Here is a 72,089-nt window from a genome sequence, read left to right as displayed (position 1 = left end):
CTTGCTCGATGCTCCCACAACGCAACCCTAAAGGGTGAGGTAATCCTTTAAGTAATGATCCCAGCTTTAGATAAAGAGAGCCCACACAGCCTTGAATTTTGTCACAGATTAAAGTCTCAGATAGTTTAGTAAGAGAGTTTTCCTTCGCTTGAGCAGGCAGACATGGACTTCTTATCGAGGCAGTCCACTCCTTTTTTTTCCTCTTAAGTGATGGCGCGAGTAGATCAGTTGTGTGCTCAGGATCACTAATATTTAGGGGTAAGGCTTCCTCACAAAGCAGTAAATCCGGCAGGTGTACCAACACCTGGGTTTGAACTATGCTGGTGGTACCATCCATCAGAGGGAGAGTGGTAGCGGTACTTGTGTTACATAAACACACAATATCTGTAGGTGCACCAGCTATTAAGGGGAGAACACTATCCCCCCTCACCTGCTGGACCAGTTCTTCCTCAACTCATGTGATTTCTTCATTCGAAACCCCCAATGCAGAAGACAAGAAAGACAAAAAGCTGGTTTTACCCTGGTGGGGTTTAGAACTAACCATGTCCTTCTGTGGGGCATGATCCCTGCAGATCTTGTATTTCCCCAACCCGCAGCACCAGACACAATGGGCACTGCTGGAAGACAACAGTGCTAAAAAGTGCACAAAAGGGTCCTCACACACACACAAATCACAAATGTTGACACCTCCTAGCACAAGTATTCCTGGGGTTAAGATTCTCCTTGATCAATTCTGCAATTCTGCCAGTCCTCAGTCCCCACCATAAAATATAGCACCCCAGTCAATAAACCAAACACTTCTTGGGTGGTTCCAAGAGGCTGAACTCAAGCACACTTCACGCTAATAGGCAATTGACAAGGTTGATGGCCTAACCGGTAAGCAGGGTGTTGAAGCCATTCAAAGATGCATAGCCAAAAGGGGGTGGCCTACTCTGTCTCCCCCTGGCGCTGATGGGCACAGGATGGACCCGCCCTTGTCCAAGGTAGTGCTAGGCAGACTGGCTACCAACAAGCTTCTGCAGCAGTAAGGTCATATTCCTGCTGCTGGCGCTGTTGTGGGGATGGAGATGAGTCCCGCCTGACTGCCGACGCTCCCGGTCCAACCCCTATTGCCCGAGGTCAGGCACTGCAGGGCCGATCCTTGCCTCAGGACCTTTCTGCTGCGGAGAGTCTGTCAGCACAGTTCACCCGCAGTCGCTGGCTCGTCGGATCCCGCCTGCCTGATGACTGAGTTGGAGTTTCCCATGGCCAGTGCTGTGCGGGCTCCATCTGCCGCTGGCTGTCTGTGACCCTGAGGCACTGCCTGGAGGCCGGCACTCGGCAGCTCCTTTCCTTCCGCCCTGAGGCCAGGCTACCCACCTATTGATCGAGCGGAGTGGCGCCGCGGTAATGGGTCCACCGTCATCCGCTTTTAGGTCTCAACTGAGTTTGCACTGCTGTGCCGGCCGTTGGAGCTCCGAAGCCATTTTAAAATCGTTCCTGCTAATAACGCCTGGCTCTGCCCGCGGTCGGACAGCTGAAACTTTTCCTGCCTGGTGACTGCCTGAGTGCCCTGAGGCATTACCTAGCCTAGTGCCTTAACTGGACCTGCAAATGGCTCCCTGCTGTGGGCCCTACCGACCTGATGCCTAACGACCGGCTCCCTTTGAATCGAGGCTCCCGGTCTCAGCTGAGGTACGATTGTCCCACCACACACTGCCTCGCCTCAGTGCTGGACCCACTGATCTACCCTCAGGGAATTCATGGAACCTGTTTTGTAGGGGTCATTGCCCTACCTGAAGTGCAGCAGCTGACGTGAAACCACCTTCCCTACACCTGGTGAGTCTTGTTCCCACCCCGCACTATGACCGACCACCCCTGAGTCAGCTGGGCAGGTGGCCTTCGGATGGGCTCCATGGTTAAATCTACGGCGTGCTCTGAAATGGGCCAAATTCTACTGGTTCCCCTGTGCCTCAGCTGAAACCCCCAAGCTCTTCCTTGTCTCCCTCCATCTTAAGTCTCTGATGATATCGCTAGACCTTATGGCGTCCCCTACTTCTTCTGCAGTTGAATCATGAGTTTTACCCGTTGCTGCTCCACTTTGTTGATTGAGGAGAGCACAAAAAGCCTGTTTCTGCTAATCTTTAAAATTAGTTGTTATCACTCGGTTCCATAGAGACACCTTTACTGCTCTTATGACCAAAACTTTGGCGTGTGCCCTAGAGACTGCTCTTCCTGTGGATGGATGAGTGGCACATAAACCCTGTTTACTGCTCTTATGACTAGCACTAGGCTCATAGGAGACTCCTCACTGCCCTGTAGCTGAATCGTCGATGCGCGCCCGAGTTGCCGCACTATCTGGTTAATTGAAGAGCTGCACTTAGGAGTGTTCCCTCTGGGGCATTTGCTGCTCTGCTCCTTGAACGTGATCCCTGCCCCCTCATGGTGTCCGGTGAGCTCCGACAGCCACTGGGTCCCTCTCTGCCTTATCACCCAGATCTAGTGGCGTGGTGGATGGCCCGGCTTCCTAGTCTTCCTAGTCTTCCTAGTCTCTGCGGCAGTCCATCCCCGTACACGCCCACGTCTGACCATCGCCAGTACGCTTGAGCCCCTGCCCTAATGCTCTGACAATCCTGCTCCCTCAAGAAATCTCACCATTGGATACACCTGGATCAACTCCTGCTTCTCCACATCGCTTCTGGGAACTAGTAGTGCCCCACCCTAGCCAGCATGGCAGGCCCTGGCCTAACCTTTACTGGGGAAAACTCGTATACTCTGGTTTACCCCCTGACCTCTCTAAATCCGCTGCAAAATCCTACAAGCACCCTGAGTCATTGATATCTGACCTGCGATACAGTACGGACAATGGCACAATCATTAATGACCTCCACTTCTATTCCAGAAGAACCTCCTCTTGGCGCAAAACCCTTGCACACCTCCTTTATGTACGTGCAACCAGGAACAATCCATATGGCACTAAGCTCACTTTAGCGCCCTCCACAATCCTGCAAGCTGACCTCACCGTCACCCTCTATGAAAACGGCATTGTCCTGATCCAAGCTACAACTAAAAACCTTAACAAATTTGCGGACCTCTTTACCCTCCTCAGAAACCAAGTGCATACTATGGTATCCAACACCTGCCCTGTCGACCCTCAAACCAGCAAATCTAATGTGCCCAGCCACCCTCAAACCACCCCCCCAAGGTTTTCCAACACAGATCATCCTAACCCCCCTAGGACGCCTCCTGGGCTTGCCAGTCGTATCGCCGCTAGCACTCCGGTCTCCTCCCCGCTAGTTCCCCATTCTGTCCTTGAGACTGATACTCCTCCAATGACCTATGACACAGATAGAGCTAGACCATCTACCCTTTTTCTGACCAATGCCGATAGAACTGCCCCTGAACCACTGTCCCCCTGCCCTCATGCACTTCCCTCCTATTTGGATATCGAAACGCTGCACTCCAGAACAACCAAATGAACGCAGAGCATCTCTAACTCAATCCTTGACCTAAAGAACCTCCTTCACCTTGCTGAACTCTCCTTCGCTAAGCTCAAGCCTTCGCAGGACTACTCCCCACCTATACCACCAAGCACCCTCAACTGCTATCCCTGAGACACCTTCGCCCCCGCAAGCAACAATGTCCCCTCTCGGAGGAGGAAATCCTAGCTCTTGTCCTCTCCTACAACACTACTACCCTGGCCACCCCATGCCCACCAGACCTCACTGAAGAAGAAAGTCTAGCCATCCCCCTTGATTACAACCCTGCCCTATTTTCCCCCTGTCCACCGGACGTGAAGGCCGACCTTGCCATCTGTACGGTCACTATCAACCCCAACAGATCAGCTACCCTCTGTAACAGAAGCGTGGTCAATAGCAATCTAGCGCCCGTACCCCTGTCCGCCCCGACTCCCATCTCTCCCTCCGACCCCCCTCTGTCTCGTCTTTTAATCAACTGCTGTTTGGCTGTCAGGCATGCTGCTCATATCGCTGATCTCATCCTAAACAAAAACCTTGACTTAGCGATCCTGACCGAATTGTGGCTCAACGAATCCTCATCTCAATGCCTGGACCTCCTAGTCCCTCCCAACTACAACATTGCTAGGCTGGATAGGCAATCCAGCAAAAAAGGAGGAGGCATCGCATGCATCTACTGCTCTACCCTCATTATCACGGAACTTCTAGCGGACACCTTAGACTCCTGCGAATACCTCGCCCTTTCCATTTGCAGCAACGCCACCCAACTGTGTAATCTGCACGTCTTTTACCACCCCCCAGGCACCAACGACACCTTCATTGACCACTTCATGGAAATCATCACAGCCAAGGTTTCCTCCAAAGCTAATGACATTTTCCTTGGGGATTTCAACCTGCACTGGAACGATCCTAAGGATCCTCATACCAATGCCATCAAAGACCTCCTGGCCAATCAAGCCCTGACCCAAGCCTGCACACTCCCTACACACTCGAAAGGGGCCACCCTTGACTGGATCATCTCCAAGGAATCAACAGTTAAACTTATCTCTATAGACCCATGCGACTGGTCGGACCACCATACCATCTCCTTCCAATTACCTGGCACTCACAAAACAAGGGCACTGCAACTGGTGATTCCAAAACGCTGGGTCAGAGACACCAAAAACCTGGACCTCAGGGAACTGAAAGCTCACTGCAATTCTGACCTCCCCCCTCGCATATCACAACAGCCAGTGACCTTAATGACCACTACTCTGCAACCATAACTAACATTCTAGATGACCTCACCCCGCTAAAACTAAAAAGAACCCAAATCAAAGACAGGAATCCCTGGTTCTCTGGCTCCCTCAGTAATGAGAGGAGATCTCTCCGACAATCCGAAAGAACATGAAGACAGCACCCCTCAGCAGCACATTTAAAACTTCTCTGCCAGGTCAGAAATGCCTACAACAGGCACATTCTCAATGCAAAAAAAATAATTCTTTAGATCGGAGCTGGAGAATGCCAAGAACAGACCATGCAAGCTCTTCGAACCGGTCAAACACCAATCTAATAAACTGGCCAAAACATCGAAAGAGACCCCTAAGTCGCTAATATCATCTGAGGATTTCTCCTCCTTTTTCTCCGACAAAATCACAGCCTTAGGAAATGAACTCAGCGCCGCCACAAACTCTCAACCCTTTCCAGGTCTGCCCCCTCCTTCCGCGGTGCCCCCACAGGCTTCACCCAAAAACCAAGCACGCTGGTCTAACTTCAAGCTCTATGATGAAGATTCTGTCTCAAAAATCCTATCTACCTTAAACCCGAACAACCACTTTAATTACCCACTCCCCTCCAACTGCCTAGCTGCTGCCGCCCAATCCATCATTCCTAGCTGGACTGCAATAATCAACGCCTCTCTCAGGCAGGGATCGATACCTGACTCTCTGAAAGCCGGCCAAGTTCTTCCCATCTTGAAAAAGCCATCTCTGGATCCGGCTTCCCCCGACAACTTCAAACCTATCTACAATATCCCTCTCTTAGCCAAAGTGTTGGAGAAGTGTGTGCAACAGCAGCTAAGCCATCACATCAACAACTTTCATCTACTTGACGACTTCCAATTCGGATTCAGACCCGGGCACAGTGCTGAAGCTACCATGCTCCACATCGTAGACGATGCCCTCCAAGCCCTCGACCAAGGCAAAACTTGTCTCCTAATCCTTCTGGATCTATTCTTGGCCTTTGACACAGTCAACCATGGAAAATTACTCGAGCACCTCAAATTTAGGATGGGATTGGATGGTTCTGTTCTAGACTGGTTTAGGTCCTTCCTCCAAAATCGATCACAAAGATTCCTAATTAACAGTAACCTGTCTGCCCAGTTGGAGTCCCTCAGGGTTCAACCCTGTCCCCCACCCTCTTCAACCTTTACCTGGAACCGCTTGCCGAAGTACTATGCTCCGTGAACATCTCTTACCACATTTATGCTGACGACACCCAGATCTACATCAAAACCTCATCCCTCGAGGAGATTATATCCCTGAATGAGGCCTTGAAAATTACTGTCCAATGGCTCGCCTCCAATCAACTCAAACTCAACGCAAAGAAAACAGAATTTCTCCTAATTTCCCCACCAAAAACTAACCCTGAGATTCAGACATGGATTAAGGCTATCACAGCCCTAAACTGCCCACAGACCATTGTTGACTCGGCCAAATCTTTGGGCATAACTCTTGACTGCAACTTGAACATGCAAGACCACATCAACTCTATGGCTAAAGCAGCCAGATTCCACATGAGCTACCTCTGGAAACTGAAACACTTCCTTGATTCTCCCGACCTAAAAATGACAGTCCAGGCATTAGTCATCTCTAGATTGGAATATGGCTGTTCTACCCTCTCAGGGCTACCCAAGATCTCCCTGACACCTTTAAAAACCTGCCTCAACGCAGCTGCCAGACTTCTTACTGGCACAAGGAAATTCGATCACATTTCACCTCATCTGAATGCTGTGAATTGGCTTCCTCTCGAGGCCAAAATTCAACTAAAACTGGCATGCATCACGCACAAGGCACTATACTCAAACACCCCTGCATATCTTGCACAGAAACTCGTGTTATCTGGAGGAACCAGAAACTCCAGGTCTGCCAAAGACCTCTTGCTCCAACCTGCGATCCTGCGGGAAAAAGAAACCTACAATCGGGCCTTTTCTGGGGCAGCACCAAGAGTATGGAACTCTCTCCCGCCCGCCATCAGAAGAATCCCCTCACTGGCACGCTTCAAAAAGGATGCCAAAACTTTCCTTATGGGCAATTTCCTCGCTTAATTTTTGCCTCAACCCTACAGAGACATCTGAGACGATCGCCACGAGTAAATGTATAATGCAAAATGTTCATATGTATCCTCTATCCCTTATGTACCCAGCACCCCGCCACCTCCTCCCCTATTGTACACTTTTGAGACTATCGCCACGAGTAATATGTATAATGTATAATGTACATACGTACCCTCTATCTCATATGTACCCAGCACCCCACCCCTTCCTATACTATTTTGTACCTTTGTGACTTCTAACCTATTGTATACTGTTTTGTTCCTGTAAAGCGCTCTGATACCCTAACGGATCACGTCTGCGCTCTATAAAACACTAAAATAAAATAAAAATAAAATAATTGCAGATGTTTTGACGTCCAGAGATCCGAGGAGAAATGGTAGCCATCTGAAACTTGATGGAGGTCAGGACTACATTTCCCACAATGACCTGGACCATCGACTTTTGGGCGATTACTTGTAGGGCCCGATGGCCAGCGGTTCTTTGGTTCCAGGTCATGCTTTTACCTTTGGGCTGCAGGGGTCTAGTGCCACTAGTACAGGGGAGTCTGGAGTTGCCTTTGGCTCAGAAGGTGGGCCCTCATTCTGGGGGAGCTGACCTTTGATACAGGACAAGTTGCAGTCGTGCAATTGCAGGATGGTTGCCATAGGCGCAGGTGGTCTCTTCTATGTCCTTTGTTGCAATTTGAATCAGAAATTAGGTTCTGGTGCCAGGGGTGCCCCTTAAATGCTAGATTTTCTGGTGTTAGGGGTGTGGATGCAAGTTCCTAATGGGCTACTAGCCCCAACAGCAAACAGCCCCTGAGGTGACCACATCCAGGGGTGTGTGTCACCTCTTCTGCCCAGAGCCCTCTATTCTGCCACCTTTAAAAATGGCAGAAACTTTCCTTGGCTGTGCAGACCAGGTAGCTCACCCTAGGGGTGTGTATAGCCATCTGGGGGTGTACACCTCCTGGCTATATAATTTTTCCATCTGCGTGAGTGCAAATGTGCCTGGAGCAGGGGGAGGACTATTTCTTCCTCTGGTAGTCTGCCTGGGTGCATTTCAGCTGCGGTGAAAGCTTTGAAGCTTACTGCCTTAATGTGCCACTTCACTAGCCGTACTGTCAGAGAGGGAGGTGTCTCTTCCCTCCAGTCCAGGCCTTTGTTTCTGACTCCTGGGAGTGTGCATACCTCCTGGCAGTGGGCCAGATTCCTGTCTTGGTGGAAGTAGCTGCAGGCTGTCAGCCGGGGCAAAGGAAAGACTGGGGCAACCAGGCAGGCACCCTCTAAGGTAGGCACCTGGGTGCCTCTGATCACTTATAGTTGCCCTTTAATGGAAAGAGGCTAATATAGGGACATATAAGCTTGCACTTATATGTCCACATCTTTATTATAATGCACCCTACCTCCTGGGCTCAGAAGCCCTTCCTTAGGGGTGACTGGCATATATTAAAAATAGTGCATTGGGGTCCAAATTAGGCAAAAAGTGGTGGGACACCTGCAAGAGCCTTTTTCCTTACACTACTTAGGATATGCTACAGCTCACCTATGATTGACTTTATACTTCAGAGTGATAAGTAGCTAGATTCACACAGTAGATGAAAGGTGGCCCAGCTTCACCATATTGATGTACTAGTTGTATATGATGGAGGATTGCTGTATGCTGCTGACATAACACCCGGTCACTGCCCTTTGTGTTTGTCTTGTAAGGCTGTGGGCAGACCCTCTTACGTTAGCAGATACTGGTTGACTTCTCTTTAGCTTCCCTGCTATTGGTCACCCGGGTCCTCATTACATAGTAGTTAGCGACTTGGTGGGCAATAAAGGTTTTATTGAACTGTTTTACCTCCCACTTGCCCATTTCCTGTCCACTAGACCACTGGACAGAAACATGATCACAGAGGCTAGGAACGAGGCCAGAGCGCCCTCTAGGGCGGGGTCCCGGGAGACCCACCTTGGCACCCGAGTATCACTACTCAGAATAAGATCAGAAAATGGTTGAGTTTTATCGAGGACATTGTTTGCCGAGCCACCATTGCATTTTGATGAGAACAAATATTACATTGCTAGCTGTTGAAGGAGTCAGACGTTACTTTCCTGGGGATGACATCCCCCTGCAAACAGGGTCAGACTGGGACAGAAAACAGGCCCAGGCACCAAAATAAAAGTGGCCTCCATTTGCCAAATAGGGCAATTTGGACTTCTAAAACCATGTTGTATGGGTATTTTGCAAGGGCGATTGCATGCATTTGTACATGCTGCAGGCAATATTTCTAGTAATATCAAGAAAATGAACAGTAAAAATCGGCCCAGCAAATTATAAAATAAGACTACAATAAGAAACGGCCCACTCACTGACCTATCAGATCGGCCACTGCCTGACTGCCCAATAGGTCAGTCTGACACTGCATTCAAATGAGCTACATTTGTTTGGCACGAAAACATGGAAGAGTGTTTTGCTCAAGGAGTTTTACCCATCGGGGAAGTACTGACCTCTCTGTAACAGGCAGATGCACAATGAGGCGGTAAGTACCTGAATATCATGGGCATAATGTCTTTCGAGTAAATAATCAAAACTCTTCTCCCAAACCGGCATTGTTTTTGTAAACCATATTAAAGATACATTATTTATCACATTCCATACTTTTGTCAACGATGTGCTGACATACAAGCTAAGTAGGTCCTATTAAATACATTTTTTGCAGCAGTTTTACTTTGGCAGAAAATACAGTGCCAGTTGTCTGAAGGTCTGCCTGTGTAAAAATGTTATTGTCAGTTAAATTCACAAATTTACTTTTATGTGAAGTACATGAAATTCATTTAATTGTGCTCAATTTCATACTTGTTTGTTTCAGCGGGAGAATGGTGTGAGCAAAAACAAAAATCACAGGACACATTTTATTCTTGCTTTTACCTTGCGTTAGTTATGTTCTTACGCTCAATCACCACACGAGATACTGTGACACCATCAGAATGTCATTTTTTTGAGGTTCCTATGGCACAGTGTGCTGGCCTATGTTTTCAAGGTCAATCAAAGCAACTTTGAGTGTTTTTACACAGACTTGTAAATATGGCCCTCTTTCATGCAGTACTCTGCGTCAAAGGGACATGACACGGGTGTTGCTGTGGGTGTTCCCACGCAACACCCATGGGTTTTTGACACTGCCCCAGATTTACAAGTGCTTGTAAATCCGAGGCAGCGCCAAAAACTAATGCCTTTCCAGAGAAGGCCTTGAAGTGACAACGAGGAGAAATACTTTTATTTCTCCTGATTTGTTTGCTCTATCTACGTGTGCTGCATTTTGCCTCACACATAGAAGGAGCAAAACAGCATTAATTATTGATTTTGGGCACAAAGGTGTCCCTTCCTGCCCAACAACAATCATCCCTGCAACACAGGCACTCTTGAACCCATGGTGCATGGGTGCATCCGTTGGCACACAACTGCTGTATTAGCCCCAGCGCAGGGGAGGGAACAGGGAAGGGAACAGGGGTCTGCTGTATTCTTGTAAATAAAGCGCATCCCTGTATTTTTTAAATGACGCAGCTCGGCACTTGTGCTTTTTCATTGTAAATATTCCCTGGAATTTGGCAATTATGCATAGGCCTGGTGCAGAGTCGAGCCCCAGAAAGTTTTATTCAGCATGCCAGGCTCAGAGCGGACTAATGGAGCTGGCCAGTGCACTTGGTTGGGTTTGTCTGTTGCACTGGAGAGTCCCGGCTTCAGGGGAACACAATCAGCACAGGCAAGGGTAGAGTGTTTCCCTCCTTTGCAATAATGCTAACAGAGCACAGGGGCAAAGAGCTGCGGCAGAGTCAATAAAAATCAAAAGGATAGTGATATTTTTTAGTTGAATTACCCTATTGTTCTATTTCTGCCCACTGTTTATAAACTTGACACTTAGGCCCTATCATATCCCTCTCTGCCAGGCGCACAACGCTCATTGGGCTCAAAGGGCTTCAGCCCTCCCCCATCGTATGTGTCAGCCTGGGTTAAAACAGCTTCCCCGGGACACACACACAGCCTCACCCGAGCACTTCACAGGTCTTTAAAAGATCATTTACTTGTTTACGAGGCTTTGTTGTTCTTTTACCCCTTCTTAGAGCTCCTGCATCTTCACTCTGCCGATTGCTGGAAGAATTAGCCCCCCCCTATTAGCCCCCCCCCGAAATTTCACTCTAGTTGCGCCTCTGCTCTCTGCAGACATATTAACTCATAACAGTTCTTTCCACTATCGGACAAGTAGCAGATGCATCTGTCTTGATGCAGTGCTTCCGGCCTTTTTCTGAAGAAAGGGATAGTGACAGATCACTTATTAGGGTTACAATATGAGTTTGTGTCAGGCACTTTTGTGTTTTCCAGTGTCCGCTATGCCATTGTTTTAGTGCGCACAGGGGAGTAGCATTTGAAGTTGTTACACCTCCCTAATAAATGTATTTTGTGATAATGAGTTGGATACAGGTCTTTCAGTCAGGTATAGTGAGGTGTCTGTTGGATTTCACCAGGAATTTTTGCACACGCAGACAAAAACGTACACACACACTCCCTCCCTTTGATTGGAAAGTTTCACAAAATAATGTGTCTAATTTAGATCTTGGTGGGTGGCTATCTCATCTGCAAAAATATGAATCTCATAGGATATAATAGGATTTATATTTCGGCGGACAGGATATCTGTCACTGTTGTGATGGAGTTTCCCGTCCACCAAGATCTGAATCAGGCCCAATGTGTTTCCTCTCACTTAGTGCCCTTACCAGTAGGCATTCATCTACTTTTCCACTGCCCCTGAAGCCCCTCTTGGGCACCCTGCTTGTCAGATAATGCATCTTAGCATTATGTGCCAGTGTCATTGTTGAGAAATCTGAAGTTTACACCTCACTCAATCTTACTGACCAAGCTACGACCCTGAGTGCATAGAGCTGTTCTGATGATGCATAGAGCAGTTGTGAAAGTTTAAACTGGTAAATTCATTTAAGTGACACTAATATATCCACAGCTATATTTGGAATGTAGAGTATGAATGTATAAGTACAGATAAAAAGCTCCTGGCTTAAGGTATCCGATTTCTTACATTCCAGAGGCCCTGTTTGTGCTGTGTCCACCAGTAGTAGTACACTGATCTCCAAACCTTAGCAGAAATTGAAAACCATTTGTGATTTTTGTTGCCGTTCGTGATTATTTGTCACCTTCTTAGTATTCCGTTTGTGTGCCTGAGTATAAGAGGGATAATGGAGCACATAGGGCAGATTAATTAATATTTTACTCCATGCTGCAAGACACCTTGCAGCGCTGCGTGAAAGAGAGAGGGCAAGAATGAACTATATTTAACATTATATGGTACATGCCTGTCCTCTCCTTGTGCTGCTGCACTTTTGGCTGTGTAGCGCCAATGCAGGCACACTTGCATCATGGTGCAAGGGTGCCTGCATACAAGGCATGATTGTTTTTGGGCAGGAAGGTATACCTTCCTGCACAAAACAACAATCCGAGTCTTTCTCTCCTCGTTACACCTCTCGTGGTAAAGCGTGGCATTTTGAAGCATTCCCAGGTCTACCACTCATGGTGAATCTGGGAATGCGCCAAGATCCATGTGTGGATGCATGGGAACACCCACGCTCCACCTATAGAAAGGCTCCCTGAGCAGAGTAACCCAAAGCAGCAACTTGCACTGCCTTGTGCCACTCCAGATTTACCAAACACAGAGGGACCGCACAAGGTGGCCTCGTGTGGCTTGGTAAATCTGACTTTAGTGTTGCGTTTCCCTTGCATTACCTTGTGCAGCGCAAGGGCAATGCAACACTTTGATAAATCTGGCCCCAGATGTATATGTTTATGTAGCATGAGAAAGTTATAGCACCTGTTAGAGTGCAAGTAGCTGTGGGGTTTGATGTGGGCAGTAGTTGGAGCGGGTGACTTTGTATGCTTGTGGATAGCTGAGATACAGAATGCAGGGCGTTACCTATACGTGATTGAATACATGAGTACATGCTTGGGCGAAAGTTTCCAGTGAGCTAGAAATGTGGGAGCTTTTTCAGGATAGCAAGGTGTACTCTAGGGGATGACCGGACAACACTGCCCAGGTTGCTAGCTCTACTTTATTGTGTAAATTTTTGCAGTTTGTGGGTGACATGGCGAGGTAATCCTCGGTCATATGTTTTGCTTTTGCTGCATCTTTCTCAAGTGAGTATCTGCGTCTAGAGAGGAGGGTCATTATGAATGTGTGCAATGCACTGCTGTTGTGTTTTGAGTGTTGGGTGTGTCACTGCTGTTGTGTCTAGAGTGGTGCGTGCCACTGAGAGGTATGGTTACATGACCACGGTAATCTGCTGCACACTAGAGTGTCGAATCCGCCATGGGGATAGATTACAGCACTGTGTGGTGGTCAGTGTATCCATTTTAGAAGTGAATACCCCTGTGTAGGAATATGAGTTCCCAGTGGTTGACCCCTTTGCGAATTGTGTGCTGCTTTGTTTACCTAGAATTTTTATCCATTTTAGGGGAATCAAGTTTTGGGGAAGCCACTACTCTTGATTTTGTTGGGTGTTGAAAGGAACCCTTTGGTGCATGCTGTGCTTTAAGCAGCATGCAATTCTTTTTAGATTAAACGTATGCCATTGTGTTGGGAACCAAGAGCCTGTGATTGTTGTGGCCGACTGGACAGATGGGAATTATGTGAATTACCCATTGGTACATTTACTTTGTTGTGCTTTTAGTAGAGTGCTGACCCTTTATAGAGGAAGTGAATATCCTTTTGGTGGGAAAGCAAGAGCCAGTAATTGTTTGAGGATTGTGAGGAAACCCATTGCTTGATGTGTCCTGTGTTTGTAAGGAATATGACTATTTGATACTTCATTCCTAGGTAGAAAGCATACGAAAAAGGCTATTTTATGGTACCCTTTGTGGGTGAAGGCTTTATGGTGCTTGCGTTGATGGCTTCAATTTGAGCATGGTGTGCACTAGAAATGGGTGTAGTGTTGTAATTGTCCCCATTGAAATCCATGTTGTCATCCTTGTTTGCTGCTCCATTGGGATCTGTTGAGTCTTTGACTTTGTTTTTCTATATAGCTCTGCTGTAAGCCAGTGAACTTCTGTATTGGAATCTATGATGTGTGTGTCTAGGAACTGTTGAGAGGAGTCAGTGGCCAGAGGGCTGATCAGAAAGAACATCTCCAGTCCAAGCGTGGGGTACATTTACCCAACTTTACTTAGGAATCTCTGAGTAATTACCGATAAGGATATGTAACATAGTTCTGGTATGACATCTGCTTGGATACTAAGCTTTCTATACAAAGATTTTCTTCAGGTTATCCCAAATTTCTGAAAAGCATCCGGACCAGCTATTGCTGTTACACTAGTGTCAAAATAGCAGATCTGCATCTTTCGAACGAAAGTGCCTCTTCTGCCTGCCCAGCAGTGGCGTAGCGTGGGGGGTCCACAGGGGTGGTTGCCCCGGGAGCAAAATTCTTCTGACAATTTTTTTTTAAAGAATGTATTGTGCCCTCTATCCCGTGGACTGTTAGCACTTCCTGAGCTAATGGTCCACGGGTTAGGTGGCGCAATACATTCTTTTAAAATTGTGCTCCAGGTGCTGGCAACCCATGCTAGGCCACTGCTGCCCAGACTACTGGGTCATCAGACACTGATATACCAACAAGGAAGGCAGCAGCCAGACTTCTTGTAAAGTCTCACACAGTTTACTAGTAAAGAGCGAGGCAGAGCAGTTCTGAGGTTAGTTGCCTGGAACTGCTTTATTGTTAACCAAAGTTTTTCTTGCAAAAGAAACTCACAATTTTTTATAATTCTGGCAGCTGCCCCAATCCCAACATGAGACCAAGCATAGTAAATGGCCAGCTGTGCAAGGCCCCTTACTTCTGCATGCTGTATTTAGATTTTTTAATTTATTTTGCTGAACACCACTTGAGCAGATCCTTTGGATACATCTCTGGAACTGCCATGATGTATTCAATTACTACAGATGTCTAAGGTTTTCTTAGGTTTGATTCAATATATACACATAACAACATAATACACAATCTAAACATAAGTGGTAACTGATTTCAAAGTGTTCTGAAGTTAATTAAAAGGTTGATTTCTACATATATTCTTCATCACAACACAATGAGGAGAATATTTCATATTTGCAATTGTGGGTCTTGAAGTGTAGAATATGATATATTCTTGGTTGTCTCAAGGATCCCATTACTTGAGTGGATGTCTTAGTGGCTGTATTGTTCTCCTTTGTGGTCAGGCTGGGGTTTAGGGATCTTTATTCTAGTGTAGCTGGATGGATGGCTACCTTTCACATTGTGCTCAAGGCTTTAATTGGTGATGTGAGTGTCTTGATGGCTGTCTTCTTCTCCACTGTATTCAGGCTGGAGTTCAGAGTTCTCATTGCTGGTGTGACCATACTGGTGGCCTTCTAAATCCCCATTGTAGTCAGTCTGGGTTTCAGGGCTCTCATTGCTGTTGTGGGTGTCTTGATGGCTGTCTTCTTCCCCATTGTGGTCAGACTGGCTGTTCACTTCCTCACTGTGGTCAAGGTGTTTGTTACTAACATGGTTGTCTTGTTTACTGTCTTCTTTCTCAATGTGATGGGGCTCAGTTTCAGAGCTTTCATTGCTGGTGCGAGTGTCTTGATGGCTGTCTTCATCTCCACTATGATCAGGTTGTGAGTCAAGGCTCTCATTACTGGTGTGGTTGTATTGATAGCTGTCTTCACTGCTGTGGTTAGGCTGGGTTTCAGTGCTACCATTGCTGATGTGGCTGTCAGGAGGACTGTCTTCTTCCCCACTGTATTCAGGCTGGAGTTCAGGGGTCTCATTGCTGGTGTGGGCATACTGGTGGCTTTCTTCATCCCCACTGTGGTCAGTCTGGGTTTCAGGGCTCTCATTGCTGGTGTGGGTGTCTTGTATGCTGTCTTCTTCCCCATTGTGGTCAGGCTGGCTGTTCACTTCCTCACTGTTGTCAGAGCGTTTGTTACTAGCATGGTTGTCTTGTTTTCTCTCTTCTTTCTCGATGTGATGATGCTCAGTTTCAGAGCTTTCATTGCTGGTGTGAGCGTCTTGATGACTGTCTTCATCTCCACTATGATCAGGCTCCGAGTCAAGGCTCTCATTGCTGGTGTGGGTGTTTTGATGGCTGTCTTCTTCCCCATTGTGGTCAGTCTGGCTAATCACTTCCACGCTGTGGTCAAGGTGTTTGTTAATAGCATGGTTGTTGTGTTTACTGTCTTCTTTCTCGATGTGATGTGGCTCAGTTTCAGAGCTTTCATTGCTGGTGTGAGTGTCTTGATGACTGTCTTCGTCTCCACTATGATTAGGCTGTGAGTCAAGGCTCTCATTGCTGGTTTGGTTGTATTGATAGCTGTCTTCCCTGCTGTGGTTAGGCTGGGTTTCAGGGCTACCATTGCTGATGTGGCTGTCAAGAGGACTGTCTTCAACACTGTCAACAGGCTCTGATAGCTTGCTATCCTTCTTGCTGCTTGAATAATCATGATGGCTGCTGAGATCAGTAGACTGAAGATTTTCAAGTATGGCATTCAGAATAACCTGTATGACATAGACAAGAGAATCAGACACATCCACCAGAATATTTAGGACCCCCACAATCTACATTAAAATGCCATGCATACACAGCCTCTCACTATACCTTCCAGCTGCATAGTGAATTGTTAAACTTGTAATAAATTACTTTTTGGTTCTGAATGTCTTATAGCTATGTTGATATTAAACTTACATTCTTCTAGGTTGATATTGTTAGAGATATAAGCATTCACCATTTTCTTCCCTTTCTCTTGTTCAGTTGTGTGCTTCATGCTTGACCTACCCTAAGTGTCTCCACCACTGAGTCAGGTGGATCATTAGTTTTGAACTATTATTGGAATCCTGACTATTTACTTATGTTAGTATTACCATTATCCTTCCAGCCTTAAGAAATCTCCAGGCATAACAGACCAAACCGGCAAAACATGGGTTCGCTCAATTTCAACAATGCTTCTATTATGTGTACACTATTTATGCCGCACAAACGTAGAGAAGAAGAGTAAAAAAAGGACACATTTATTCAAGTGGTTTTACTCATGATGTGTCCAGCATACAGAAATGTATATTTCACAATTTGTAAATACTTTTTAGTACTACACACTTCCTTCCCTTGTAGACCTCTGAATGCAAACACTAGACTTTTCAGCAGTTTATCAATTATTCACAAGCAAATTTGAAAAGGTTTTCATTCTCGGTGTATCTTTTTCTGTCTTTCTGTCAATAGCCTCTGCATCAGTTGACTGCAACTATGATTGATCAATGTTACAATGTCCAATGGCTGTCTTGTTTATGTATATCCAAATTGGGATATTACAATTTTTAATAATAGGTAAGGTGTTTGTACATAAACTAAATGAACATGATGATTGTATTCTATTTGTGTACGCACGATATAGTTATACAGCGCTGTTGTGTCTCCTTCAGCATCTTCCATGTGCACCAAATCTAGAAAGTTGTATCCGAGTGCTGAATGATAGTTAAGGTACCTTGATATAGTTACACCAAGGTTAAGTTGTGTTAAGGGGAAGAATAGAGGGGCATATTAACAAGGGATTTATCTCTGCTTTTTTGGTTTTAAAAGTCAAAAAAGCAGAGATAAAACTTTCGCCCTATTTACAAGAGGGTGCTAACATGCATAATCGCATGTTAGTACCCTTTTTCCGACGCCTCGCTTTGTATCTCTAATGAGATGCAAAGTGGGCGTCACTGGGCAGTACAGCTTTGCAAATATCGCTGATGTGCACATCGCGATATTTACAAGGCTGCCCCAGCATTTTAGCAGACGTTAGTTTTTGGAGAAAACCGCTGTTTTCTCCAAAAACTAACGTCTGCTAGAATCCTGACTTACCCATCCCTAACATAGGGGGTGGATTATGCTGCTACGACCACAGGTTGTATCAGCAAGGTTATCGCCCTTTTGCAGGGAACATCGCTGGAAAACCAGCGATTTTCCCTGCAAAACAGCGATTTCCGCCGCTATCTCTGGAATTTTTATCGCCCTGGAGCAATGCGTTGTTGATAACGCACTACCAGGGCAATAAATTCCAGAGATAGACGGCGATGAATAACAAAGCGCTGAGCGCTTTGCGTTATTCATCGCCGTTCCTTGCTGATATGCCCCCAAGAGTGGTAGATTAGTGGAGATAAAATAGGAGGGTAGGGGAGTCGTTCTCATCAGCCTTATACAAGCCCTGAAATTCAACTCCTTAGAGGGCACTGTACTTGGTGTACTCTTTGTAGAGAAGGGGCTGTAGAATGGGTGTTAGACTTCTGTACCTTGAGTTCCAAGGACAAGTGTTTGTCAGAAGTCGGTCAGTGGTTGGTTTCTCATATAAAGTATTTGGGTGTGTATAGTCTTCCCCTTTGATTTAGTGTGCCTTATTCTAAATCAGTTCTTCAAAGTCAAATTACTTATGTATTAGATTGGCTCTTGTTTGTAAAGTGCTTTAATAAATTAATGACTTGATACCCAGTGCACTCATGATTTTGCATCCCTCAATCTACACATTCGCTCTGATTAAATAGTAGCATTGGCAGAACCGAAGGGGGTTACACATTCAACATTCTTGGCACTTTGCTGCTCCCATGAAATGACATAGCAGGCACAATCACTGCAGCCCATCTGGAGGATAGACTCATAGCAGTCAAGAGTAGCTATGCTGGAGAGGCAGGATGTGAAGAAGGCACAAGGCATTTGTTTCCTATAATGCATGATACTGCTTCTCATGAGTGATGATAAACTCAGAGGGGCAGATTTACAAGCCCCCTGCGCCACCAGTACGTCACTTTTCATGAAGTACTGGTGGTGCAGGGGGCTCCTCCATATTTACAAGGACAGGAAAAGCCACCCTGCGTGACTTTTCCTCTCCTTGTAAATACGGCTCCTTCACACGCAGCTCTTTGCGTTGGAGGGGCGTACCATGGGTGTTGCTGTGGGTGTTCCCACACAACACCCATGGAACAAGACACATCTCCAGATTTACGAGCAATCGTAAATCTGGAGATGCACCTGAATGCTACGCCACCCTAGAGGTGGCATAGCGAGGCTCAACGAGAAATGTTTTCATTTCTCCTCGTTTTTTCCTCTTTCAATGCGTGCTGCATTCTAAAGCATGCATTGAAAGAGCAAAATGCCTGTAGTGATTGTTTTTATGCAGGAAGGTGCCCCACGACGCAGCGCATCCTTGCACCATGGCTCAAGGGTGCCTGCGCCGGTGCATGGCTGCAGTTTGTGCACCAGCGCAGGGGAGAGCAGAGGAAAGTGACATATTCTTGTAAATATGTCGCACCCCTGTGCTTCGGAAGTGCTGCAGAGTGGCACAACCAAAGGGCTTGCGGTGCCACGCTGCGGTACTTCCTTGTAGATCTGCCCCACAATACTTAGGAACCACACTAACGTCACTTATCTATTGGTTACCTCCAATAGTGCGGGAAAGCATAGTGGTGATTTATAAAATCGTTAGCAGAACCCCACCTCAAAACTTTGAAAAGGGTGAGTGCTCACAGAACCTTAGTTAACAAGTGTAATTCCAAGGAGTAAAAGCGCTTTAGTACCTCAAAATCATGATACTATGCTAAGCTTGTCATAGCCCTAGTCACAGAAGTGGGGACCTGGACTCCTCAATGATGACCCCCCACTAGGAGCCCCACAGGTGAGTAGCCTTTCTAAGGTTCGGTGAAGATACAGCTTAGCGACAGAGGTTGAATTTACTCTAGGTCTTATGGGGCACTTGCAAGAGGGCAGTTCACAGGAGGCACCATTTGAAATTTTGAAAAAACAAATTTGAAAAAGGCCGTGTTCACCATGGAGAGAGTGTGGGTGACAGTGTCCAATGAAAGATTGCATTCCGTCCATACATTTCTGTGAAGTATCTACTATGCCAAGATCTTTTGCATTTTTATGGACAGTTGTTTCTAAGAAGGCCCAAGCTGCCATCCAAAGTGGTTTGAAGGCATCGCCTTTTAGGAAGTGATCCACACACCAGCAAAATGAAAAAGGGACAGAAGACAGGGTAAATCAGTAACAGATTTGCACACAGATCTGGAACACCAATATGGTGTTAGTGAGGTCACTAATTTTGAGGGATTCTAATACTTGTAACCTGCGGTGTAGAATCTGCCAACAATAAAGGCCACAGGAGGCCACCGTGGTGAAGATTTGTACAGGGTACAACATAAGTGTCGAATTCTCAAAAATCTTTGATGACAGATGTCAAACCTGAAACATAGTTACCCACCAAACATGTTCAACGTGCACTGGGAAAATGATATTCAGCAAGACAGAGAACTCTCATCCTCGTGCAATATGCACACACACATACGAACACATCCAAGATAAATAAAAAAAATGTAACAAACAAACTGGAAAACATTTTATCAATTATATATAAAAAGGTTAACAATACAAAAAATATGTTTTACTAAGTAAAACATATTTTTTGTATTGTTAACCTTTAGACATAAAAATTACAGAAATGTATATATGAAAAATATAAACTTAAATACACAAATACATAATACTAGTATATATTCAAACAATATTTTAAAAAACTATTAAAATCTAGAAATATTATATATTCTATTCCCACTCCACTCTGTGCAATTGTAGGCAAAACGTTGGACTAAAGAGGGGTATATATTACGATTCCCACTTCAGTCTGTGCACCAGTAGGGTAATTGTTGGACACAGGAGTAGTAAAATGTACTATTCCCTCTCCAGTGTGTGCAACTGTAGGTAAAGTGTTGGACTCAGGAGGTGTAAAATGTACCAGTCTCACTGCAGTTGGTGCAACAGTAGGGAAACCGTTGGACTCAGGAGGGGTCAGATTTACTATTTCTACTCTAGTCTGTGCAGCAGTAGGGAAAGTGCTTCACTTCAAACACATACAGTAGTTTAATATATGTATTACTTCAACAAAAACATAAAACTATTAATATAAATAATATTTATATATATATTCACTGAAAAAACCATAGGTTTAAGGGAAAGTTATAGTTAGTTGGACATTTCACTCGAACAAAACCATAGAAATTTCCCCATTATGGTTAGTTCAGCTAACTATAACTTGCGCCCCGCAATGCACTGCTGATGACATCACATATTACATCACTCATGACATGGTCAGTGACATCACTGATGACATCACTGATGACATCTCAAATGACATCACTGATGACATCATCCAGTGACTGTGTGTTTCTGTAAAGTTTAAATATGTTTAATATATATAGGGAAAGGCATATTGAAGAATGAGTGGGTGTATAAGTGTCTGAATAGATGATTTAGTAGGTGCGTGACTGGCTCTATAAGTGAGTGATTAAACTTATCTTACTGAATGCATGGGTTAGTGAGTAAACTGTGTGAATATCTGTATCCGTCTGTCTGTTGGTGTGTAACCAGCTGCATGGGTTTGCGAATAGCTACATGAGTGTCTATATGGGTTATTAATTGGTTGTCTGAGTATCTGTATGGGTGCCTGAGTGTTTGTGTGGGTGGGGTGTGTGTGACTCTGTACATAGATGTGTGAGTGGGTGATTCAGTGGGTGCATGGTTTCAAGAGTGCCTCTGTGATGGACTGTATGGGTGGGTGAGTGTGTGTATGGGTGTGTTAGTGAGTGAATGTATATCTCAGTTGTATATGTGTGAGTAACTACATATGTGAGAGGCAGTATATATGTGTGTTGGAGGATATAAATGGCTATAAGTGAGAGTGTGTGATTGTGAGAGTGGCTGTATGGATGAGTCTGTGCTTGTATCAATGATTGTATAAGAGCGTAAGTATGTGCTAGTATTTGTATGAGTATGTGAGCTGGTGTGTGTATAACTGTATAGGTGAGTAAATGGCAGTGTGATTAATTATTTGCATGACTGACTAGGTGTGTGAGTACCTCTATGGATGAGTGGTGGTGTGTGAGTTTCTATATAGATGTATGAGTGCATATGATAGTCCTGTACTGAGTGACCATAAGTATGAGTGACTGTATGGGTGAGTGAGTGGATGTGTGTGTAAACCTAGGAATCAGTGAGTGGGTATGTAGTTATTGGTGTTGGAGTGTCTATGGTTTTCAGAATGGCAGTCTGTAATTTAGAGTGGGTGTATCAAAGGTTATATTAGGGTGTGAGAAGATGCATCAAATTATCACATGGATGATGTCATCAGTGATGCCAATTGAGATGTCGTCAGTGATGTCATGAGTGATGTCACTGACCATGTCATGAGTGATGTAATATGTGATGTCATCAGCAGTGCATTGCGGGCCGCGAGTTATAGTTAGCTGAACTAACTATAACGGGGGAATTTCACTGGTTTTGTACGAGTGAAATGTCCAGCTAACAATAACACCCTTAAAACCTATGGTTTTTTCTGTGAATTTCAAAAGTTTTTTAAGTGCTAATTTCTAACTATAACATACCTGAAACCTATGGTTTTTTCAGTGAATTTCAAAGGTTTTTAAATGCTAATTGCTAACTATGATGCCCCTTAAACCTATGTTTTTTTTAGTGAGTTTCAAAGGTTTTATAAATGCTATTTCCTAACTATAACATATCTGAAACCTATGGTTTTTCAGTGAATTTCAAAGGTTTTTTAAATGATAATTTTTAAATATATTAATTGTTATATTTAGTTTTTTTATACGGTTTTTCTAAAAAAAATTAACTATTTATTTTTACATATTTTATTTTTTAAATTACATTACATATTTTTAATATAAATTGAAAAAAATGGTTTTAAAAATATTGAAACTCTAATATTGTTTTTTTTATGTTATAGTTTTTAAAATAAATTTAGCGTACCTTTCTCGATTACTGTACAGAACTTAGCCGCCATTTTACGATTGTTGTGTAGGATCCGCGTAGTGTGTGCGATGGGTGCGTATTTTCCTGCGCATTGTTATGCGACCGGTACGCGACTCCAGACGCATATGCGACACATACGTATTACTTTACGAGACTCTCGCGCACTTGCGCATAATGTCATATACGTGTTCGACGCGCTAGGAGTCGCGCACCCAGCGCATGCACACCAGGGGGTCGCGCTGATCGACGCGCTGGGTGCGCAACTTCTAATTTTACTCTAAAAAAAAAATAGCACCTATCACTAATTTCGATTCTCCCCGGGGACCCCATCCCCCAGGGCTCATATATAATGTTGGGGACCATGGGGGAACCCCAATGCCCCCACGGTCCCAGCCGGCTCCCCGCGTCCTTCAGGAGCCGGCATTGATTTCCCACACGAGGAGCTGCTAACATGCAGCTCCCCATGTGGAAAAGCAAAATGGCTTGCATTTTGAAAGAGAGAGCAGGTTTCCCTGCTCTCTCTTTCAAAATCCAAACCAAGTTTGCTATGAAAGGGCAGGAGCCTCGGCTCGCGCCCTGCCATAGCAAACAGCAGTGTCCCAGGGGTGGGCACCCCGGGACACTGCAGGAGCCGGCCTTGGGGGGTGGCGGTCCCCAGGGCCCTTGAGGGCTCCAGGAGGGGGGCTACGCGGCCCCCTCCACAACATACAAAGCCCCAGGGGGTGGTGATCCCCGGGGGTTGGGGGGCCTTTGCGCCCCCAACCAATTTTGAGAAAGCCCCAGGGGTAGTGGTCCATGGGGCTGGGGGAGCCTTTGAGCCCCCCCACCCATCTATTTTGCTGGGGGGTGGCGGTTGAGACCCCCACCCATTTATGTTGTAGCCTCGGGGGTGGCGGTCCCCAGGGCTGGGGAGCCCCTCTGGGCCCCCCATAAAATGTAAAACTTTTGCACCCGGGATTTGGCCCCACCCGGGGTCTAATTATTAAAGCCCACGCTTTTTTTTTTAACGGCATGATCTGCGCACCCTGCATGTATTTCGCCATTTAAATTACGGCCCTGGGGGTCCTTGTGGGACCCCCTAAGCAGGTCTAGTGGGTCAGGGTATTTCTACCCAGCCCCCTTTATGAGTTTTACACACTAGTTCCACTGATTTCTTCAGCCTCGCTTCTACCAAGGCAAAAAATGGCTGCCAACACTTCCTGGTTAGGAGTGTTGAGAGACAGTTGACAGCCAATTAGCATGCAGCTTGTGATTGGAGGGTGCGCTCAGGGTGCGCGGTCCAGCGTGGCCATATATATAAATGTGATTTTGATTTTCTCAGGAACTACTGAACGGATTTACACCATTTAAGCAAAAGGCATGACTCTGAACCATGGTCTACCTTTCTGCCGAATTTGGTGTAATTCCGTTCGGCAGTTCGGGCTGTAGCTGCGACTAAAGGTCCCTATGGAAAATTGCATGGGGAAAACATGTTTTGGGACCCCCCTTTTTTCTCGGCCCCCGCTTGATGAATCACCGCGATACTTTCAGGATAGGAGTGGTCCGGAGCGGGCCACGAGTTTTAAGAATTTCGCGAGGATTCGTCAACCGGCACCAAATTTATTCCAAATAGAATGTTGAGGATATCTTATGGATAATAGGTCCTAACTATAACTACCTGCTGGCGTCCGCCAGTAGGATATATATATATATATATATATATATATATATATATATATTCACTTAAAAAACCATAGGTTTCACACATGTTATAGTTAGCTGGACATTTCACTCGTAAAAAACCATTCCCCCGTTATAGCTAGTTCAGCTAACTATAACTCGCGCGACCGCAATCCACTGCTGATGACTTCACATATTACATCACTGTATTCACTAAGATAAGTCAGTTATACAATTAATTTTACAAAAAAAAACATCCATTTAGACACTTATTTACCCATTTATTCTTCCATTAACCTTTAGATATACATACATAAAAAAATATTTATTTTTCAGAAAGACACATATTCACTTGATGATGTCATCAGTGATGTCATCAGTGATGTCATTTGAGATGTCATCAGTGATGTCATGAGTGATGTCACTGACCATGTCATGAGTGATGTAATATGTGACGTCATCAGCAGTGGATTGCGGTCACGCGAGTTATAGTTAGCTGAACTAACTATAACGGGGGAATTTCAATGGTTTTTTACGAGTGAAATGTCCAGCTAACTATAACATGTGTGAAACCTATGTTTTTTTCAGTGAATTTGCAAGGTTTTTTAAATGCTAATTCCTAACTATAACGTGTGTGAAACCTATGGTTTTTTTAGTGAATTTGTAAGGTTTTTTAAATGGTAATTTATGTATGTATGTATTATTATATATTTTATATACTCATTTTACAATAAACTACCTATGTATATAGTTATAGATTGACTGTATCCTGCAATATGGAATGGCTCAGCTCTTTTTTTTTTTATTTGGATAAAGTTGAACAGCATAGTTAATATATTCTATAAACTTATAAACAGTTTTAAATGTTTTTTTTTTTAAGGGTTTTTCACCGTGCGCGCACCGTGCGCGCACCCCGCGGTTTTTTGAAAAAAAATACAATGTTTTTTTCACCCTTCGGGGTCCTTCAGGGACCCCCTGACAAAGGCTAGGGGGTCAGGAACTCTCTACCCTGCCCCCTTTTCACGTTCTCCACCTTTCTTTTTCACTGTCACACACAAAATGGCATCCGACACTTCCTGATTTCGACCGATTAGAATGTTGACTGACATCTAACCACCAATCAGAATTACGCTCGCGGACATTTGGTGCGCGCACGGTGCGCGCATATAGATATTTATGTACTTTTAACTGCAATTTTCTCAGGAACTACTGAACAGATTGACACCATATATGCAAAAGGCACATGCCTTGACCTGAGGACTACCTCTTTGCCAAATTTCAAGTAATTCTGTTCAGCCATTCGGGCTGTACCTTCGACTAAAGGTCCTATGGGAAAATGCATGGGGAAAACGCGTTTTGGGACCCCCCTTTTTCTCAGCCCCCGCTTGACAAATCACCCGAGAATTTCAGGGTAGGAGCTGAGCGAAGCACCCCATTAGTTTTGAAAATTTCATGAAGATAAGTCAACCGGTGCCAAAGTTATTCAAAATAGAATTTTCAGATTTCCTATGGGAACTCGGTCCTAACTATAACTATCTACTGGCGACCGCCAGTAGATAATATATATATATATATATATATATATATATATATATATATATATATATATATATATATATATATATATATATATATATTCACTGAAAAAACCATAGGTTTCACACACGTTATAGTTAGGAATTAGCATTTAAAAAGCCTTGCAAATTCACTGAAAAAACCATAGGTTTCACACATGTTATAGTTAGCTGGCCATTTCACTCGTAAAAAACCAATGAAATTCCACCGTTATAGTTAGTTCAGCTAACTATAACTCCCGCGCCCGAAATCCACTGCTGATGACGTCACATATTACATCACTCATGACATGGTCAGTGACATCACTAATGACATCACTGATGACATCTCAGATGACATCACTGATGACATCACTGATGACGTCATATATGTGATAAAATAGTATATCTTCTCCCACCCTAAAATAAATTTAGAAACACCAACTCAAACTTTCAGACGGGCCATTTGAAAACCATAGATACTCCAATACCAATAACTACATACTTACACATTGACTCTTAGATCTACATGCACCTCAATTCACTCACCTGTACAGTCACTTATACTTACAGTCACTCCGTGCAAGACTATCATATGCATTTATAAACATATATAGACACTCACACACTACCAATCAACCATTCAGGTAATGACACACCTAGTCAGTTGTGAAAATAAATAAGCACAGTCAAATTAACTCACCTATACAGTTAAACACACTCAAGATTACTTACTTATAAAAATAATAAAACATTTTAACACTCTTACACAATTTCTAGTACAAGCACACACTCATTCATACAGCCTGTTCCACTATCACACACTCTCAGATATAGATAGTTGTATACTCTTACACACATATACACTGTGTTTCATATATGTAGTTACTGTCACATCTACAACTGAGATGTACATTCAATCCCTAACACACCCATACATACACTCACTCAACCATACAGTCCGTCACAGTTGCACTCTTAAAACCATGCACCCATAGGATCACCCACTCATATATCTATGCACAGAGTCACACACACCTCTCACACTCATACACTCAGGCACCCATACAGATACTCAGATAACAAATACATAACCCATATAAATACTCATATAGCTATTCACAAAACCATGCAGCCACTTATACACCAACACACAGACACATACAGACATTCACACAGTTTAGTCACTAGTCTGCAGTAATATACATTTAATGACTCACATATAGACTCAGTTACGCACCCAGAAAATCATCCATTCACAAACTTGTACATCCACTCATTCTTCAACATACCTTTCCCTATATATATTAAACATATTAAAAATGTTCAGAAACACACAGTCAATGGATGATGTCATCAGTGAGGTCATCAGTGATGTCACTGACCATGTCATGAGTGATGTAATATGTGACGTCATCAGCAGTGGATTTCGGGCGCACGAGTTATAGTTAGCTGAACTAACTATAACGGTGGAATTTCATTGGTTTTTTACGAGTGAAATGGCCAGCTAACTATAACATGTGTGAAACCTATGGTTTTTTCAGTGAATTTGCAAGGTTTTTTAAATGCTAATTCCTAACTAGAACGTGTGTGAAACCTATGGTTTTTTCAGTGAATTTGTACGGTTTTTTAAATGCTAAGTAATGTATTTTGTAATATTTTTATTTTTTTTTATTTTAAATTTAAAAAAAAAACAATTTTGACCGTGCGCGCACGGTGCGCGCACGGTGGGCGCACCCCGCGATTTTTTTTTAAAAAAATGAAATGTTTTTTTCCCCCTGGGGGGTCCTTCTGTGACCCCCTGACAATGGCTAGGGGGTCAGGAACTTTCTTCCCTGCCCCCTTTTCACGTTTGTCACCTTTTTTCCCCCTTTCCTTTTCAGTGCGAGAGACAAAATGGCGGCCGACACTTCCTGATTTCGACCGATTCAAATGTTGACTGACATCTAACAACCAATCAGAATTACGCTCGCGCACGTTAGGGTGCGCGCATGGTGCGCGCACGGTGCGCGCGTATAGATATTTATATGCTTTTAAATGCTATTTTCTCAGGAAATACTGAACAGATTGACACCAGACCTGCAAAAGGCACTACCCTGACCTGAGGACTACCTCTCTGCCAAATTTCAAGTAATTCTGTTCAGCCGTTCGGGCTGTACCTTCGACTAAAGGTCCTATGGAAAAATGCATGGGGAAAACGCGTTTTGGGACCCCTTTTTTCTCGGCCCCCGCTTGACGAATCACCCCGAGACTTTCAGGGTAGGAGCGGAGCGGAGCGCCCCATTAGTTTGGAAAATTTCGCGAGGATTCGTCAACCGGCGTCAAAGTTATTCAAAATAGAATTTTGAGATTTCCTATGGAAACTCGGTCCTAACTATAACTATCTACTGGCGACCGCCAGTAGATAATATATATATATATATATATATATATATATATATATATATATATATATATATATATATATATTATTACAAAGTTTGTCCGAAGATCGAAAGAGCACTACACAGCAGGACGCTTTTCAAAAGGCTTTAATCTGATTGCAGGAGCAAGAGCTTGTAAAAGATGTTCAGATTTCATGATGCCTAACGCGTTTCGAGTCTCCTGACTCTTGATCACAGGCAGAATGGCGGCATTACGGAGCAGTAGCAGTTTCCGGTGATTAAATCCCTTTGGTGGGATCTCGCACGTGAGCAACTTCACTTCATGCACTATGGACATTGTCGTGCTGCTTTTCTCTAGTTTTTACCCTCTGGTGGGTTTGTTCCGTTTTTTGCCACATTTCTTCATTTTAAATCATTCCCTCTGGTAGGCTTCTGTCATCTAGAACCAGCTTAATTTTATAGTGCCACTGTGACCGCAACTGGGACTTCGAAAAGTTCTGTGCCCCAACGGCTCCATATATTATTTCAATGGCTGTGCTTGCTTTCACGGCAGGACAGCCGTTAATTTATTACAAAGTTTGTCCGAAGATCGAAAGAGCACTACACAGCAGGACGCATTTCAAAAGGCTTTAATCTGATTGCAGGAGCAAGAGCTGGTAAAAGATGTTCAGATTTCATGATGCCTAACGTGTTTCGAGTCTCCTGACTCTTGATCACAGGCAGAATGGCGGCATTACGGAGCAGCAGCAGTTTCCGGTGGTCACCAGTTGGTAGTTATAGTTAGGGCCTTGTTTCTACTCAAAAAGTGTTTTTTCTTTTGCCAATATCTTTGGCGCCATTTGACGAATCTTCGCGAAATTTTCTAAACTAATGGTTCACTCAGGTCAGCTCTTGTCTTGAAAGTTTCGGGGTGATTCGTCAAGCGAGGGCCGAGAAAAGGGGGGATCCCAAAAGACGTTTTCCCTATGTTAATTTCCATAGGAACTTTAGAAATGGCTACCGAACAGAATTACACCAAATTTGTCAAAAAGGCAGTTCTCGGTCCAGAAAGCGACCTTTTTATAAATGGTGTAAATCCGTTCAGTAGTTGCAGAGAAATTCCAAAAATAAAAATGTATACATCTGAGCACCGAGGAGGATTCGCAAACCCTCCTGAGCACAAGCTTCAATCTGATTGGCTGCCATCACTCTAAACCAGAATTTTGCCATCCATCTTGTGCCTTGGTAACCGAGTCACCAGGATTGAAAATGGTGTTGGAGATTATGGAGCAGGGAATGGTGAAGCAGTGTTCAGTGGTATGCAGAGCTTTAAACTAAAATGAGCTGTGTTTGCTGATTTTGCTAAAGAGTTTGTTTTTAAAGGCAGACTTGTACATCATCTGCTCTTATCTAGGCTATTAACTGTGTAACTGGGTTAGTGAACTTTTACGTTTTTGCTCTTACTCATTTGTTTATAATCAATGTAATTATGAAGCTAAGTATGGTTTCCTTCACCCCTTTTTTTATTTTGTTTTCGTGTTGTTAAAGGTTTATACAAAGAATGGGGTTTGCTATACTGGGAATTTAACCTCAAGACTCTCGAAAAAAAGGAATTTCACAATGAGATTTTAAAAACGTTCATAGAGGCTCCTATTTGAGTCACTCACAGTGGGCTTAGTAAGTGTGTGCCCGTGTGATGCCACCCTTAAAGTTACTGAGCGAAAACAAACTGCGTTTATTTTTAGCTGGAACCCTGTCATTACCTTAACTTCACTATAAAAAAGTGATAAAGATTTAAAATGGTTCTAAAATGTAGTGGGACTATAGAGCAGTTCACAAGATCAGTAACGAAAGTAGTACAACTAATGTCTAGTAGGCACGTACTGACTGTGACCTCACTGGAGCACCAGTACTCCAATTGATGTTTATGCCTTGCTATTTTTCTGCTTCATGGGGATGCCAGAGACCTGCAGTGTATTTAATTAGCAAGTGGGTGCAGCCTGACACTGTGTGCTGGCTACTCAAAGCATGTGTTTCAGCAAACCATTACTTTTGAGAAAAGGAACAAAGCGCTTACTATAAAATTGAGTGAAAGTGTGTGAGGTTCAACTGACCTCTTGAGGAAAGCCCCCGTGCTCTTCTCACCACTTACTATTTCCTTAAATCTCGAGATATTGTTTCAATAGTTGCAAGGTAACTAAAGCCACAGAAGATAGCGCCATTAGTTCTCTGAGTGCCAGAAGGTAGAGGAGTCTCGGAGCAGGTCTGCGCTCACCTCTGTAGGTAGAAAGGTGAGCCCAGGGCTTAAAGTGGGATGAAAAAACTGGGGGGGTCTCTCAAAGGGGCGTAGCCAATGTAAATAAGGGCGTGGCTTAAAACACATAAGCTACAAATCTGTGCTTAGCATATTGTGCCGCCCGACTTGTATTTTGCAGTTTCTGTCATTGCATCCAGATATATCATACCTACATTTGGGTTGTCTATGGTTGTTAGTTGCATAAGATACATAAGCAGCAACCATAGCTTGTATATACTATTGAAAAAGGTTCTACTTAAAACCCTGGTGACTCCACGAGAATGTTGTTGCTCCTGAGTTTCAAAAAGAGTAGGGAAATCCAAAGAGAAAATGACACTCTTTAAAGGATTTCCCTTCCCCTACAATGCTCGCCTGGCATGACGTCAAGCAATACCGTCTCCACTGATGAGAAGTGAGTAGTGTGAGGACGCACACATGATGTGCCGCTGTCACTGCAGTCTGGAAAAAACAAACCGCCTGTGCCATGGCACAAAACAGAGACCGATAGAGACCCATTTCGAGGCCTGCTTAAAAAAACTGCCGGTGCTCAGCACCAGTGAGACCCGGCCCACTTAAAGCCCTGGGTAAGCTGGCTCTCATTTTTTACTTGCGCATTCAGAGAGAGTTTATTGGCGCCTCTGTCCCTGCTCTATCTGTTCTCCTCTCAAGTTCTCCGGACAGTACACTCTTCTGATCCTCACGGGACAGACACTTCAATGACATCAAAGCAGCATGGTGTTATTCACAAGTCTCCTGCTCCACGTGTCATCATGGTGCCGTCTTTTGCCCCGAATTACTTCTGAATACGGTATCTATAAATCTGTTGTACACGATTTAGCCTCATCGTACCACTATAAATTACAATACATGCTTCAGTTCTTTTTACCAAACACTATCTTGGTGCGCATCTGTTCATAGCACCCCAGGCTCTCTTTCACGGCACTCCAGGGTGCTACGGCACTCAGATTGAGAGTGACTGATTTACATAATTAGAATTTTTAAATAATTAATGTCAAATAAAAAAACTATTAATGGATTTTTTAGGTAAATTCCCACACTATACTCCCACATACCTAGCAGGCCACATTTAAAATATCTATATTTTTTTAATTAGAACACACTTAAGATATTAGGCAAGAAATAAAATAATTAATAATAAACGAATAATCAATTGTTAATTCATTATGACTTAAATAACTTTGCATCCTATCCCCCTAAAAACACATAACATGTAACATACAAATATGTGTATTAAACAATTTACATAATTATAAATAAATGACATATTTTAATTGAAATTAATCATTAATTGATATTTAATATATGTTTATTTAACTTCTCACCCAATAACCCTACAACCCTAACAACTGGCACTTAAAATATAACTTTAAAAATGCAATGATTAGACAATTTACATAATTAATTATCAATTACATAATTAATAAATACAACAATTAATTCTTAATACATTATTACTTAATTTACTTCCCACCTGATACCTCTACAAACCCAACAACCCACACCTAAAAGAGAACTTACAAACATAATAATTACAGAATGCACATAATTAATAATCAATTAAACAATTAATATTAATCAAAAACTAATTATCAATTAAGTATTCTTTATTAACTTCCCACCCTGTTCCCCTGCAAACCTCACAACCCACTGCAATGCTATAAATTACTATTAACAATTACATTAAAATTATAAATACCTTAATATTACAAACTGTGTTAAAAAACATTAACAACAAATATACAAACACTATATAACATAGACAATTAAAATAGTATTTAAAACACATATAGTTAATTAAAAAAAAATATTTTTTACAACTATATTATTGAAAATGATATTAACAACAGCAATATTCTTGAAAGGGATATTTCTGCAGCATGATATTTGTGTTTCACGATATTAAAAACTCGATATTTGTGTGACTTGATATTTTGTCCAAACACTATAAATCCCTGGTACACGTAACTTTGCAGCAGATTGTTTAAACTGATTTATTGATCACAGGGAAAAGGAAGAAAAAGTTTGTGACAACCAAAGTGAGGATATAGAAAAACACAAAGAAAATGTGTGTGTCACCAAAGGTGCGGTTAGAGAGGAAAATTGGAAAAACAGTTAAAAATAGATCCCATTCTAAGTAAAATTTCAGATTTATTAATCCAGTGGTAGGATGGTGTAGAAATACATACAGAGCTGCTGAGGCTGTATTAGATGACCAGAAAAGAATTATCAGAAGTAGATGGAGGCCTCATCCGAGGAACAACATTAGTAGGGCTGGCATAGCCTGCTAACCTTCAGAGGTCGATATTTCGCCATATGTTGATTCCATCTGCTGTTATTACAGTGCGTCGGTAACGTTTAGGTGCTTTGACAAAATAGTTTATTTGCAGCAAATTAAAGTCGCCATTCGAATGCAGCAATATGGCAAAAGCAACATACATTTTTTAAGTCAAGGTGGCGCCAGCAGCTGACAAGTACATGAGCATGGGTTGACTCGCTTCTGAATTGAAATGGTTTTTTTTATAACGTGTGTGTTGATATTCTATAATTGTTTTTGAAGTGTGTTTTTCGAGCCCTAATGTACTCATTTAAGCTAAACTAATAGGACACAGTATAGTGCACGTTTCCCTGTATTCATCGTTTTTTTTGTTATCTTTGTTAAGCTCTTTACTGTTTGGTCCATTTCATTCTATTCTAAACCAGAAATAGGTAAATAGCAGGTTTGTTCCGGCTAGCACATCATATATATTTGCAAATACAAAGTGGCAGGTTTTACATTAACAAAGAATTGTTTAAACTGGATTAAGGCACTTATGCTGTATGTGTTGTCAGAGGATTTAGGCAGTGAGTAGGAAAGATTAGTAATCAACACTGACATTAAAGTGAAACTCCGAGAACTCTGCCCAGGCCTAGTTTTGGCAAGGAATGAGTCATGCTGGCTAAGGGGCACACCATATTCACCCTTCTTGCACAAGTTGAGCTATTGTCACATCTGTCAATTTCCTGGGCTTGAGAGTACTGACAGTGGAGGCAGCCATACTACATTTAGTGATCAGGCAGGCCTTTGTACCTGTTGCCTGCTAGGGAGAGGATCTACCCGCATCTCCTATCGTATTCAATTACCTGCCAGCTCCTACAAAGTGGTCCTCTGCCCATATGTGTGCAAAACAATTCACATGTGTGCACATATATGTGAGTCACAGGTGTATGTGAAGTTTGTGTAGTGCATGTGGCCTTAGCCTCATTGCCTTCCATTGTGAATGTTATTAAATCCAGCTGTCCCTAGAATGAAGAGAAAGAGAGAGAAAGCCCAAACAGCAGATGTTAATTGGATGGTCCTTTTAGACATTCCAGGGATATTTATAGTGGCCAGACATGATAGTGTTTTAGGACAGGAAACAATTGGTCCCTTTGAAGTCAATGTGTTCCCCTTGGCCAGCCCATTTGTTCACTGGAAGGGTGACAACCCACTAGTCAGCAGGTAGCTGAGTGGGGCAGCTTGCATTTCTTTAATGCTATTGAATTGGGTTTCTTCTGAGAGGTGATCCCAGATCAACCCCACTTCCCTTCTCAGAATTTTGGTAAAGACAATGAATGGACCGGCCAGTGTGAAAATCAGAAAAATACCAAATTGTAGAAAGTCAGTCGATGACCTACTGTAATCGAATATACTAAGGGCCTAATTTGGAATTTAACGACAGGGTACTCAATTAAAAATGCGACAGAGTACCCTCTATGTCAAGCCCTCGGTCCAGCTGTCTTGTTTAGAGTCAAACAAACTGAAATTTATTTCAGCAGAGCTGTCATAGGCTCCGCTGATGCAATTCTTTTTCAAATGGCCTGAAAGAACAGGGCCTGTTGGAGAAAGAACTATAAAGCATCCACCGTATTTAGGTTGGATGGTGTAAAGTCATTTTGATTGTCCATCACTGCCAGGAAAACCTGGATTTAGGGACAGGAAAATAAACAAGATTGACCTTGGAACCTCAGGAGAAATCTCCCAGGCTGTGTGGCATCATTATTTTTTTGTTTTTGAAAAAACAACTCCTGCTTTGAAATGTTGTTTTTGAAAAACAAAAACGTTTGAAAATGTTGCCAGCTGACCATCATAGCTGATAGTACCACCCATCAAATGATTCCTACATTTACAAGAACTGACATGAAGGTGGTTCCTGTCAGTGTAGGGGGGTGTACACAAGGCCAGCAGACAATTCTAAATTTGGTATGCGGTGGTCCATTAGGATGGTGGAGGTATAATCCCAAATGAGTAAACTCTGTCTGTCAAACTCTAAATCACGCCTAAAGTCTGTTTGCAACCTGGACATAAAAAAAGGAACAGAACCTTCCAGTCAATGCACCATGATTAACTTACCAAAAGCCTGGGGTCCCACACCAATGGCATCCAGGAGATTCCTCTGATCTTCAGGGTTTGTATACTGACTCCCCTTGTCAACTTTGGAAACAGAACTCTGGAGGATCTGATGAGCTTGGCAAGAGGGGCTATCTGCATCCATCTTTGAGGGAGAGAGATGGCTAACTGCAAAAGATGGGTGTTGGAGGTTCCCTTACATGACGAAGACTCCGCTCAGAAAAAGTGAGGATTGAAAGGGGCTGAGACATGGTGAGCCTGAAAGCTACTGCAACACGGTGTGTGGACCAATACATAGATAAACAGCTTGAAGTCTAGGGCTCAGAAGAGTTTACTCAGAAGTAGATATAGCGGCCCCCTGTGATCAAGGGTGTCCTGGAACTCAACCAAAGGTGAGCCCCACATGAGTGAGTAGCACCAAGAAGTGCTGCAGTGATACAACAAACCGTGACAATCAATGTTGTTGGACTCTCAAGAATCTACAAGTCAAAACCAGCTTGAGTAGGTTCACCACTGTGATCAGGAATTGGATCCCCACAACAGTGAACACTTGTTTCTTCAGTGCACCCTCAAAAGGCTGCCGCTGGTGCTGCTGCTACTTGCTGGAAGGTTGTGAGCACTAGTACCCTTTTCATGGTCCTTCGGCTGGGCCAGAGCCTGACTCTCATGGCACTGCAGACACCGCAGCACACACTGCCTGGCTCAGTCTTATTTCCACTGACAGCGACACTGGAGGCAGGGCCAACCAAAGAGACTGTACAGACTAACCAGGCAAGCAGTGCTGTGAAGTTAACCCTTAAATGAGCAAGTAGTAGACTGCTCACTCCACTGAGAGTCAAGTGCTAAAATGGGGTAATTGGTGCTCAAATTGAGGCAAATACTATGGTGAACGCAAAAACAACAATTGATGGACAGAATGCAGAACAATGTCATATATTCACCCCAGTACAGAGATCTGGGTCTAAATCCATCGTTTTTTTGCTCCCCATGCCATTCCATTTTGAACCCAGCCATATGCAAATCAGTCTTGACCCTGCGCCCAGTGGGAACAGTCCAGCCCGAACTGCCAGGCCAGGTCATCCCAGGACTGGAAACAAGCATCCTATGACCGGTTTTGGGCTTTCACCCCTCATCAGCCAGGATAGCATGACTCCAGTGGCATGGAGAGCACTGGACCCTCATCTGTGCATACCCGTCCTACTCGGGGTGACAAACGCAAAAACAACAATTGATGTACAGAATGCGGAACAATGTCATACATTCGCCCCAGTACAGTGATCTGGGCCTAAATCCTTCGTTCGTTTTGCTCCCCATGCCATTCTAGTTTGAACCCAGCCATATGCAAATCCGTCTTGACCCTGCGCCCAATGGGAACAGTCCAGCCCGAACTGCCAGGCCAGTTCCTCCCTGTACTGGAAACAGCATCCTAGGACTGGTTTTGGGGTTTCACCACTCATCAGCCAGGCTAGCTTGACTCCAGTGGCATCAAGAGCACGGGTCCCACTATGGTTAAGCCATGTGGCACCAGGAGTATATGACACTGAATCTCTCTACCTAGGCACAGTAACTCTTTGCCTGGGAGTCCTAGAGAAGTTCAGACATTGTGGAAAATGGGTGGGGGTGTGTCACAAAATAAACATTGGCTATGTGGATCCAGTTGTGTCAATAAAGACCTTTTACCTCTGCTGCCTTGAAATCTTCTAACTGTTGGACCCAAAATGAAATGTTAAGTTCATGCCTTTAGCACTTGACCCTCAGGCTAGCTAGGCTGAGCAGATCAAAGTTCACTCAGATGGAGTGATGTGGAATAGAGTGTCTATTATGATTAATAAATCAGTACCCACACAATAGTTTAAAAAAAGAAAAGTATTTTTAAGTCCAAACACACAACAAACAACAACTGCACATGAGAATTGTAGGATCCCTTTTTCCAAACCAAGTGCTTTGACTGTCTCCAGTTGGGCAGAGGAGGGGGGCTGTCTGTTCCAGAAAACCACCACAGGTGGGCACTCCTCAGGGGTGGCCAATGTGGCTTTGGTGGGATGTAATCCCTACGAGCAGAGGGTAGAGGATTCCCTAACTTTCCTTAGTTGGGAGGTGGGCCCAGAAGGCAATTTGGTGATTCCTGAGGGTGGGGGTCATCGCTTCCTCCAGATCACAGTGAATAGGGTCCCTGTCACTGATTTAAGGGATACCTGTGCCAGTCAAACCATGGTTGTGGAAAGACTGACTTGCCCAGAGCAGGATCAGCCAGGACAGGTATGCAGGGTAACCCTGGCACAAGAGCAGGACTTTGTTTGATCTATGGCTCCATTCTCCCTAGAATAGGGTTTGAATCATCCAGAAGAGATGTCATTGTGAATGCCCAGAAGCACATCAACTGCATCTCGGAAATGAACTACTACCAGTGATAGGAGAGCTGGGTGGGGCGGCAGCCCAGGGCAACCCAAAAGCTGTAGCTATAGTGGGTACTGCTCCCAAATGGAGAGTATGGAGGCCCAGATGGACTGTAAGTGTTAAGAAGTGGAGGAAATCCACAGTGGAGCGAGCACTAGATTAGGGGCTACCCACTCTGAGAGAGGAGCATGCCAAGACTGACCCTGGTGAGGCAACTTCTGACATGAAGTTGCTACATGTGCTGTCACAATGACTAAACCCATGAGCCCTGTCCTAGGAAGACCCCTGGAAGAGATATGTTATCCTTGAGGGGGTGGTGGTTCCCCTGGGACATCCAGGCTTGCCAGGCACCTGTTCAGCCCCAGGGTACAGACTTGTGTTGAGAGTACACTACCCCTAAGATGGCAGAAGGGATAGTGGAAGTAGGGTGTCTTTACCTAGTTATGTTACTCCCCACTCTGAAGGTTCACCCTAACTTTTTGTGCTCACACTTCTTGACTGTTAGATAGTAGTGTTATGACTCTGTAGTGTCCTGTGCTCTGCTGATCAGGCCTCGGTGCATGTGCTCTAACCCAAAAAGTATTTGCTTAATTGGTTCACCCTCTTTGCCATATGTCAACTAAATTATACATCCCTAGTATATGGTACCAGTAGAGCCCAGGACCTGTAAGTTAGGTGCCCCTCATAGACTGCAGCACTTATTGTGACACCACAAGTATGACAAAGCAAAGCATCACTCCCAGCCCCCCATTGTCGGCAGGAAGAGTAGTTTTTACACTGCTAACTTGACTTAGTCATTTATTAACTGGATAAGTCTGAATCTTCTTTTATACTATTCGTAAGTCACCCTTAAGGTAGTCCTACTGAGCCCTAAAGGCAGGGTGCATTACATTACAAAGAAGGACATGTGTTGTATTAACTTTACATGTCCTGACATTAAAAGACCCTGCATTGTCGTTTTTATGGTGGAAAGGAGTATGGAGTTACACACTGACACTCAGTAGTGCTAATGTCTTGATGGGACTACTAAATATCAAGTTATCAAAAGAATCATTGCATTAAACTGGCTTGTTGCTCAAGTTGAATTTAATGTAACAATTCAAAAATGGCAACTTTAGAAAGTTGTTACTTTGTTGTCAAACGTTTTGTAGTAGCCATTTACGTCTGCACACAGCTACTGTCCTTGAGGCAGCCTTCTGCACTCCTGGGGAGAGCAGAGAACAACTCTCAGGAAAAAAAACAAAGGACCTGCTAAGGAAAGAGGTGTGACCTCCTCCTGGCAGGATGACCAGAGTTGGTGTGAGCCCAAAAGGCGAGCTTCAAAGAGGAAGCAGACCTTTGAGAGAAAATGGTAATCACACCGAGGAGGGGATGCTCTTTTGTTTAGGCAGGCAGGCTGTAATCGTGAGGAGAGGCAGAAGCCATTGTCAGACAAGTTTTGCAAGGGGAGTGTAACCCCCATGTAGTTACACCTCTGGATTGAGCTAGGGAGCTCCACACAGCAAGAGAAGGGTTCTGACATTTTGGGATTGGGCAGAATAGTGCATTCTGGGCAAGCTAGATGTTGCAATTCACAGGAAGTCATCATCAGGCCGGAGGGGACCTTTTAGCCGATGGGATAGTTAGTCGCCACATCCATATAGGCACTTAGCGGGCATATAGTGGTATCCCAGGCACCCAGACCTCAGATCACGTGAGTACTGCAGAGAGTTCCCTTGACCAGGCAAAAGCGGCTGCTCCAAAGCCTGGATTGCACCAGCTGCACCTTTGTCTATCATAGAAAGGACTGTGCCTGTGAGACACCACTTGTGGAAAAGTTGCCTACAAGCATCATCAGAGAAGGTGACTCCAAGAATAAGTCGGCTGACACCCTGTTACAGCCACAAAGCCATAAACGCTAGGAAGTCTACACTGTTGAGTGCAGAACACCAAGAAGCTTAATGCAGCTGGATGCAGGAGTGCAGCATCAAGACTGTCGTAATTCTCAAAAGTTGCATGCTGGACCTTAGTGAGTTGTCAGACTCAGCACAGTAATTACTACAATTGAGAGGTAACCCCTGGTTTTGCTGTAACCAAATACCAGTAGACTAGTGACAACTAGTTTTGTGATGGACTACACGTGGACTTCCTGGTAAACCAACCCCAAAAGCCAAAGTTGCAACCCCTGTGCATGTGGACCAAGGGATGGCCAAAGAAAAACCCTGTAAACTGACACAGCATCTTTGAGTATTTTCAGCATCATGCAACCACACCATCAAAGCCACTTCATCTACTTCTACAGCAGTTCGCCCATAGGACCTGGCAGTGGACAGGAGACAGTTCAAGCTAAGAGATACATGTTCAAATGGACCTGACTGGTCCTTGTGACTGGTTTCCTATTGGAGATGGTCCACACAGGAGTGCACATATAGCTGTTTTCAAATTACTTCTTGTGGCTGACCTTAATCCATGAGACATTGTAAATTGCAAAGATTATTGCATTTATTGCAAAGCAGTGATATATTATGTGTCTGAAAATAAATATCTCCAGAACCTTCCTCTGAATTTTGGGTGTTCAGATGTCTATTTAAAGATAAAAATGCAAGCTAAAAATTGGTGTTGGAGTTTTAATGTGTTGCATTTTCTTTTTATTTCACGTTTTTGGTACTTCTTTATGCTTTTCACTTCTTCCTTTGATAAATGTTAACTGCTCAGAGCTGTAGCTACCCATGACTGGGCTAAGGTTTTACAAATAATTCTGAATGGACCTTATACAGAATGGTGTGGTCACACAACCACTCCAAATAATAAACCACGCTTCTCACAACGTAAAAACGCCAAATTGTATCCATCATAGAGAAATTGACTGTATGTACTCATGTTGGGTGTTAGAAGTTGGGTCTCTAGTTGGCAGAGGTATGCACCCTATCCAAGTAGGGACCAGATTACTAGGCATATAAGTCAGATATACAACTTAAATTAACCCGTGCTCACCCTCTGGTATGTTGGTACAGAGCAGTCAAGCTTAATTTAAGAGGTAATCTGTAAAGTATTTGTGGAACACTTAAATTACAGCAACACAATGAAAACACCATAAAAAGACTCCACACCAGAACAATAGAGAATATTTATCTTAGTACAACAAGACAAATATGAGAAAACCCCAATAAGTAGAACGCAAGATATTATTTTTTAAAGATTAAATCCTAAAACAGTGATTAGAAGTCAATAGCGCTCAAAGGTTACATGAGGTCACGTTAGACCGGGGAAAATACAAGTTCAGGCCGACCACATTAGAGGGACGGCTGGCTACAGGATCCATGCAGAAAGTACCTTGGATGGAGCAAGTGTCGGCATCGAAGACTCACTGCTCGGTTCCAAATCATGCAGTCGGGTCAATTGTGTTGAAGTTGAGCCTCGCAGTCGGGTCCTGCAACGTTGTCGAGCCTCGCAATAAGGGCCTTGGATCAGTATGGCATCATCGTCAAATCTCACAGTTGGGACCTCCGATTAGCACGGCATTGTCGTCGAACCTCACAGTTGGGTCCTGAGTTGTCGTTGAGCCACTCAGGGATGTCTTCAGAAGCATCAGCGTCGGAAGGCACTGAGTCGATTCCAATAATCGCAGAGATGCATCGATTGTGGAGCAAAATAGCTGCAGAACCCACTTCTGAGGTCCGGGACTGAAGGGCACCTCAGACAAGGAAAGACACACAGATGGCAGATTCCAGCAGCTGAAGTAGAGTTGAAGGAAGTCTTTGATGGCCATGGGACTTCAAGAACAGGGGGCAAGCCATCAAGCCCTTAGAGAAACTTGGGTTCAAGGATGTAGAGAGCATGTCCAGTCCTTCTCACACCCAGGCAAGAAGCAGCAGGCATCAGGCAAACACAGCACAGCAGATAGCAAAGTGGCAGTCCCGTCTACAGGACAGCAACGCCGACGCTGATGCAGTGCTGATCCAAAGACATCCCTGCATGCTCTACTATGACACGGGACCCAACTGTGAGTTTTGATGACGACGCAAAGTTGATCCATGGTCCTGACTGAGAGATCTGACAATGATGCAGCACTAATCTGAGATCCTGACTGTAAGACTCGACGACGACACAAGACCAAACTGCGAGGCTCGACTTCGGCACATTGACCCAATTGTGTGAATCGGAACCTAAGCAGTGAGTCTTTGAAACAACGCTTGCTCCTTCCAAGATATTTTCTCAGCAGGCCGTGCATGGGTTTTGTAGTCTGCCTGCCCTCCATAGTGGTCAGCCTGAACTTTGCATTTGCCCCGGTCCAGTGCAACCTCAAGTAACCTTTATGCGCTATTTACTTCTAAGCACTGTTTTGTGATTTTGGGCCATATGTAGGTAAAAGTGAAATACCGAATTCTTAATACCGAACTTTACCAAATCGGTATTAAGAATTCAGTATTTCCGATGTAAGGAAAAAATCGGTATTTTTTACCAAACCTGTAAAATTCGGAAAAAACAATACCGAATCCTTAATACCGATGGGTAGTACCGATTCTGTATTACCGAATCGGTAAATACCGAATCGGTATTTCAAAATAGCAGCAATTGAGGAATCAGCCAGTCCTGTGCATCCACCCCACCTCCCAACCAGGAAGTGGCCACACCCAAGCATGCACACCAAGCTGTGCCCCCTCACTCCCAAACCCCATTCCCCAATGAGGAAGTGTGAATCCACCTCCAGTACAGGTTTCACTGAACACCAGCAATGCATGATGGGAGATGTAGTCAGTGTAATACCTATCATGACAGTCATCCCACTGAACACAAAGGCATATGACACACATCAGTGATAAGCAAGCAGAGGACAGAAAGATAGATTGTCAGAAATGTAAATTTATTATTGGTACGTAGTCCAGCCAGACTAGTGAGCTAATGTACTATTTGTGTCCACAGGCGAGACATCGCGCAGGGCTGCACATGACAAGGCAGGAAGGGCACCCCGGAGGGAGAGATCGGAGGAGGCAATTGCAACTGCAGGGCACACCACACCACCAACACCGGCATCACCACCAATGCCAGCATCACCACCACTGCCAACATCACCACCACTGCCAGCATCACCACCACTGCCAGCCACAACACCACTGCCAGCAACAACACCACTGCCAGCATCACCACCACTGCCATCAGCAGCAGCAGCGTCACCACCGGCAGTAACAAGACCCAGGAGGCATGCAGTTGGCAGACTCCAAGAGATGGAGTTGTCCTTGGAAGACAGCAGAGGTGGCGAACAGCCAACAGTGCCAGTGGATGCAGGATCACAGTCCCCAACAGTGCGATCACACACAGGTGCCAGACGCCGCAGGGATAGGGAACCCAGTCCCCATTTGCATGGTGAGGAGCATGGTGTGTTCGCAGGGCTGGAGGCGAGCATGGTAAAGGTTCAGCGCCTGCAAGCAATACTATCAGTACAGCGGCAGGTGAGACAAGTGAATGCAAACATGCAGAATATAGAGAGGGGCATCAGCTCAATGAACAAGACGCTCGCTGAGCGCATGAAGGAAATGGCAGAGGGCATGAGGGACATGTCCCGGTTAGAGATGCTGCTGTGCAGCAAACTTGATGAGGACAGGACGGCACGGTGCAGGGAGAGGCAGAAGACGGAAAATCATACAAAGGCGGTGAACCGCCTCTCCTCAGCCACTTCTCTGCTCTGCAGGCGCTCCGTGACCATGCAGGAAGGGCTGGCACACTGCAGCCGTGATGTTTCAAGGGGGCTTGTGGAAGTTACAACTGCACTTGAAGTGCTCCTAACTACTCAGGCTGCTAATACTGGTGCAGCTGATGTGGGGGACAGTGCGGAGATGACGTGTCGCAGCAGTATAACGCCCCCTGCAACTGAGATCAGGAGGAGCAGCAGACGTCATGGGGCTGGCACTGGATCGATTCCCAGTGACATCAGTCTGCTCGGGGAATCCAGATGTGTTGTGCATGGCCGCAGGCGTTAATGCAGGCCACACTTTGATTACTTAACTGGGTGACTTAACCCATGACATCCTTGTAGGGTGGTTACAAATATGACTGGCATGTTGAGCCTTTTGTGTAGTGGTGTAGTGCCAATATATTAAACTTTGTCATTCAAATGCAACAATTGGCTGTGTCTCCTTACTTACTCAGAAATTGTTGCGTGTGATCACAGCCCGTCTTTGTCTCCCATCTGGTGCTGGTGCCACTCCTGCTGCGTTGGGCTCTGGCTGTGCAAAATCATCATCAGCGTCCTCAGAGTCAGTTAATTCAACCTCTGTACCTTTCTTAGTGGCAAGGTTATGCAGCATAGCACAAGTTGCGATGATCTTGCAGCAGATGATGGGTGTGTACTGGCGTGCACCTCCGCTTTTGTGGAGGCAGCGGAACCTGCTTTTCAATAGTCCAAACGTGCGCTCCACAACGTTGCGTGTTGATTTGTGCACCACATTGTAGCATCTTTCACGTGGGGTCGATGGGTTTAGGTAAGGTGTGAGGATGAATGACCGCACAGCATAAGCACTATCACCCAGGTGGAGAAGACAGTGCCATTAATATCAGTCACCAACATATTCATATGCAGTGTACATCAGGGTGTGTCACAGTGATTTACCTAGCAGGTATCCTTCTCCAAATTCTCCTGCAGCCAGGCGTGTGTAGATCCCACGGTTCTGGAAAATGTATGAGTTGTGGGTGCTCTCAGGAAATTTGGCCACTATGTCGGTGATTAAGTTGGCTGCATCGCAGATTACCTGCACATTGATGGAGTGGGTTGATTTTATGTTTCGGTAGATGTACTCAGTGGCTGCAGGTGGGCAGATTGGAATGTGTGTCCCATGAATGCACCCTATCACATACGGGAACTGTGCCTTTTGGTAAAAGTCTGTCTTGGTTTTCAGCAGTTCCGGCTGTATGGTTGGGAAGCTTATGTAGTGATGCATTCTCTGCATCATGGCATCCAGGAATTTGTTAAAGAAACGGGACAGGCAACTCTGTGACACCCCACCTACCGCAGCTATCACCCCCTGGTAACTGCCAGATGCAAGTAGGTGTAGGCTACAGAGCACCTGCACATGTGGTGGTATAGCGTGTGCCCTTATAGTTGAATGCTCCAGGAGTGGGTGCAGGTCCCTTATCAGGTCCAGGATGGTTTGGGGGTGTAGCCTGTACCTTTCATGGATCTCTGCCTCAGTCAGTTGGAAGAGTGTGATGCGCTGTCTGTAAACGCGCTCCTCCCGTCTCCAGATCCTCACTCCTGCTGCCTGTAGCCATAGCCGCCTTGCTATCACATAGAGGGCCACCATAGTGATCACACTGTTGCATTTTGGGACTGTTTAAATACACTGCAGCTAATTACCACATGCTTGCAGTCAGTGGTAATTGCCGACTCTTAAATCCCGAATTTTAGGAAATTTGGTATTACCGAATTTCTCAACATCTCTTTTATAGAATTTACTGTTTCTTATTTACCGATTCGGTATTTAGGTGTTCGGTAAATCCAAATTGGTAAATTAGAAATCGGTAATTAGAAATCGGTATTTACCGATTCCTTATTACCGATTCCTTTTCTACATTGGGGATTGCTATATACCGGTCGGTAATGCTGAAATCTACTGATTTTCGGTATTACCGACTGATATTTGGGCCACCTACATCGGGCCCTTAATCTTTAAAAAATTCGTATCTCGAGTTCTACTTATTCGATTTTTGCCGTTTTAGGGCCAGATGTAGGTAAATCTGAAATACCGATCTCTTAATAGCGAATTTTACCGATTCGCTATTAAGAAATCGGTATTGCCTATGTAGGTAAAGATTCGGTAAAAAATACCGAATCCTTAATATTCCTTATTACCGAATCGGTAATTGAGATTCAGTAATAAGGAATACCTACCCATTCATTTCTATGGGCTTGAAGGCCCATAGGAATGAATGTGAAGACATTCAATATTAGCGATTCGGTATTACTGAATCGCTACTATCGGGAGCACTTTCAAGGGTGCCAGGGTGTCAAAAGGACACCTTGTTGCACCCCTGAAATGTGCATGTGTGCACATGTGGCGTGCCTACATGCCCTAGGGGCATGAATGTGTGCCACATGGCACTTAACAAAAAACAAAAAAGTGATTTTTTAAAGGAAATCGGTAATTACCACCAACTTGAAGTTGGTGGTAATTACCGATTTCTTAAGGCTCAAAAGCGCTCTTTAATGTGCTTCCTACATTGCATTTAAGGAATCGGTATTACTGGTTCCTTACATGCAAGTGCAATAAGGAATCGGTATTTACCGATTCCTTATTTACCGATTCCTTACCTACATTAGGAATGGCTAAATACCGGTCGGTAACGCTGAAATTTACAAAATTTCGGCGTTACCGACTGGTATTTGGCCACCTACATCTGGCCCTTGGTCTTGTTTTACACCTATATATATTCTCTATTTTTCTAAACTGGTGTGTAGCCTTTTTGTGGTGTTTACACTGTGTCACTGTAATTTAAGTGTTGCACAAATACTTTACACATTGCCTCTTAAGTTAAGCCTTAGTGCTCTGTGCCAAGCTACCAGAGGGTGAGCACAGGTTCATTTAGGTTGTGTGTCTGACTTATCCTGACTAGGAATGCGGTCCCTACTTTGACAGGGTGCAAACCTGTGCCAACTAGAGACCCAATTTCCAACATTGAGTATCTTGAAATCCTGGACAGCTGCCATCCATTAAGACAAAATCGTGCAGCCCTGCTATATGACCACTCACCTTTGTAATAAAACCCAAAATTACTCATAAACAATCATTTTCATGTACTTTATCTTTACAGGAAGGAGAACAGCAACATCAGCTTTGCATGGAACCTATCAATGTCATACAGGAGTGTCCATTATGCTAGCAAAGCCTATATCTCGAGGGGTATTTCAGGCAGTTAGCACCATACAGATCAAAAAATCACTTACAGAAATATTGTCTTACAGAAATATCGCGGTACAAGCAAGCCTGGCTGAAGACGGCTGAAATGCCAGAAACCGGTCCTAGGAATCTTGTTTCCGGTCCAGGGAAGGCATGGCTTGGCAGTTCGGGCTGGACTGTTCCCATGAGGCACAGGGTCAGACTGATTTGCATATGGCCATGTCTGAACTGGGGTGGCAGAGTGGGCTAAAGAACGGTGATGGATCAAACCCAGATCTGTTGACTGGGTGTGAGTGTTTGATTGATTCTGATGCTCCGTCCATCACCACCCCCTTTTGTACCGCTTACAGAAATATCGGGCCTTAAATATTGTTTACAAAAATATAATTCCATTCGTTGTAGACTTTCTATGGAGAGCAATTTTGTAGATGATATTTAGGCCACAATATTTATGTTAAACAACCACATCATTTTGTTACCACACCAATGAGGTTACACACAGCCCTTCTCACCTTATATTGGTCTGCTTCTGACCTGGCTGGGCGTCCTGATGGGGATGCCTGTCAAGGAGAAAAAGGCAAAAATATGTAATTACTTTCATATTTTCAGTTGGGTCCAACTGGCACTAAGAATTAAATATACATTAAGTGAACAAGCCCCTACCGGAAGGGTCCAAACCACGCCAAGGAGGCACAGGCTGAATACCGCCGTCTTCGCGTTCATTGTCGATCTGCAGATGGGAACAACACCTAGGATTAGAGACTGTGCAAAGTTGAGAGCAACAGAGCTCTTGTAAATACTACAACTTGCTTTTTTGTACTTTGGTAGCCCTGGATTCCTTGTCAGAACCTTTCACTTGCAGACCAGCCACTCAAAACCAATATGAACCATTCCTATACTTTAGTCAGTTCTAGCTGATCCTGACATTATTACTAAACAAACGCAACCAAATATATTGTCCACAGATCGCCTTGTCTCCAACTAATCAGAATCTCACCAAAATCTCAGAAACTTAATAGGCCCTAAGACTCAGATAGCTCTAAAGGACTATGGTAGAAAATTGATTTGCAAATGCTTGTCAACATAACATAACAAGACGCTGCTGTTGTTACTACTACGTCCTGCAGAGTATCTGCTTCTGCGTCTCGGGGACTGTCTTAAGACACATCGATGTCAGACTCCTTCGAATGAGATTTAAAAGAGCTATTTGGTACAAATAGTGGTCCGTAGACTCACAGCACCTGATTCCTATTCCAAACTGAGCTGCTTTACCGAATGGTGAGATCTTTAGAAAACCACTTGATCTCATTGTGCTGCAACAAGGATCCCTTATGTGCATAAATGCGGAGAAGTTAGTCACAGTCCATCCCCTACAGTACTGTAGTATTATAGCCCAACATACACCTGTTGTTAAAGGCCCCTCAAATTAGATGTTGGTCGAGCCTCATGCAAGGTTCTATAAAAAGGGAGAGTGACTTTGCTAACCTGTATACCCCAGAGCAGAAGCGTTGTCATGCTATTGGAACATTTCACCTCCTGAGGGTTGTAAGTTATAGAGGGTGAACAGAAAGAGAAGCATTGTGATGTTGAAACAGATGGTCTTTACTGGCCAATAATGGCCCTTTGCCACCCTATTGTGTTCAAGGGAGTTCTCAACATTCAACCATTCAAATTCCTAGATTGTAACTGAATATTTACGCAAGCACATTGGAAATGAATCATTAGTAAGTGGATAACAATAAATGGAAAAATAGAAAACCAAACTGCAGTTTCAAGAGAGGCATGATAAAAAGCAAAATGTTGGGGGTTGAAACAAGAATAGGAAAGAAACTGAAATGAAACATGAAATGAGTTTCAGTAAAACAACCGTTTTATGATATTGGCATAGTTCAAGATGAGACATACAGCTTATGGATCAGCTCTAACCCTGAAATAGAAGGCCCCAAGAATACACATTTAAATAGAATCAGGAAGTAATGCCTGCATGAGGCTGAGTAACTCTTAATGAGGAGTTGAAGTGCTTTGCGGACAGGTATCAAGCTGATTGGAGGGAGTGACTTAGATTGGCAGTTTTGACTATAATATGGTCTGCATCTGCAGTGTAAATGCCATACATAAGGACTAGAGCTGTGCTCCTATGTTCTGTACCACCGCTCTTACGCATGAGTGTGAGGCAAAAAATACAGGAGGAACAGCACGCAGCCATAGAGGCAGCCATGCCGGTGGTCAAGCAAGCGATTACTTACATTCTGGAAGTAGTCTTAACAGTAAATTCTATATTTAATTAACCCAGGAAGTTCTGGTAGCAGTGCTGATCCCTCAGGTTATGCTATGTTTAGCAACAAAAGTCCAGCCCCTGGTGCCATCACTCATCTACCAACTCATATAATACAGAGTTTCTGTATAGGAGTTCCTGGTTAATGTATTAGTTTAAGCAAAGAGAGGAAGGGTCTAATCTGAGGTGGCATAGTGGGCAAACAAAAAAAATGGGTTGGAATCCTACCCCGAGTGGTTGCCAGTGGTTACACATATTGCAAGCATCCTTCCGTCACCTTTTGTGTGTTTAATGTACCGCCCTAAGTGGCAAAGGTTATGACCAAACATGGCTCTCTTGCTCACTGTGCCACTGGAACCAAGCTACACCCAACCAGGGTGAAACTGGTCTTATGCTGCTTGGGTTCCGGTTCAGAGAGGACCTGGTTTGACAGTTCAGACTGGACTGCTCCTATTGGAGCAAGGTCAGGCTTGATGTTAGTAGTTAGACTTACAACAAGCATCCTCCCATCACCTTGTGTGTGTTTAAAATGTCTGTATAACCTGTGTGAGTCCGAGTCGGCATGTTGTTTGTAATCATACTCCTAAACACATTTGAAAATGTCCTTGGCCCACGCCTACGATTTTGGTGAGCCCAAAAAAAACAGTTCTTTATTTTCAGAAGCAGCTCTTCGCCCAATGCACATACCTTAAAAAATCCCGGGCTTACCCAAAATTGAGTTGTGATCTGTTATATAAATTGGTTACTTTGGAAACAGGAGTCCTTGGCTGGAATTCTGAATACTCTTACTGCCATAGTGGAATCTCTGCAGATCTCTTGATCTTTCTTTCAAAGTCCTCCAAAAGTTTGTCAGGAAAGTACAAGATGCCCAGAAACTCAGGGGCAGAATTACAAGAAAGTGACGCATCGGTACAGATGCGTCACTTTCCCTGCGCCAACATGCAAAACCCTTGCGTCACCATGGATGCGCCGTATTTACAGTACAGCGCACCATGGCGCAAGGATTGACAGATGCGTCAGAAATTCTGACTTATCTGTTGACGGAAAGTCACGCATTGCTGGAGTCGTGTCGCAAGCACATCGCAATTCCAGCAATGCTCAGGGGAGCCCTATGCCTAACATGCTGCGTCACTCCTTATGCCTGCTTCAAGCAGGCGCAGGGTTTTGACGCAGCATGGACGTAAAAGTGACTCAGTGAAATCTTGTAGATTTCACGGAGTCACTTTTACGGGGTTTCCTGCGACGGAACGCCCACCCTGAACATTAAACCTGACGCAGGTTTAATGTGGCGCAGGGCTTCACAACGTGACGCATCTCCCTAGATGCGTCACGTTGTAAATGGGCCGCAACTTTTACGCTGCCTCTGCGTCACAAAAGTGACGCAACGACGGTGCAAAAGTGACGCAAGGGGCTTGTAAATCTGCCCCTCAGTTCCTTGCCAATCAATATTGGAAGCACTTGGATAACGGCTATCAATAATTATTCTTGTGAAACAAACACGGCCATTCTATGCAGCCTGGAAGTGCCTAGAGGTGAATTAGTGCTTCCTGTTGAGCTATACAGGTCACCTAATTTGCAATAGGACACAGTAACCTTTGCAAGACACGGGTTTTATTCTGCATACATAACTCCTTTCACGCGTCACATTAAACACAAAATAACAGCAAGGTTCCTGTTAATGAAGTCCCCCTACCTTCCGTTTGGGTGTGGGTCAGGAGAATGAGTTCCCTGGTTGGTGAAGATAACCCCGTGACTGAACAGCAGGACGCTTGGTTCAGTCCTTTCTGAAGGGGCGGTCAAGTCCTCTGCTCGCGCGCTGTCACCTTCTGGTATTTAAGCGTTCTCCCAGTCCCCTGGCCATGCCCAATCCTCGGTGAGCAACCAGCGTGACGTCATGAGACTCCTTTCAATGCCGGGCCTCCCCACCTTCTTTCACGCGGCTTATGGAGACACCTTTCCTAGCAGTATTTATTTAGCAAACCGGTCCACCCATTGTCAGCTTGTGAAACCATTGTAATACTGAACTTTACATTTCACACGATTCGCTTTCAATAAAATTCTGGACCTTAGCAGTCCCCCCCCCCCCCCACCAGAAAAATTAATGTCACTGTTGTGCTTGATTAGAAATGATCCTCTAGTCAGCGGCATGCATTTCATTTCTTAATTAATCCAGCGAGGATCTACCTAAATTCTTGCAAGGGAGTACGCCTTTCAGGTCTGCTAAACCCACCTCACCATTAAGGCACATTTTACAAATAAACCATGTCACATTGAGAAGAAAAACCCCATTTCCCATTTTCAAAAGCTCGCCATGCAAGACCCTCTGCCAGGTGAGGGATTTTAACTCGGGCGTCCGTCGAGGATGCAGTGCAGGGGCCACCTGTGTGATGTACTGGCACGTTATTTAGTCATTGACATAATAGCACTGCACTCACATTACTATGGCCTCACAGCGCTGTGAGAGGTTCTGTGTCTTCACGCCCTAGTCTTGTGTAGCATGCACTGCAACCCGGGGTCCCCCTGGAGAAGGCAATATTGTTGTTTATTTTAGCTTGCAACCCAGGATAGAGCCTACTCTGAGCTCAGGGGTCTGCAAATAGCCCTCCCATCACAAATGACTCTCCGCCTACAGCTCCTGATTTCACCTGCACTCCTCTCCCCTTCCCTGTGTTGCTGAACTGACCTACTTGGCGCCAAATTGAGGCGCAGTGAAGAGAAATGTGTTCAATACCAAATCAGCCCAAATAATCCACATGGCGGCGTCAGAGGAGAAGGCGAGACTGGCGACGACTTTGCATCCCCAATGCCACATCAGAGCTTTTCTTACTCAGTATTAGCAGCGTCTTATTTCCGTTCCCCAGTGGATAACCAATCAATTCTGTATAGTGTAGTCTTGATTCCTTCGTTTTAAATCCATTCAGGGATAAGCCACCACTCAAAAAGTCGCTTGTACAAATCCAAAAGAACACTTTAGTATGAAGAGGCCTGCCCTGAACATAAGCAAGAATCCTGGCACTGCCATATTGCCCAAGAATGCTGCCTGATAACACATTAAATCCGACTTAACAAAAACAGTCTTAAGCCTCACGTATGTAAAACATGTCTTCAAATTTCTTAAATCTCTACTCGCTCTCTAGAACCTCCTAATTTTCTTTAAACCATCTTAAGGTCACCTTCTCAAACTTTCTTGGCTCTTTTCCCCTCTCTTTTTCCCCGTCCTAAGCAGATCCTCAAAGCTCAACTGCTCACCATACCCTACCCTAATACTCTCCTGAGCTTTTCGCGGGTTCAGTGGCACATCCAAACCTCCTACTAGCCCCCTATCTTGTCCCCTCCCTTCCTGCTAGGAACAGCCCTCCCCTGAGGCATTTACCTGCTCCACAAACTAAACAGTTTATACCAAACAACAATGTCTCAATGTGGATTTCATTGTAAGGACCAGTTATGCAAAAGCAAACCATTAAATAGCGAACTTGTTGGAGGAGTAAATCCACATAGGAAAGACACAGGGAGACGGAAGGTGTAGAGTTACATGTATTCAAGACTACTCAGCACAGGATGGACATATTACATCATATGTACAGATCACATGGACAAGAAGCACTGCGTGACATTTACTGACAATGTAACCAACAAAATACTGTGCACAAGTGCTCGTGAAAATTGTGACGGCGCAAGTGACACATGAAGTGGTATATACAGCGGTGAACAATGGGGCGCAACAGAGAGAAAAATGGAACAATAAGTCTGACAAATTTAGGGCATCGAAACAATTAGTGCTAGAGATTTACAAGGAACAATAGATCGAAAGCCCGTGGCAGAAGGGCGCCAAAATTAACGCTGTTGAAGTCGACGGTGTTTCGGCCTGTAGAAATCTAGGCCATCATCAGGACTGGTTACATATACTTTGGGACAGTGCTAAGGGTAAGAGAGAGACATATCTCAGGAAGAAACACTTTTATAATGGACCAGTAGAAGGAAGAAAGGAAAGATGAAAACGTACAATGATGTGGTCGCAATTGACTGTGAGCGGCGGTTGGCGACCGAAAGTTCAAGAATAACTGGCATGACACCCTGATGCGAATGCCGTTGGATAGCTCGCTTTAATACCATTGAGCAGGGCCTTAATTCTCTTGACGAATGGAACTCCACACTTGCATAACTCTATGTGTGTTGTCTGCTGCTTACTCTGTCTTTCTCAAACATGTAACCTGCTTAGTCCTTTTTTGGGTTGTCACCCATAATTGTCGATTCTCTTTTAAACACCCCTCTTCCCTCTCTCCTATCCAACTCCCCTCTCCTTTCATTCCCTGTCTGTCTGCAGTTATTCTACTAATAATTTGTACTACCAAATTGTACTTTGTAAGATTTTCCATTTTTTTGTGGTCAATTTATTGTACTAATAATATCGGTATCGTTTACAAAATTGTATTAATCATGTGATTTTCCATTCTTGGTTTTGTTCCCAACTGGACCATGACTTTATACTACTCGGATCTACAGTCCCTTGTCTCTTTTTCCCCTCCTTTCCCTTTCTTACCACTCTTCCGATTGTGCACTGGACGCGGGCTAGTTATCTTGGCCAACTATCTGCTGGGATTCGCCCCCTTGCCCCCACCTGACATGATCGCGCTAACTGCAGACAGCGTTCATTTTGGCGCCCTTCTGCCACGGGCATTCGATCTATTGTTCCTTGTAAATCTCTAGCACTAATTGTTTCGATGCCCTAAATTTGTCAGACTTATTGTTCCATTTTTCTCTCTGTTGCGCCCCGTTGTTCACCGCTGTATATACCACTTCATGTGTCACTTGCGCCGTCACAATTTTCATGAGCACTTGTGCACAGTATTTTGTTGGTTACATTGCCAGTAAATGTCACGCAGTGCTTCTTGTCCATGTGATCTGTACATATGATGTAATATGTCCATCATGTGTTGAGTAGTCTTGAATACATGTAACTCTACACCTTCCGTCTCCCTGTGCTTTCCTATGTGGATTTACTCCTCCAACAAGTTCGCTATTTAATGGTTTGCTTTTGCATAACTGGTCCTTACAATGAAATCCACATTGAGACATTGTTGTTTGGTATAATGTACAGCCCCAGTCTCACTGTGGTTTATGGGCTACCTCCTGTGGTCTGATACTGCCCACAAACTAAACAGAGCATACCTAAACATACTAAAGTGAGTCCTACCTAACCCCAAAAGGTTCTGCTCAGCAGTCTTGTCACTACATCCACTAAGTCCACATGGAAACATTTATTAACAAAAATGAAAAGATTCTCCTTGTCCACCCTAAACAGCATATAATTCTCTAAAGTTATGCCCCTGTTCTGGGCCAATCCAATGCCCTCTGGCTTTAAAAAACTTGCATCTCCCAATTTACCTTTCTCTGTGCCACATTTATAGGCACTGGCTGCACATCTCCCCTCCAAATATGTCTTGGAATCAGCTTACACAAGACAATGCTAGTTCTCGGCTACAATCTTCTCATTTTTTAAAATTTCTATTAGTAATATTATGTCTATCAATGGAACTAAGTTGTTTGCTTCTAGATGGATGCGAAGCATATGTTGACTCATTCTTATTCCATATTTTCCCCACCATTGAACAGGAATCATCCTTCCATCAAGTCCCAGATGTCTGCTGAAAAAGGCTTTCTGTCTACCTGTTTGGCTGCGCACTTCACAAACGTGTTCAGCAATCCACACAAATGTGGTCCCCTTTTTTGTCCTCCTGGGATGCATCCTGCACTAAAAAAAGCTATAAATCAAAAGAAAGAGAGAGAGAAACAAATGGAGGGAAAGTTGGTGATTGACAAAACCATAGAAGAGTAAAAGGACAGAACTAGAAGGAAGAGAACCAAATAAAAAAACACACTTCTTTTAGGAAACTTTATTTGCATCCCCCTTCTGGTCTAACCGAACCTTTACTACAATCCATCAACAGTGCCACTCGTGGAAAACATAATCTAATCTGCTTTTGTTGCGAGCCAAGTCCAAAAAGAGGTAGTAGCATACTGTTCACCCAGAAGACCAAACAGCGACACCACTATCCTTAAAAGTCACCCATAATTTTCCCATGTCCTTTCAGGACAAATGTTCTCAATCCCTGACTCATGCCGATATACTGCCCTACCCTTCCTGCATTGAATAGTTTTGTCTGCCCACCACCGCTGCACTGACAGGAGGACCGCCAAGCCCGTAGTGCATCTGCCCAACGGATTACGAGTTTAATTCATGGTGGTGGGGGCGGTGTTGCTGTGGTCTCACAGCGGTGCTCTGTTAGATCATAGGAGAGCCTTAAAATCAGACTGCCGCTGTGAAAGTGCCTGCTGCATGTTCCTGCGAGGTATGGCATGCACCATGTTGTGCATGCCACACTGTGCAAGAACGAGGGTGCATTTCCAGGGGGCACAACATGTGCCCCCCTGCATGTACCCCCAGGTCCACAATCGGCTGGGGGCCCTGTTAAGGCCCCCTCTCTTGCTTGCCCACCACCCTTTTCATTGTGGGCTCACCGCCATGAAAAGGACGGTGGATTTCAGGGTTGCAATAAGCTTCATGGTGCTGGCATTGGTACTGCCAGCATATTGAGGGCAGTTGCAGACCGTCGGTGCTGCGGGATCCTTGATCCTGGCGGAGCTGACAGTCTTGTGGCAGTCCGACCTCCACACTCGTAATGCGGCGGGTGGAGCCACACTGGTGCCGGGGTTTGACCGCCACTGTGAGTACGGTGGTGCATGGACAGCCGTACTCGCAATTAGGCCCTTAGACTTCCTAAACCATATCCTTGAAACCATTCCATCCCAAGAAACCTCCTTCCTTGGAAGCACCAAGTCTCTTTATCTCCATAGTTACTATGAAAACTGACTGCCTATAAAAAAGTATCCATACCATACATTATTTAAACAAGCACTGCTTGGCTGAAGAAAAACATCCCTTCCAACAATCCCACCATCCCTACCAGCATCTAACGCTGCTACCTCTTTCATCCCATCAACCCCTTTTCCGAAGCACACCATTCTAACATCCTGTGGCCCATTGCACCTACTGAAAGCTCTCGACCCCACAATCAGTTCCCACAAAGGGCCACACCTGGTATTTCTTTTTTGTTGTTGCAATCTTTAGTGAAAATACTCTACCTATTAAAACCAGAATGTAGTTTACCATGTCCTCCCTTCTCTATTGCTCTAACCTAGATCCCCTTTCTCTGGCCTCATATTAAATAAATTCTGTTAATACCTACCTAAAACTTAGCCTTTGTGAACCCAATAACCCTTTGTGAACTGAACACCATCACTCTCCCATCTCCCAAAGCCCCTCTGGAATTTCCGTCTTCACTTTGGCCCAGCATATGCCAGCTCACAGAATCTCCACTACTACAAATGAGATATAGCATCCTCACTGCTGTGAGCAATTCCTGTAACATGTCAGATGAATGTTATGTGCCAAGAACAATTATTTGGAACAATATCAATAGTTTTTCATTCTTTGCCTTTTGACCATTCAGCAGGATCCTTATGACCTTATTATCAACAATGTCAGTCACTCCTATGTTTGCAACCTCAGGCAGAAAGAAGGATTGGAGACCCAAACTGGAAGGGGAATAGCTCCTATAAGGAGAAAGGGCCCTCACACTCCCCGGGGGGTGTCATGCTTCATCATTGGGCAGCTCCTCATTGGGCCGGCGCTGCAATGCCCAATGGGCCCACAGGGGGGCTCTTTGACAGAGATCTTTTCCCTGTGGTCTTAGCTGTAGATGAAGTGGGTGTGTGTGGGAAATGTGGTGTATGTACAAAAGTGAGTAGAGTGTGGGGTGGATAAATTAAAAAATAACTATGGGAACTAGCTGTATTAACTTTAATGAGCTGATTCCATGTCATGATTATGATCTATAATACTTGCATAAAGAGATTTTAATGGTCTCATCAAGCGTTATGAGTAAGGATAATGGTCAACATGTTTCATGCCCTGTGTATCATATAGATCGTGGCATTTGTTCAGGACCTAGTTACCCTACTTGCTACTCAAATCAAATAAAAAATAACTTTATTTGGTTCAATGGACCATAAAAGTTTGAAATCCGTACATAATACCGAATATCATATCCAATGTATGCAGTAATTTGAATATAATCACTAACACCCCAGATTACATAGATTTTAGGCAGTTTTCAATTTACAAAGACAACTAATCCCACATGCTCAATAGCCTGGACTATAGGCTTTAATATCCATAGTCAAATTTCATCAATATCAGTAATTATTATATTAAAAAAATTGAAAATGAATTAAAACACCAGTTTATCTATTATGACTCGTAACGGTTTCTTATTGACATGGACATTCTAATGTAGTTGGAGACAGCAGTGCAAATAGGAACAGTAGACAAATAGTGTAAAAGATTAAAACCATTCATGTAGGAACAGGAGTGGATTTTTCTCAAAAGTGTGACTAAGAATTGGCCCCTCAGCTCTTTATAAAGGGGACAAAACAACATTAAGTGCATAGTGCTCTGGGCTGCTAAATTGTCACATGGGCAAGCGGTGAATTTATCAACCCATCCTGACTGTGTGGGGAATGCCACTACAAAGTGCAAAGTGCATAGTCGAAGGCTGGTCATAAGAAATCGAGTCTGGACATTAATAGTAAAAGATATGTAAAATTGCTGTTGTCTGGGGGACAGACCTGGGTGGCATTGCGCTCCCAAATGCCGGCAGAGCAAAATTGCCTCAGAGTAGTGTGCTTCTTTTATGATGGTTTTGGCATTTGTATGGATGCTAGCAGGATTATCATAGTAGTGCCCCAGACCATTCACATTGAAATTTTCTCTCACAAATCGTAGCCATGGGATCGCCAAGTATTATCAAGGTTGATACAATCCTTGATAACTTCCCTTGAGAACATCAAGTCCTCAGACGTCCAAATTTTAGCACAGAGAAGCAATGGGGCAATATTATTTCAGTCCTCTATGTCATTCAGCCCAACCTCAGAGTGACAAAAAAGTGTGGGGGCACTCTTTGGGGTCATCAATAGTCTTTTTATGAATTTATTTTCTAAAATTTGTAAGTGACTGCTTTTATGGTGTCCCCACACTCCTGCCCCGTATGATGCAACAGATAAGCATTTAGTTTTATATAAGGTAATCAACTCTGTTACCGGCTTGTGGCTTAATTTACAGGCAAAGCGGAATGAGCCCTCCACTACCCGGCTAGTATGTTGTACCCTTGCAGTGACGAGAGAGTCCCAATTAATTTTAGTATTTAAAATATTCTCTAAATATGTGAAATTGGACAGCTTATCAATGGTCTTACCCTTTACAGTAAATGTTCTTGTTTCTGTTAATTTGGGGCCACACACCATGATATATGATTTGATAAAATTAACTATTAGGTCCAGTGCTGACATCAAATCTGTAAAAGCGTTCAAAGATTTTTGAAGACTATTGGCTGTTAAGGCCATTAAAACAGTGTCATTCGCATATGACAACAATGGGACAGGATTGCCTCCTATTCTGGGAAAGTCAAGTGCCTTCTCTATTGGGAATGCCTCTAGGTGTCAGAACGCCTTTCGGCCCACTTGCAAGGGAGTAGAGTGACGTCAGATCCCAGTGCCTCTCCAAGACTTCCCCGCCGCCAAAATTAAACTTGCCCGGCAAGAAACCCTCAGGAGTGAAAGGGGTTAGGGACAGAGAAGAGACTGCCAAGTCTTCACCGGGTTTTCTCCTTCTTCGGACTCTCGTCCTGCTGTCTCGGTCTTCCTAGTAACTTGTTTGGTGGAACTGTAATGCAGGTGTTATATATATATACATTACTCTTACATTCCAAGAATTACATTTTCTACTTCTCTATATATTATTTGTACCTACTTAGCTTTCACTTGCCCTCAGCTTCTCTTCTAGGAGTTTGCATTTCTTCAATTAAAACTGCTACATGTTTTATTTTACTCTGCAATCAAGAAAAACGAACCCTGTATTATCTCTGTTAGTCTTTGTGTGTATTAAACTTTTTAGCTTCTAACCCCTTATTCTTACCTCGAGTAACTCTTGTTTTAGCCTTGTATTGATATAACCTCTTATATTATAATTTATTACTTCTGAACGATTGAAATCTCTTTCTTTTTCAGGACTATAAGAACTTGTGCTAAACAAAAGCTTCTGGACTCAACTGAGCTGCTGGTAAGTACTTAAACTAAAATATACTGTCAAAAAAACCTTGACCACTTGTCCGCTGAAATCACTGATAACTGCTATGTACTCTCAACACACTTCTAATTCATGTGCTGCAAAGAGGAACTAAATACCTACTGATAACTTCGTAACACTCGCTTAGGATTTCACGGTTTGTTTGCCTCATGCAATTCGTTATTAAACCCACACTTATTACTTCACACAGAAGCTCTGTAAAACAACCAACCGCATTATACTTCACACGGAAGCTCTGTAAACAAACACATTTATGAACCAAGACGTGTCATTTCACTCGCGCACACGATACAATGTTGCATCACAAGTATTTCTTGTGCGTAATGACTTTTCTCTCACAAGCGCTCAATCAAAATAATATCGCTAGCGCAAACACAGTTTACTAGGAACGGTCTTACTTGAAAATCTGTATCCTCTCTAAAACTTGTTTTCTAGGAATATACTTGATGCTACAACTAACAGAAACAACAAGACTACGATGTTTCTACCCTAGCTAGCTTTCGCGCTGCCTCAAGTTATGCTGTCTGATCCTCTGGAATCTCAGGTGAAGTACGAGATTCCAGAGGCAACATTCTGGGACATTCCGATGGGTGCACCTGGGGATAGGGAGATACACTAGACTGCTGACCTTTTCTGACTGCCGCCATCTTGGAATTTCTCCTTGTACTACCTCGCCCCATTTGTCTTACCTTGCGAGGAATTTTATAGATAAACACATTCATTGACTTCCTTTTCCTGACTGAAGGACAGCGGGTTCTGACACTAGGCCATTTGTGTGCAATAAAAAAAGGAATGGAGCTAGGTGCACCCCTTCCGAACACCGTCTGTGGAGAAAATAGACTCAGTCTTCTCCCCCCAGGGGCCATATCGTATGGCAACAGTGGTAGACACATGCAGCCTACGCAGGAGGGAGACAAGAGCTTCTTCAATACACATTTTCTCCATCTGTCCCCACAATTTCTCCCGATTGACAGTGTCAAAGACACTGGATATGTCCCTGAAGGCCAAGTGGATAGACCCCCTCATGGCCTTCATGTACTTATACATAATCAGAGACAAATTGAGGCACTGTTCATTGGTACCCATCCCCCTCCTAAAGCCATATTGAGTTTGTGACATAATCCCAGAGTTGCACGCCCAGGTCTCAAGACGTGCAAGAATAACCCTCCCCAATACCTTTACAGTGGCATCAATTATGGAGATTGGCCTTGCTACTCATAGAGGGGTGGTTTGTATATATGTGTGGAAACATAATAACCATGCCATCACCAAAATACACCAACTGCAACAAGGTTCCTCCTGAGTATGGACAGCGGTTGTAGGGGGTAGAGGCCCAAAGCCCTGGAGTCACGGGACACTCACTGGTGCACTGTGAGGAGTCATGGGATGCTCACTGGTACACTGTGCGACTAGCCTACCCTCCGTGGATCTGGAGCTCCCGATCCACGAAGGGTAGGTTAGTCGCGCAGTGCGACCACCACAGATGAGTCGGTCGTGACAACATATTGACCATTATCCTTACTCATAATGCTTGACGAGACCATGAAAGTCTTTTTATGCAAGTATTACAGGTTTTAATCATGATATGGAACCCACTAATTAAAGTTAATACAGATAGTTCCCATAGATATTTTTAAATGTATCCACCCCACATTTCCACTTCATCTACGGCTAAGAACACAGGGAAACGATCTTTGGCTAAGATCCCCATGTGGGGCCCGTTGGGCATTGCAACGCCGGCCCAACGAAGAGCTGCCCTATGATAAAGAATAACACCCCCGTGGTGTGTGAGGGCCCATGCTCCTTATAAGAGCTATTCCCCTTCCTGTTTGGGTCTCCAACCTTCTTCCTTCCTTCTGTTAGGAACAGCACACCTCGTGATTTACAGTTCATATCTTGCGGCCAGTGTGCCGGATCTTTATTTGCTCCTGGTCTTCCCTTGCTAATGGGCAAACTCATGCTCGCAGCAGTGCATAAAATCTCTAGAAAATGGATACTTCAAACATCTTCCAACCACTGATTTGCTCGCTGCTCAGTGCACCATCTAACTTCCCGGAAAATTCCAAAACCCACAAGGACTGCTACATCTTAAAAAATGTGAACCCACTATTGTGCTTCCACCTCCAGCAACCACTTTGTCATCCAATCAAATACCTTCAAAACATGTGCCATGCCATAAGTTCATTCCTAAGACTGCTTTCAATTTAATTCTATGATGTGGGAGGACCAACATGCACACTGCAAAACCAAAGTGCCAACAAAGAAACTGAATGCCATAAGGACAAACTTTCATCTTCTAATGCTGCTAAAGGCAGATTTACCAATAGATCTTTGCAATGGGACGTGTCAGTAGGATGGGACCGAGTACCCAGGAATCAGCAAGGCTATAACTTTTAAACCATTCTTGAAGTGGTAGAGGGTAGTTTTAATTATTCCGGGCTGGCAGGGCTCACCATACGTTCATCTTATTATGCCAGTAAAAGCAGATTTGGGGTGTTAGCGCCCAAGGATTGGCAAAAAAAGGGTATTAAAACTTGACACCCAGCTTACTGTTTGGACACTCGTAACTCAGATGGCGCTTGACAGGTCGGATGGACCTTTGCCACCATGTTGCGAATGGAGCAAGGACAAACGCTTAAGCCATAAATATAATTAACTGTACAGTTTAGTATTTTCAGTCCATGACGAGTAGTTATAATAGTTTCTAAAACCGTTATTTATCGTTAAAACATTAGTATGGTTCTTATCATCTTCATTCAGTTAGTCCAAATAATAGACAAATTGAGAAAAGATTGCTTAGTGACAGCATAAATCAAATAAAGTGTTCCGTAAAGGAGATTTGTCACTAAACTGGCCAGGGAGCCTAACCTACCCAAATTAGAGAAACCATAAAGAGTTCTTTCTGGAGAAGATCAACATTTTCGGAGCATAGATACGTCTTGGATTTCCCATAAAGGGTCCTTCTGTAAACTCAGCCAGGTCCCCACGGCTGCAGTAGCAACCGATAAAATATCAGTGGTAGTGGAATGATCATTGCAGTAGCATTGCTGAAGAAGAATCAAAAGGGCAAGCATAAAATCACTGTCCAGCAATGAGGAGTGGAGAGGATTCAGGACAGAACTCAACCCACAATGACCCTCCTCTTCCAATCATTAGTAAATAATTCCCTAACTGTAACTAGCAACACTCAAATATATTATAAAATCACACAATAATGTAACAAAAATTGGTAGGTGTAGGATGCCCTCATCCAATGAAAAACACTCATCCGGTGCTGTTGTCAGCATCTGTTGCTTCTTCTCCCGATTACCATAGTAAACATTTATGCCGGCACATAGTTAAACAAGTGTTGCAAGTTTTGAAACATGGAAAAAAGTTCTCATGAGAACCACCTTACCTAAGCTAATAGTTGTGTTTAATGTTCAGTTGTGAATACAAAGGGCTAGTCAAATGCAAAGAAATATTTCAACAATGGCCTGGTTAAGCATACATAAAATATATATAAATTATTCTTCCTTCTAACAGTATATTCATATGAATTTATGACAAAGTTAATTTGCTAGGCAAGATGATCTAACATAGCGATATGAAGAATCTCAAAGTCAGCACATTCTTTAGCAGCATGCTAGTGCTAGGCAAAATTCTAAGTGAAGGCCTATTTAACGGTGAGCAAGAGTCAAAAGAAAATATGGCTTGGGCCTAGTTACATTAGCACATTGAGAATAATAGCCTACGACATTTTTCGTTTTCAAGTTATTTTTCCTACACATTTAAAGCAAACACATTTTCCCTATGTGTGATTTTCATTTACATTTCTTTTAGAAGAGTTCAAATCAGCATTCTAAAGTGATTCTTTCTACGTTTAAAGCAGGGACATTTCCTCTCCGTATTATTTTTCTATGTGAAGTTATTTCTGCTAAGGTTTAGACATATTTGGCGCATCCTTGCAATCGGATGGGTTAGTAAGATGAGACCAAATGCCACGAAATAAGCAAGACTAGCCAATGACATTGTGACCAGCCTTAATGCAGTTAAGGGAGGCTGAATATTTCTCTAAAATGGGCCCACAGGACCCACGGCCAGTGTTATTGAATGGACAATGCAAGCATAGGCTTGGCTCTACTAGGAAGACATGAAATACAGTATTCCCGCAGGCTCAATTAACACACTATGGGGCATATTAACAAGGCGGCGCTGTAAAATTATCGCCGCCTTTGCGAAAAGCGGCGATAAGGCGATAAAATTCTCAGCAAAGACACGATATGGCGTGTTTTGCTGACTTAGCGCCCGTTTCCAGCAAGCCTAACTTTGCATCTCTAATGAGATGCAAAGTAGGCGTGGCTGTGAAACCAACCAGGGAAAATATCGTGAAGGCAGCTTCGTGATATTAACAAGGAAGGGTTGCGATTATTTAAATCGCGTTAAGTATGCCTTAACGCAGGAATTTAATGTCTGTTAAATTCCTGACTAAGGCATACTTAACATGGGGGGTGCATTCTGTGGCTAAGACCACAGGTCCTATCATCTAGGATATATCACAGTTTTCCACCATGGAAAATGGCGATATCCACACTGTCTCTGGAATTGTTGTCGCCTCGGCAATGCGCATTGTTGATATCGCGCTAACCAGGCGATAAATTCCAGAGATAGCAGGCGATAAATATGCAAGCGCTAAGTGCACTTTGCGATTTTTATCGCCGGCCCTTCTTAATATGCCCCTATGCTGGCCGGAGCATTCCGAGAAGCTGAGTTAAGAGTTGTCTAGGACAGGAAATTACACTTATTGGCTTCTATTGTTTCAAATCAAGGGCCATATGCTAATGATAAGAGCACATTGGAGAGGGTGGAAGGGGAGAATAAGAAGGCACCCGACAGAAGAGGTCTGATGAAAAACATACTTGTGGAGACATATATTAAAGGTGGTTTTGCAAGGCTCACAGTGCTGAGAAGAACATAATGAGAACTCCCAAATCTGTGCCATGCAATTGTCCTAGCTGAACAATGGAGGCAGGGTAACTCTCCTGTCACTGTGGTGTCCTTTTTACACTCTGAAATGTCATTCAGTACTAATATTGAAAGTGGAGGTTGTCTGGGAGGAAATTTTAGAAGGACAGGAGGATGCTTTCTTATATAAACTAGATAGAATCAAGATCTCTGAAATCTGAAACAAGCATTGGCATAGCCAATAGGTCTCGCCTTTGGGAACTTATATGTGTTTAGTTATCCAGCAAAATATCCTTGGTGCAACAACACCAACTGTTGCATGGCTAAACACTTATAAGGTCCCAAAGGCGAGACCTATTGGCTATGCCAATGCTTGTTTTCCTTCTTATGATCCATTTTTCTAATTCCAGCAGTGGAGGGAAAGGTGAGATTTGTGGCATCATGTTTTTTTTTTGCCCATATTTCAAATACAGGAAATAAAGAATCCATCTGTGCGTTGCCACTCATTCTGATATTCAGATTTTGTATTTCTGATTTTCAATAAACTGATGCCAATATGTTTTTGTCACAAATTACGCGCCAAATTAGGTAACTCGCCCAGGGTTGCAGGTAAACAGAACTGCAGGCCCACATGATTAAATCACTCTTCAGTTAATTTTCACGGTACAGTTTGTGTATACCCCAAATTCTGTACAGCTGAGCACTCTCTTGTGAAGCAAGGGACAGGAAAGGTCACCGTGCCAATGCTCACTGTACTAAAATGTCACTGTGCCTATGGCCTCATGTTTGAGGACAAAACACGCAGGGAGTCAGCAAAGTGAGCACACAAGGAACAAAGGAGCATGCATCTGCAACACATTTACTACCAGGGTCAAACTGAGAGTGTTTCCCATCGCAGAAAGATCAAATACGAACAATCTGTTGCAGGAAAAAATGTAATGATGAGTTTTTAATTTCTTTTAAACATGATGTAACCAAATTACGAGGTACAATCTATTTCTTTGAAAATTGAAATATAATGAAATATAATTATATTCGATTTAGGGAGCTTTTTGGCCAGCAACAGAACATTGTTGAGTGGGTGAACGCAGAATGTACATGCAGTATCATATATGCAGTGACACATATGCAGTAACCTATATGCAGTGTCACATAGGCAATGCCTCATAAGCTAGGCAGTGATCATGGACATTAAAAGGCCTTGTTAGAGACACCCTCAATTATAGAAATTATGGCCACCTACTAGACAATAATGCAGGCTTTATGGTACAACTTTTGAACGTGTGAAGAGCAAATCAGGTACAACTAGGAAAGCATGAGGTCAGTTCTCCTAGACTCAAAGTGCCAGATTGCCTGTGATTGCATGTTCAAATTGTGCAGTTTAAGAATATTTTCAGCAGCCCTCTCTAAAAATAGTCCAAACACAACTGTCGGAAGATGCTGCAACCGTGTGCTATCAAGTAGAGCTCCGAGGAACGATGATGCACTATCACGTCAACTTCCTTCCCAGCGTAGGTTTGCAAATCACAGTCGTGGCCAATGGGCTTTCCGTTGCCATCTTTCGCACTGCTGACCGCGGCTGCCTGCCTGTGCCAGGGCTGCAGCTCCCACACCGCTGCCGTCATTTAACACACATCTTTCTCCGGCCTCAACCACACCCGGGGTGACCGTCTGAGGCATGCGGACACCTCCTCAGTTCACACGTTGCGGTTTTTTCCCTGCAAAACCTGTGAGGATAGGTTTGGGGCAGCAAATATACACTGCGCAGCCTGTCGGTGTTATTCTTATTTTTGCAAAGGGAGGGAGGGAGCTCTTCAGGAGGTGTTTTGGAGATGGGGCTGCTGTCCTTGCAGTAGACACTAAGGAAGGTGGTTTGTCAGTCTCTGACTTGGGGTCCCCTCACCTGAGCCACCCTTTATCTAGCGTAAAGTAAAGAGGCTAAGTATCCATAATGGACTTGTAAAAAGCGCTGAGAAGAGGCAGAAACTGGGCTGGCGCTACAATCCAAGAGGACTCACCATAAAAGCCCCAACAGCTCAAGTGTGGCTCGGGAGGAGGGCTGCACACATCGAAAGAGTGAGCTGTAAGTAGCTGCATTAGAATTTAAAACAAGATCAGTGTCTCCTACTGCAACAAGCCCGCGAGTGGTACGCGCGTGCGCGCAACAGCAAGCGATCTGTTTTCAATTATCGTGCCCGTGTCTGGGCACGATAATTCAAAACAGATGTCGCCCGTGCAGGTAACTGCAAACAATAGGCCGTTGGTGGAGCAAAGGCAGGACATGCACCCACCTTTGCCCAATTGCTTGTTGTCTTTCTTAGAAAGACGCACGCAAAGCTCAATAGCCTGTAACTAAAAACAAAACACAGGCACGAGCGCGTGGTGAGCTTTTGAAAGCCCCATACTAAAAGTCTCGCCTGAGCAGTGCATGCGCGGTGCTACAGGCTTCACCTAAAAAGAATTAGGCTCACGTGGAGGGATACGAAGGGTAACATAAGGCAGGCTGATCTGCTCTTGCGCTGTCAACCTAGCAACCAATCAAGCTTTTTGTCTTTCACCAGTATGGCTAGGTTCTAAGAACTAGCCCAATTACGGTTGCCTGACTGGTGCTTGTCTGCCTTTGTAAGCCTTCAGAAGCTTGAGAGGGGCTTGGGGCACAACCCCCGACTCAAGATATTTAGTTTTCTTTGGCCTAAATGGAGTATGTGGAATCTGAGCGTTTTAAAGATTGTGTCAATTCTACTCAGAATGCCAGCCTTGAATGCCAGCCTTGCAGTGGCGTAGCTAGCCCTTGTGCCGCCCATGGCGGTTAATGCTTTTGCCGCCCACGTGAAAGAGCAGGTAGGTGCTGGCGGTTTCTGTGTGGCCGCATTAAAGAGCGGGGTGTGGAGGTGGCTGCCCCTTCCCCCCTTGCTACGCCACTGCAGCCTTGATTGCTCTTCCACTTCCTTCCTCGTTCATGATGTGTATTTGATCAGCAGCAAGCAGTATCCTTTCCTTTAAAAAAAGAAGTGTATGGCTACTGCTCATGTCACCAATTTCTCCTTTTGCCCTTTTGGCATTCTTTGACTCATTCAGCAGCATCTATGATTGACGCACAGTGCCATAAGGATTACTGTACCTCCTCTGTTTACCCCACACTGAGTATCCTGCCTCCATTATGTCCATGCTGGGGCTGTGTAGCTGCCTATATGCCTTAGTTCTTTTTACAACTATAATTTGCTAGTCTATCTCTCACTCTTCAACCACAAGGGGCTGTGTCCCGTACCACAAAAACTGCACTTTGGTAGTCATCGCGCATGAAATGACAACAACTACGATATAGGCTCAAAACATAAAAAATTCCCTTCTAACGACACACTCTACACAGCCTGGTATCTGTATGGGTAAGCACTTCAGAGTCTCACATATGGGTAGTAAGCACTATACAATTGCTACAACACAATACAAAATTCCTGGTCAGCAAGACCTGGATGTTATTCAGTCTAGCTTTTTAGATGTCACAAACTCCTCAATAAGGCCAATGAAAATTCCCACCTTTACTCTTGGTAACCTCAACTCTATAATGACCAAACCTAAATCAATTCCCAAGGGCTTACACTGTGCTATGTTTTCGTATGAAGATTCGTAGAGCACACAATCATCCAGGACAGCATCCTGGCGCTGAGCAGGTGTGAGTCTAGCCAAACTTAGAGATTAGTGGGACTACTCGAGAAGCAGGTCTTCAGCTTCTTGAGGAATTCAAGAAGTTAGGAGGATTCTCTTGTGTGTAGCGGCAGGTTGTTCCTGGCTTTTGTAGAAATGTAGGAGAAGGCTCGACTGACGGATATGGTTTTCTGAATGCAAGGGAGTTGTGCAAGTAGAAGTCTGGACTGTGAATCTGCCCCTTCAGTTTTTTGTGATCTAATCAGTGGTGGCTGGTAGGGAACGAAGGTGGTGAGGCGGGGGGTTGGAAAATATTTTAAAATACACTTACCTTTTCCCCCATCTCTCCCCATCGTCTTTGCTTCTCTTCTCTTCCTGACTCCAGTCCGGTGGAAGCGGGAAGCACTCAGACTCCCCTAAGCCAATCACACTGCTGCAATGCAGCTTTGTGATTCGTCTGAGCACTGTAGTTCGGTGCTCAGACAGGGGCAGGGAGCCTGTGCATATTCCCCACTAGGCTGCGCATTACAGCCTGGTGCGGAATGTGCAGAGGGCGCATGACTGTTTGGCTGCCAAGACAGCCGGCCAAGCATTCATGAGCACTTAGTGTGCACAAACAACTCCTTCTCCCCGAGCCACCAGCCCCACCCAACCTAGCCCAGCCCCGCAGCAGTGAAAAATAAAATGATAATAACATTGTTATTATCATTTTATTTTTCCCTTTTCCACTGCTCTTAGAGAAGTGGGGCGACGCTCCTGCACCTGAGCCGCCCCTGGAGCTAATAACTCCCAAATCTTTCATCAGACCCTGAAACTTTACAAATATCTCCCTTTATACTTACCTTCCTTTGGCTGGTGCAGAAAAGAAATCATGCAAGTCTTGTGTCACAATCTCAGTCCCAATTGCTGCAGTGAACACAGATTGTAAAAAGAAAGGAACCAGCTTCAACAATGTACAGAACATGGAAGAACCCATAGGTAATGCTTCATCACCAAAAATGAAACCATCAAATTATACATCAAAACAATGAACGGCCATCCAAATATAGTACAAGACCTAAAGGTAGATTTGATGTCACATATTGCCAATTTGACCCCTTGGACACAATACTGCAAGATTCTGATGGCATCAATAACACTCTCATAATGTTCCTAGGCTTCTTCCTCTGTGACCAAATAATTAACTGACTGTCCCTCTGCCCGTGACAGATTATTAGGTGTCTATTTGTCTGCTTATCCATGACCAATTGCAAACCTTCAATCAAATCTACTTTAATAATTCTTTATATACCACTACAATTCCAAATTCCTCTTCTGAAACTTCAGCTGCCCTCCGATCGGGATAAGATACTAGCCAAATGGCCAACCTTTTGAAATGAAAAGGTGCAGGAGCCTTTTACAAAATTCCATAGGAGGATCTTTCTTCTTGTAGTCTGTTCCTTCCCATGTGCTCCATCTCGTGCAAAGAAATGTATGACAAGGGCTCGTGTTACAGGTAGGGTGCACAGCCTTGATTTGTGCTGCAACAGTCGTGCACCATGCACACACCTTAAGACCATAGTGCAAGGGTGTCTGCTAGAGTCTAGCATACGTTTTGTGGTGGAAAGATACCCTTCCAGTACAAAGTACTATGCGTATACTGACTTTAAAAATGCAAAGTCTGAAAAGAAAGGAGGAATAAACACATTTCTACTTGATTGCACCTTATTGTAATGGGTGTTAGTTTTTTTATAAAAAACCCTGTCTACTTTATTTTTGTAGATGGGGTTTTGGGTCAAAAACAGTGGGTGGATGCATGGGAACGCCTTTGTACCACCCACGGATGCCCCCTTGGCACTAAGTAATGTTTGTAAGCTGCTTTGTGATACTTCCAAGTAAATTTTCAACACTAAATTAAATTGAGAAAAAAATATTTTGCAACGATTGATGTCACTTTTGTGATGCACACACGGTGAAAATTCTTAGTAAATATACCACGTAGTTTGTGAATACCAACAAGTAGTAATGTAAATAAAGAAAGTGTAAACTTCCACAAAAGTGTACATTTACCTTCGTGAACTGACAAGGCAGATGAGGGGGGGAGAGGTGTTTTTCCAGTTCATAGTAATGTTGCATCACCGTAATACTAAAGTTAGTTCAATGAATCTACCAAAGGCTTTGCTAAGTTTGGGGTGTGGGTAAAGGCCCACTACACAAGTCTCATGTGAATGAATTGTGGATTACATGCAGAGGCCTAAATTATAGCAGTGGTGACTCTATCCCAATAGAGCTTCAAAGCACACGGCCACATACCATGGGAAAAATGAGTGTCTGACACATTGCCTTAAGGGCAATTAGAAGTAACCCTAGTATATATCCTGTGAAGTCTTTTAGGTGTAAAGTAAACTCTGTTAAGTATGTGGAACTGGATCAGCTTGTACTGTGCACTGTGCATAACTTTCTGTGGGATCCAGCTGTTATGTAAAGGCCCCGTAAAGCCCTTTTAATGTCAGGCATCACCCATAGTTTATAATGTCTTGAAGATCCAATGTGTGTCCTGGTCATACATATGTCCCATAAGTCATGCAGTCTATGCTGAATTTGTTGATACGTGAGTAACTGTACTCTTGGAATGTCATATTCCTGTAACAGTGTTTTAACCTTATACAATACCCCATTTTAGAAAAGCGCTCCTGCTGCATCTATGCCCCATACCAACAAGGGACGTAGTGGGGAGGGGCTGAGCCATGTCTCATGTAGATGAAGTCCCAGTATTCAAGTTGCAGGGGCATAAGTGAGGTTGTATTTTGTGATTTCTAAAGTGCATGTTAAGCATGCCATTGCAGTGTGCAGGAGGAAAGGTATGTGGCCTTTATTTAGGTCGTCGCCCAAGAAGTAGCTGTCTCTGCTTGTTAGGTGTGAGCCCTGCAGCCAGTTCCTATTAATGCATGCTCTGCAAGCCAGCAACTGAAGCTGATCTGCCAGATAAAATGCTTCCTGTTTAGGTAGTCCTGGGCCCACTGCGTCAACCGGAAGCAGGAAGCTGTAATGTTGCAAGGAAACTGTAATGTTGCAAGTGCTTCTCAACACCATTTTCCAGCCCAGATGAAGTCTATTATTACGTGATCTAAATCTTTAGAAAAGGAGTAAGCAGTGGCGGCTGCCAGTAACAAAGGGTGGTGAGGCAGGTGGGGGGAGTGGTAGGGGAGAGAGAGTGCGAGGCTTAATAATATTTTTTTTAAACGTACCTGATTCTGTCGGCCACCTCCCACTCCTGTTGCATGTTTCCTGGGTCCCAGCAGCCCCTGGGACAGACTCCCAGCCAATCCCAGTGCTGCAGAGCAGGGCAGGGATTGGTCTGAGCAAGAGGAAAAGACGCCTTGCTCAGACCAGGGAGTCTGTGGGTGTTTCTCCAGCCCGACTGCTGAATGTAGCTGGGTTGGAGAAACCTAAGTGCGCAGGTGTGTTTTGGTCGGCCTGAGACAGCTGGCCAAAATACATGCGTACTTAGGGACTAAGGAGTGCTCAAGCACTCTTCCTCCCTCTCCCATGTCCCGCTCCTCCATGCACAAGCTGACAAACAAAAATTAAAATAATGCTAGACCATTATTTTAATTTTTCCTTTGCTGGCTCTGCGCCAGGTGGGGGCCACGCTCCTCCGCCACTGTGGAGGAGCCGCCATTGGGAGTAAGGTAATGTCAGAGTGAGATTAACAAAACAGTATAACATGAAAGGATTATAATTTTAACAAGGGGTGCATGTGATGGAGCAGGGGAGACAAAATATTTTTGTACCCCTTTGAAATTAATGACCTCATAACTTTAATGATACTAATTGTTTGAACGCATGTACTAACCAACAAAATGCACCTGTATTAGACACTATGGGGCAGATTTACGTTTCCTGGCGCATCCCTGGAAATCAGCAGGGATGCACCAGGAAACTTGCGACACGCATCTCAATCCTTGCACAACCACGGATGCGCTGCATTTAGAATGCGGCGCATCATGGCGCAAGGAAATGCAGAGGCATGTCGCATCTGCTGCCGTAAGGTTGGCGCAGTCCTGGAGGTGTGTTGTGGGCGCGACGCACCTTCAGCACTGTGCTAACCCTGCCTATGTCTAACATGATACATCAAGCCTTACGCCTGCTTCAAGCAGGCGCAAGGTTTTGATGCAGGGTGATCGGAAAAGAGGCGTTCCTGTGCTGAAACGCCCCCCTGCGCCAAAACGCCCACATGAAACCTGACGCAGGTTTCATGTGGCGCAGGGCTTTACAACGTGACGCATCTCCCTAGATGCGTCACGTTGTAAATACCCCGCAGCATGGCGCTGGCTTTACAGTGCCGCTGCGTCACAAAAGTGACGCAACAGCGGCGCAAAAGTGGCATACGGGGCTTGTAAATCTGCCCCCACATGTGGGAAAAGCTAACTGGCTTTGCAAAATCTAATTTATTTACAAGTGTGGATTAAACAACATAGGTCTTGTGATTTATGTAATAAATAGAGTAAAATTACATGGATTTTGTTGTGTAGTATACTATGGAAAAGAATGCAGATGGTAAGCAAAATGACTTTAAATGTCGCTATTGCTATGTAATATCTAACACAGGTTATTAGAATGGCGGGTGTAAACAGAAAGGCTTATTTTCTATGTCTAATTTCTGTTGTGTTTGTTCTTCTATTAGTTTTGTTCGGGTCTGGTAGCCCATGCCTGAAAATGGCTGCCGGAGAGGTATGGGATTGGTGCGCCGAAAACGATGGCCCCACGCATGAGCAGAGTGAATGCTTCAGTCACGTGTATGCCACCTATGCCCGGAGTGAGAGATGTCAAGGTCAGCCTGACCTGAAACAAGAGTGGTGCCAAGAGTTCAGCATGTATGCATGGGAAGGGATGGGAGAACTAAGCTACAGAGGATGACCATCGGAGT

The 72,089-nt window shown here is 44.1% G+C and overlaps 1 protein-coding gene across 1 annotated transcript; it reads right to left on the bottom strand.

The window, feature by feature from the left end:
- Positions 1 to 14,460: 14,460 nt before the first annotated feature.
- LOC146866314 (uncharacterized) lies at positions 14,461 to 50,186 on the bottom strand. Its single transcript, XM_085635390.1, has 4 exons — positions 50,081 to 50,186; positions 46,776 to 46,842; positions 46,625 to 46,672; positions 14,461 to 16,295 (listed from the first exon to the last, which is right to left on the bottom strand). Exons 2-4 carry the CDS (start codon positions 46,833 to 46,835, stop codon positions 15,066 to 15,068), a joined length of 1,338 nt encoding a protein of 445 aa, XP_085491516.1. The 5' UTR covers positions 46,836 to 46,842; positions 50,081 to 50,186; the 3' UTR covers positions 14,461 to 15,065.
- Positions 50,187 to 72,089: the final 21,903 nt, after the last annotated feature.

This window comes from Triturus cristatus, chromosome 2_1 (genome assembly GCF_964204655.1).
Source record: "Triturus cristatus chromosome 2_1, aTriCri1.1, whole genome shotgun sequence".
NCBI classification, from domain to species: domain Eukaryota; kingdom Metazoa; phylum Chordata; class Amphibia; order Caudata; family Salamandridae; genus Triturus; species Triturus cristatus.
This window is presented reverse-complemented; position numbering and strand designations above follow the sequence as displayed.

Coding starts and splice junctions, on each gene's coding strand:
- LOC146866314 (XM_085635390.1), bottom strand. CDS start 46,835: ATGAACGCGAAGACGGCGGTATTCAGCCTGTGCCTCCTTGGCGTGGTT. Junction 46,673..46,775: donor GCGTGGTTTGGACCCTTCCG/GTAGGGGCTTGT, acceptor TCTCCTTGACAG/GCATCCCCATCAGGACGCCC. Junction 16,296..46,624: donor CAGAAGCAGACCAATATAAG/GTGAGAAGGGCT, acceptor TATGTCATACAG/GTTATTCTGAATGCCATACT.